This window comes from Meriones unguiculatus, chromosome 4 (assembly GCF_030254825.1).
Source record: "Meriones unguiculatus strain TT.TT164.6M chromosome 4, Bangor_MerUng_6.1, whole genome shotgun sequence".
Classification (NCBI taxonomy): Eukaryota; Metazoa; Chordata; class Mammalia; order Rodentia; family Muridae; genus Meriones; species Meriones unguiculatus.
Window position 1 is genome coordinate 105,094,740 of NC_083352.1, and position 71,790 is coordinate 105,166,529.

The 71,790-nt window shown below is 47.6% G+C and overlaps 1 protein-coding gene across 1 annotated transcript; it reads right to left on the bottom strand.

The window, feature by feature from the left end:
- Positions 1–21,217: 21,217 nt before the first annotated feature.
- On the bottom strand, positions 21,218–45,570 carry Edn3 (endothelin 3). Its single transcript, XM_021650775.2, has 5 exons — positions 45,168–45,570; positions 44,348–44,660; positions 25,915–26,091; positions 24,947–25,012; positions 21,218–22,819 (listed from the first exon to the last, which is right to left on the bottom strand). Exons 1-5 carry the CDS (start codon positions 45,217–45,219, stop codon positions 22,810–22,812), a joined length of 618 nt encoding a protein of 205 aa, XP_021506450.1. The 5' UTR covers positions 45,220–45,570; the 3' UTR covers positions 21,218–22,809.
- Positions 45,571–71,790: the final 26,220 nt, after the last annotated feature.

A 71,790-nucleotide genomic window follows, 5' to 3' on the forward strand; every position in this document is an offset into this window, starting at 1 on the left:
ATCTCTGCCTTTTTGACAGTGGGACAGGAATGTGACCCATGGCTTGGAGTAATGTGACCCATGGCATGTGAAGGTGCTAGCAGCTTGTTTAAACAGCTTCCCAAAGCTCACTGTGGGGAAATGAAACAAAGCCCAGGTCAGGTGGACATAAGCAGGTAGAAGGGTCAGTTTCCAGGTGACCTTTGATTCCAGCATGGCCCTGACAGGCAACAGCAGCTGAGAGCTGAGTTTTCAAGACATTTACATCTGACAATGAGCTTAAACAAAAGTGGGGAGCCAGAGTCATCTGAGATTCAGTCATCTGAGATTCTCCCCTAAGGCAAAGGTTTTTCAACTGCCATGGATGTTGCCTTGAAGGTGACATCTTTGGCGGCATCAGGAGAAAGTTACAGTTGTAACAGTTGGCCAAGGGTACTCTGAATAACCCGCAGTGCACAGGACACCCACACAGTGTGTGCAGTCAGCAGTGTTGAGCAGTAAAGGGTCAAGCTGTGGACAAGAAGTCTCATCCTGTAGGAGGGGAGCTGAGTCTCCCCCCTTCCACTATCAGACTAGTGAGACGACAGCCCCTTGCCCCAAAATTAGTGTTTCCCAGGAATCTCATGCTGGGAGAAGGGAAAGGCTGAAGCCTGGTACAGACCAGAAGAACTTATCACCCAGGAAGAGATTTCATTTGGTTCTGATGGCTTGTCAGGCTATCTTGCAGGAGAAACTGGAGCCAAGATAATGATGGGTCACTGACAGTTGGGACCTGAGACAATGCCTGGTCAGTGGTGTGCAGGACCTAAGACAATGACACTGCACTGACTGGTGTTGTCTGTCAACTTGACACAAGTGGGAGTCATTAAAGAGGAAGGAGTCTCAGTTGAAGACATGCCTCCATGAGATCCAGCTGGAAGGTATTTTCTCAATTAGTGATCGATGGGGAAGGCCTCAGCCCATGGTGGGTGGTGCCATCCCTGGGCTGATGGTCCTGGCTTTAGGCTGAGCAAGCCATGTGAAGGCCAGTGAGCAGCACCCTCCATGGCCTCTGCATTTCGGGTCCTGCCTCCAGGATCCAGCCCTGCTAGAGTTCCTGGCTTCCTCCAGTGGTGGGGGAAGTATAAGCTAAATAACACTTTTTCTCCCCAACTTCCTTTTTGGCCATGGCGTGTCATCACACTGAAAAAAAAAAAAAGCAAACAAACCCTAACAAAGACAGATGGGTCAGTGGTAGATGGGTTAAGACCACACCTTGACCAGGACTGTAGCATCTTTGGCTTCCACCAACCACATACTTCATACCACGACACTGAAGTCAGACTTGGAAGAGCCATTTGACCTCTTCATTTGTTCATCTTTTCAGTGTGGCCACACTGAATAAGTCTTTTTTTTTTTTTTTTAATGCTTTTGGCCTTGGCTTATCTCTGTACTCAGACTACTAAGGACAGGCAGTGAGACTGGCTTGTCATGGGTGCTGGAGCTTTGACTGTGAATCTCAGGGAAAATGAGGTCTAAGGTCTCAAGGTCAAAGATCTGAGATATCCTTCAGGATCCCTCTTTTGTCCTGGGTTTCTTCACCTGCAGTGTGCAGACAACAAATGTCCCCACTGCTTGTCAGAGGGATGAGATCCATTTACGTCTGAACAGCTGGGGGCTGTTCTGCAGAACTATCTCTAAGTCCACACCCCAAGTCTGCTCCACATATGCAAGGCCAGCTCTCACCAGAGATGACAACCGGACAACACAAAGCAGATGCTGACGCCACTGCCACCCCGATGACACTCCCAAAGCCCCTTGTCCTCATTTTTCTTTCTGCACGGCACATCCATCTGCTGGGGGGGGTGGGATTGGCCCAATGAGAGGAGGCTACGACTGAACCCAGGGCCATCTGTAGAGATGTCTGCCACTTCCTCTAAATCACAGTGACTCTGTCAGATGGTGGGCTCGTTGTCCCCAAGAGTGCCCCAGTGGCACTCTATATGACATGGGGGACATCTAGGGACATGGGGCCTCTGCTTGATGAGGCTCTAGAGTCTTCTTGGACAAAACTGTACTCTGAATATACCCAAGCTCAGTGGCAGCCAAGGTCCCTGTGCAGAGACAGGGGAGTCACCATTAGCCATAAATCTCTCCTGAGAAGGCTTTCCCTACCAGCATGTTGAGTAGCCTGGAGGCCCAGCTGGGGCAGCCTCCTTCTGCTTGCGAGTTCTGGCCACCTCCTGCCTGTCTGTGCTATTGTGCTGCCACGCTGGGGACTCTGGATGACCCCACCCACACCCCTCATGTGGATTAAGGTCTCTTTCTCAAGGGTCAACCTAATTTTTGCCTTTTGTCTGTACCCCCTTTGCTTTGAAACAAGGCTTGGTTTCCCAAGACTTTGCAGAAAAGCCCGAAATCCTTCTCACTGGTCTCCACAGGGTCGCAGTTTCCTGTTCCTTTTGTATCCAGACAGACAGACAGACAGACAGACAGACAGACAGACAGACAGACACACACACACACACACACACACACACACACACACACACCTCAGTCCTCAAAATCTAGGCACACTGGCCCATGTGCTCTGTTCTCAAGCCCTGCATTCCCTCTGTGTGGCTCCCCCACCCGCAGTTTGGACACACCATCTTATCATTTGAATTTCCAGTCAAGATTTCCATCTTCCAAGGTTTCAATTCCAAAATTTCCATCTTCCATCTTTCTCACCATCTGGCTGACTACAAGGAGGCTGTTGCTGAATTATCTCAGAAAATCCATACACAAGGAAACCAGAGTGCTAGGAGGTTAGGGTTAGGGTTTCGAAGTGGAATCAGGGATTGTTTCTGGTTATACTTTTCCCTGGACCAAGCACAAGATGTTACGGTCTCCAGAAAAGCTTGCTATCCTAGGGCACTCATCATACCTTGAGATTTGATGAGAGCTTTGCTGCTCTGTGGTGGCCTTTCTAGAGGCTTCATCCATAGAACCAGATTCTCGAAAGAGGGCCATCTTCAGAGCCCTGACCAAGCCCAGGTTTGGCACCCACCATGGTTTACATAATTGTGGACAGGAGGTCCTTTTGGCTCCAGGATGTGCTGAGCTGTGTGAAGGATTGCCTAAAGGACTTTCTTTTCATCAGCATCCATCTCTCCAACCACTCCCTGGCAGACTCCCTGGCTGACCGTGCTGAGTGCAGATGTGCTCTGCCACCAGCAAAGCCCTCCGTGCAGATGTCCCCCAACCAGATGCTGGTCAGCACAGGTCCACAGGTCAGAACTGGTTCACAGCCCATTCTGTTCTTCTGCTTCAGGAGCGTGGTCTGACCTTGGGGTATTGCCACAACCCTGCAGAGAACAATTCTGCAGCCAGATCTTGTCCCCGCTGGGCTTCAAGGAAGGCCTTCTTTCCCTCCCACTGATTTCTCTTATTTTCCTTGGCTCTTGCTTCACAGGTACCCCTCCAAGTAGTCATATACCCCATTTCACCTAGACAGCACCACCATCTCATGCAAAAGGTCACTGTTATCTCACATCATAGGTGAAGAAACCAAGTCAGAGAGTGATCAAAGAACCATCAGCCCCCAGCCTGGGACACTCAGACCTTCCCAGGTGTCCTAACTATAAAGGGGCCGGTGTGCCAGGACTAGAATCTTTCTATAACACTCACTTCTGGGATGCCCAGCTAAGGCCACCCACTCACCACACAAGAAGATGGTGCTCTTATTCCATTTATTTATTTATTTGTTTATTTATTTCATGTCAAGTAAACCTTCATAGATAGTATCAAAGGATGCCTCAATTCTAGCTGGAGAACTTGAGGGGAGGGTGTCCGATTGTTGTTGGAACTTAAGCAGTGTTTGCTCCTAAGTAGTTTCTGATATTAAATAACATGGTGGATATCCTTGTAATCAAAAGTTGGAGTTTGAATATTTTTGAGTTCTTCAATCCTTCGACAAACTATTTCCATATGGATCACTTCAGTTTGTGCATCTACCCTTGTGTTGTGAGAATGACAGCTCCCTCTGTGCTGTTGCTGGGGTTAAAAATGCCAAAATAAGTTTTAGTACTTAAAAAGTATGTTTTCCATTAAGGAAGAAAGGATAAAGCACACAGGAGACCCGTGTCCCTCATGCTATGAGGAAAGCGTCCTTTCAATTTAGAATTGCCAGTTAAAAACACAGGCCACCATTAAATTTGAATTTCAGACAGTACATGTCCCCATTGCTGTGTGAAACATACTTATAAATTTTACTTATTCTTCATTTGAAATTTACTGGGATTGCTCTAGTTTTCTGGGTTAAGTCTGGAACCACTTTGTGAATATGTGTCTGCATTTAAAAAGAAAACAAAACAAGAACTAATGTTCTTACAGTTCTAAAGTTCAAGGTCCAACAGGGATGGGTTGCTGTGCTTTTCTTTTGGCAGGGAGATTTGGGTGTTCAAGACAGGGTTTTTTTTTGCAAAGTCCTGGCTATGCTGGAACTCACTGGATAGAGCAGGCTGGCCCCAAACTCAAGGAACTGCCTGGCTCTGACTCCCAAGTGCGGGAATTAAAGGTGTGTGCCACCGCTACCTGGCATTGTTTATTTATTTATTTTTAACCATCAGAGAGGACATGATATTGTTCATATTAATGAGTTACTGTGTGGTTGTTTTTTTATAATTATTTTACATGTATGAGAGTATGTCTGGATACCACATGTGTGCCTGGTGCAAGCAAAAGCCAGAGGTGGGCATCAACTAGAACTGGAGTTACAGACAGTTGTGAGTGCCATGTGGGTGCTGGGAACTGAACCCAGGTCCTCTGGAAGAGCCTCAGGTGCTCTGAGCCATCTTTTCCAGACCTCCCCCCCCATATAATTTTAATGCATATATCATTTTGCAATGTCTAAATCAAGGTAGGCTTATCCATTTCACCAAACACTGAATTATTTCTGATGAAAACATTTAAGAGTTATTTACTTACTTAGTTATGTGATCGATTGGTTGGTTGGCTAGTTAGTTAGTTCTGGCACAGGCTGTCCCTGTGTGTTCCAGGCTAGCCTTGACCTCTCCAGCCTCCTCTCTCAGATTTCCGAGTCCTAAGATTGCAGGCTTGTGCTATCGTGCCCAGCTTAAGTGTGCCTACCTTTCCCCTTTGAACGGCTTCAGGTGCTCACCACCCAGACCCTCCAGGATGAGTTCTCACTCTGTGCCAGAGCCATATCAGCGCTCCTCTGCCTTGAGTTGTTTATCCTCATGAGCCTGTGGGCAGCGATCTGACTTACAGTAGTAATATGTGATCTTAAACATTTGTTATCAGATGCTCAGGAGGACTTAGCCAGGTCGGTCTGGCGTGGAGTCCTTCATCATCTCAAGGTTTCTATGCACCTTCTTGTTGATGCCACCTATTGGCAAGAGGCTGATGGTTTCATAGCCACAACATTTTGCATGTCAAAAGATGGAGACAGAAGCCTTTGACCCCTGCTCATCCCACCAGTCTACCGGTGAAGAAGACCGTGAGGTATAGGAAGCCACATGAGTAGCTACTGCCTGGGACCTTTCTTCTGGCACCATCATCATTCTTGCTGGTGCCATTTGGATGTGGTATGTACACATTCATGTGTGTCCATACACACGAACATGTTGTGAAGCCCGGAGGTTGATGTCTTTGATTGATCTCCATTTGCTTTTTGAGACAGGCTCTCTCACGGAACCTGAATCACCAAGGCTGGCTGACCAATGAGTTTTAGGGATCTTCCTGCCTCCAGCCCCGTTAATGATGGGCTTTACAGCACCCTGGCACCCTGCCTGGCTTTTAGGTGGACGATGGGAACAGATACTCACGTCCTCATTGCTTGCGCAGTGGGCATTTTACCAGCGGAACCGTCTCCCCAACCCCTATGCATGGCTTTAAAACAAGAGTGGCGAGAACGCCGCCCACCAGAAGACTCACTGGCAATTACCTTATTAATTTATGACAGAGCAACAGATGCTCTGGAAGGCAGGAGAGAGTTTGTTCCAGGAAGTGGGCATGTCCCATGCAAGCAAGGCTTAGGCTCTTAATTTGCTTTTTCATAGATAATTCGAAAAGACGATCCAGTCCATGCCCTGTCAGAACAATTATGAACTCTGAATTTATGGGGCCCACATCACACTGTTGACCACACACCACTGCAGGTGCAGAGAGTGACATTAGGACAGCTCCATCCACCACCCCTGGCCACAGGACGCGCTCTGCTGTTCCAGCCCTGCGGCTGTCGGCCCTGAGTCCTGGAAGGCCTCCAGGCCGGATGCCCATCTTTTTAATCCTTTCAGCAAATGGTTCTTTTCCATTCTTCTCCCACATTCTCCCGGCTCTGGGAAGGGGGTAAAGACTAGGCCTCAGTTGACAAGGGAAGGACAAACTTGGTAAGCGAAACAGGTGGCGCCACCTGTGGCCGGCTCCAATTCCAACCGCACAGCTGCAGCTCAGCTGCGGAAGACCCAAATCCCAAGGTCTGCTGAGGATTTTCCCAGCATCTGGGCCCAGGGATTCCCATGCCCAGAAGCTCTCTCCTGGGCCAGAGTGTCCTATTTCAAATACTCCAGTGTCCCACAGAGAACCCCTATAGTCTAGGAGACATTTTAATCCTCTCCCACCGAGGCCCTGTCCCCCACAGCACTCCAGTCTCACCAATGGAACAGGGGTTTCTGCACTGTTTAGAATGACCGTGGACCCCCACCCCCACCCCCAGGCACCATCAGCGCCCTTGGCCGTCTACATGGTTTAGATGCTCTAACAGGGAAAGGGGGGTATTTCAAAGTTCTGAGGGAACTCCATGCCATTGCTCTTCCTTTCGGTTTCTCCTTTGTTAGCAGCGTAACAGCTTGGGAATTTGACACCAGAAAGGACATTACATGGTACCTTTATTCCTGAGGAATAAACTGCCAGCCAAATCTTCTTTTTTTTTTTTTTTTTTTGTTCTCTCATATCCTCTTCCTGCCTCAATTAAAAAACAAACAAAACAAAACAAAACCCATTGGGCTTGCATCATTAATTAATTTATTCGACATGATTCCCCTGAAGACAAACTTGGTTCTGGGCCCTGGGCATGAACGAGCACCGGAAGAATGGCTGCCACTTCCTGAGTGTGTTCCCAAAGAAACTGGAGCCCAGACAGGTTGGTTCTTTAACCAAAGAGCAGCTGCTTAGAGAAATACTAAACCATGGCAGCACAAACTAGTTACTGTTCATTCAGCAGTAGTCAGGACCTCTAGAACAGCAGGGGCAGTGTTGGCACACTGATCCCACACTGCCAGAGGCTGGGTGAGGCCATTCCGGCCGATACACGCCGCATCCCTGCCGCAAGGTCAAGGTGGCATTGACTATAACAAGGACCAATCAGAACTGGAGTGCAGGGGAGTCATGGTTCTGAGATAGAACACAGAATGCTGCGTTTGCTACTGGGCTGTGACAAACACAATTATGTTTAATTGTGTTTTCCCATGCCTTTTATAACGTGCTTCTAGGAGGTAGTTTTCCCATGCTTTTTGATTAGGGATGCCTTGGCACCTACTTTGAACAATTCAAAGGGGAAGGATCTTAGATCCTCAGCCCATCTGTGCTTCTTCTCGTCAATGCCTACTGCCTCAACCTCAAGGAAAAGCCCAGGGAAAGCTTCTGGAGTGCCTCCATGAAGCAGAGCCAAGTCCATGCTGGATTCATCCAGTCAAGCTATGCTGTAGACACCCAGCCAATCCAGCAGAGATCACCAGAGCAGGGGTCAGCTGAGCAGAACCACCAGGGACCTATAGTCTTGAGGGAGTGGAAGGTTACTTTTTTATGTGTCTCTTGGCTGTAACTTCCGGGTTGACTATGATCATCAACACCTTGAATCAGAACACCTATACCGTCAGCGATCACCAGAGGCAGCCCTCTAAATATTCTCTTGCAGAGGGAGGAGAGAGGCTCACAAGGCGTGCCCATAACCAAAAGACCTTCACAAGGCCGAGCCTTTCCCTGAGCTTATATGAGGAGTAAACAGCCAGACGAGATGGACTCCTCAGTGCTGTGCCTTTTCCTTAGTTGTTGTTGCTGTGGTGGGATGGGACTGGCAGCTGATCATAAGTCACTACACAATAAGCTCATTGGTTCTCCAGGCTGGACTTGGGGGGAGTCCCATCTCTGCTGGAATGGACACACATTTTTTTAAGTCATCCAAAAACTTAGGTAGGAACTTTAGGTAGGTATTTTGTTGTTGTTGTTGTTTAAGTTGTGGGGGGAGGTGCTTAGATTTATTTATTTTTATTTTGTAAGGGAATGAGTTTGGCTGCCTGTGTGTATGTGGACCATATGCATGCATGGTGACCATGGAGATCAGAAAAGAGTATTGGGTCCCCTGGAATTGAAGTTATAGATGGTTGTGAGCCACCATGTGGGTACCAGGAGTTGAACCTGGGTCTCCTACAAGAGCAGCCAGTGCTCTTAACTGCCGAGCCATCTCTCCAGTTCAAAGTCAATCAAGGAAAAGTCACTGTAACAATGAAAACTACACCTCTAAAGTCTGGGATGACCTCTAGTGAATCAACATGTCACCGGGACAGAAAGAGCCTAAACACCGAGAATTATATTTGATCTCTAAAGTCTGACCAAGTAAATCTAGGCAACATGTAGACAGTAAGAAACAGTGCTGGGCATTCAGAACCATGGCACCCTGAGGCATGCCCTTGAAGGTAAGTCACCGTGGCCGAGGAGCCTATCGAGGGCTGAAACAAATGGAGTCTGTTGGCTCTGGAGTTCAAAACAAAGCAAAGGATAGCAAAAACAACCTTGCATAACAAAATTGAGAAATTCTTCATCAAGTCCCTTGAAAACATAGCATTAAGGCAGCAAGCAGGCTGTAACTCTATTAATATGCAATCATACGAGTTGAATAAAATTTAATGCATACAAGCCAAATGAATAATTCCTCCCTAATAAAATCCAAAATTAAAAGAAATCATGAGGAAATTCAAATTATTATCTTTGCCACTTGTACTGTGCCAAACTCCACACACAGTCACAAAGAAAAATAATCTACTTTGCAGAGAATTTTATGCCCCTTCCCAGTAGCTGCTCAGCGTGGGTTGTGTATGCCCTTTCATCTACTCATTGTGCCTTGGATTCTGACAGCAGGCAGCCCTGCAGACGTCAGTCCCCGGAGTCTGTGGGAATCTTAGAAGAAATCTTAGAGAAACTTCTTCAGCCTTCGGATGGAACACTACAAACCTGGGCTGAGGGGAGATAGTTCAGTGATACAGTGCTTGCCTTGAAGGCATAAGGCCCTAACCAGGACCCCACAAGCTTGGTAAAGACCTTAGGTATGGTGGCTCACACTTATGATTCCAGTTTAGGGCACGGAAACTAGAGGCCCCTTGGCATTGGATATTCAGCCAGCCTAGTCAATGAGGGACTCTATCTCAGCAAACAAGGTGGAAGGCTCTTGAGGGACAACTGAGGATGACCAACTCTGGCCTCCACAAGCACATACAAACATATGTATATATACCCCCTCATCCTCATACATATTCAACCACCGCGTTACACACCAAGGAGGGAGGGAGGGAGACAGACAGACAGATAGACCTTTGCTATAGGGAGAATGAAGAGACATGGTAAATGGACAATGAAGGTAACTGGCCAAGAGCAGCCAAGAGTGTGTTATCAGGGCACTAGTGTCTGTCTGTACCTATTAGCAGAGGAGCCTTCACCACATCTGTGCTATGCAGGCCATCTGTGGGAGATCCAGGCCACTAGCTGAAGATGAGCAGCTCCGTGGAGAGGCTGTGCGATACAGGGTGTTGGGGATGAGGATACAAGCTGCTAAAGTGGTTCAGGAAGATAGTGGGAGAATTTCAGCCATGACTGACACATGAAGCTCTCTGCTGGGCCTTTGGGAAGTCATGGTTGGTTGCCAAAGCTGACTTTTCTAGCTCTAGGTACAGCTTTGCTCTGAGAGGAGACCGCATAGGTGACGGGGCCACACGAGTGGTTTTGGAATGTAAAGCCACAAGGCTTTGAGCTGGTTGGGTAAGAATGAAATAGACATAGTCTGGGCAGAGGGGGGCTGAGGGAAAGAGAACATTCCAGAAGGGAAACAGTCTACGTGAAGGTCATGAGATGGGTAGGGATTCAGGAAACTGCAAGGAAGGAATCCTTGAAGTCATGTGAGTTCCTTGGTACAACGAAGCTGGGGGATGGATCATTTTGGACCTTACAGCTACCCAGAAGTTTCAGACACTCTTTGGCTCAAGAGCACCCAGGAAAGAGAAAAGTCTTAAGAGTGGCTTTTGATTTTTAAATACTGACTTGATACCAAGTGAAAAAAGCAAGCCCCTCAGACTTCACCCACCCCAGATCTCAGCAAAAGACCCAGTGGGGTGGTCTCTATCACCACCAAATAGCCTTGAATATTCAATGACAAGCCTGAGATGTTCCTCACCACTTCTATGCCTAGGACCTGGGCTCCTGGATCTTATGTCCAAAGTAAGCCCAAGACACTCTGATTCCAGGGGTGGCTGGAAATTAGCTATAAATAAATGGGTGTGGGGTTTTTCGTGTGGCAACAATGTCGTTGGCCCCTGACTTGTGGTTATGCTGTGACTGAAAGAAAGACCATCCCTTCCATCACAATGTGAGTTTCCACCACTGACTGCTTCCTCCCCTTACCTGTTTCTTGTACCATGGGATGGGGAGAGAAATAAAGAAGATATTTGGCCCTTTAGAAACCCTGTAAAGACATGTGCATGAAGGAAGTGTCTGAATGAGCCTGTCAGGGTACATTTCCCATTAGTAGTCGGCAAATTGATGAAAATCACGGGTTTTATTTTATTTTTTTATTTTATTTTTTTTTCAGAAGCACTCCACTTAATTCAAGACAAAAATGATGTCTTAATCAGGGCTCTTATGTTGCTAGGCACCTTCAGTGGGCTCTTGGTGGTCTTTTTTGCCTGTCACTCATTTTCTTCTCAGGGAAAAACATCTTTTGGGTTCAAAGACTGAATGTCAGACCCATACCCATCCCTACCCTGTGGCTTCCCAGCTCAGTGACTAGTTCAAAGATGGACATATGACCCAGTTTGACCCAATTACTGCGGAGCCAGGGTTGTTTAGGAGCAACTGAGGACGCTTTTTCTCTTTGCCTTTTGGAATTGGAGCAATAAAAGCTAGTAATTAGTGGGTTCTCTGGTGAATTAGATGAGGGTGCCCACACTGAGGTCATTAACCAGTTACAGGAGCAGAGGGGTCTGTGAGGGCCTTCTTGAGAGAAAAGTGTCTTGTTGCATGAAACCCAAGTACAAAGCAGGGCCAGTCTTGCAGGGAGATGAGACAGAGATGAATGTCACCAAGGGCCAGCGAGGGTTCCCTTTCTTTTCCTCCCTCCATGCCTGCTTTCCTATTTGTTCCACATGTAAGGATTCCTTCTTCCTCCCAGTCTCTGAAGCTCGTTCCTCTCTGTGTACAGTGCAGAAGGGAATGAACTAACTCACAGCTCTACTTCTAAACTCCAAGAAGACACGTTTTTAAGGTATCCAACCTTGGTCCAATCAAATAGGCCAGAGCAGTAATTGTATAGTTTATCCTTTGTCATCTTGGGATGGGGTGGGCATGGAGAGAAGGGGTAAATTGTTTAAAAAGGAGCTTTATAGATAGCACTCAGAAATGTCCAGTGTCCTTGGATATGGACTGGTCTTTTGTATTTTTGAGCAGGAATAAATATTCTTGGTGAAAAAACATGCAAAAACTAAGAGAGAGAGAGAGAGAGCGAGCACAAGAATGTATATATGGAGACCAAAGATTATGTCTGCCTTAATCACTTAATCACTTCTTAACCTTAGAGTTTTAAAATGGTGTGTGTGTGTGTGTGTGTGTGTGTGTGTGTGTGTGTGTGTGTGTGATGATTCCTGTGGGAACACATGCACCATGCATAGCACGCATATGTAGAGGTCTGGGGGCAACTCTGTGGAGGCAGTTCTCTCCTTTACCTTACGTAGTAAAGGATCACACTCCAGGATCACACTCAGGTTTAGAGAGCAAGTGCCTTTACCTGCTGAGCCTTGTTGCAAGCACACTTTATTTTTTGAGACAGGCTCTCTCACTGAACCTGTAGCTCACCAATTCAGATAGACAAGCTGTTCAGCAATTCCCAGGGGTCCTGCCTCTGCCTCCTCAGCGCTAAGATTATAGATGCATGCCACCACCCCCAGCTTCTCCCCCGGTGCTGGAGATTCCCAAACCTCATTTTTTTTTTCTTGAGAGAGGGTCTCACTATATAAGTAACTCCACCTAAGTAGGAATTTACTCTGTAAACAGACGGGCCTCCAATATGCTATGTAGTCAAGGCTGGTCTTGAGAGTATGATCTTCTTGCATTTACCTCCCTAGCTCCCAGATTCCCAGTGAGGCACAGATGCTGGTCCACCTGAGATGTGACTGAGCTGGTCAGCTTTTTCAACTTGTCAGAGGCTAGAGTCATCCAGGAAGAGGAGCCTCATTTGAGAAAATGCTTCTGTAGAAAACTATATAGAGCACTCTCTTAATCCATGATAGATACGAGAGGGCCCAGATCACTGTGGTTGGTCCTGGGCTGCAGAAGGAAGCAGGCTGAGCAAACCAGGAAACAGCAGTCTTCTGTAGCCTCTGCTTCAGGTCCTGCCTCCAGGTTCCTGCCTTGAGTTCTTCACTGTCACTCATCGATGGACTGTGACCTAGGAGTACAAGATAAAATAAACCCTTTCTTCCCCAAGGTTGGTCATGGTGTTTGTCAATTACAGCAGTAGAAACCTAACTAAGACAGGAATCTGGAGCTTCTGAAATTAGCTGCTGTCCTAGACAGCCAGCTTGGCCAGTCCATTAGTGAGGTACCAGGCTACTCCACTGGAACACACACACACACACACACACACACACACACACACTCCCAGGAGCAAACACTTCCAGTTCAGTGGTGGGACAGAGCAACTGCTTCCTGGTTCAGTGGTGGAAATGACCAATACTTTCTGGTTCAATTGTGGGAAGGAACAAATACTTCCTGGTTCAATGATGAAAAGGAGCAAACGCTTCCTGGTTCACTGGCTCAATTGCCCTTTCCCACATTATCAAAATCACTCAAAAGAATGACTTCGAGTGACACTGTAGGTCATGGAGAGATTCTCATCAGACTTCACGGGGCTCTACTTCTTCCTCTCCTTGCCATTCAAAAATATATTTATTAATTGTTGAAGAAGATCATATAATATAGTTTGATCATATTCCTCTTTCACTATCCCAGACCCCCTCTACCCTTCCCAACTATGTGTTTTCTTCTTTAAAAAACAAACAAACAAGCAAACAAAACCCACCAAGCCTAATCTGTGATGCCTGTATATTCCTGAATGTGGAGCATCCAATGCAGCATGGCTCCTATTCACAAAACTTCATCCCAGGAGTTGGCAGGATGGCTCAATGGGTAGTGACATGAGAATGATCCCTGGAGCCCACATAAAGGTAGAAGGATATAAATGACTCCACGAAGTTCTCTTGCCACACAGGACCAATGGCACATGTGATGCAGTATACAATGACCCCCCCACACACACCCACATAATAAATAGACTTTAAAAGCAAAAAAAAATCCAGAACTTTCCTCTTTACCCCTAAAGCATTTCCCATTCTCCCCCATCTCTCCTACCTTCCTAATAATTTGTCTATTTCAACTTCCTTTTAGTGAAATCACTTTGGGGAAAATATCTCACCTTTTGAATCTCAGTCTGATAACTTATTTTCAGATTATGATGACAGCAATACATTGGTGAATTTGACAACATCTGTTGAAAATACAGATGTAGTTGCCTTTTGATATATCAGTCTTGCTGCTGGGAATGTAGCTTTCAGATAGACCCACACATGAAGAAACAGCATTACAGGTTTAGCCATTGTAGTAGCAATTGCTATAATAAAATATTGGGAACAACTCATTGGTCACCTCTAGATACCAGCTGAATAAACCATGTCATATTCACCCAGTGCAAAAACATTGAGCAAAACCAGAAAAGTCTATTTTTAAAGTATGTGCTTATGGTATTTCAAAAAATATCCATATTTTAAGTACTCAAGACAGTTGCTGCTCTTGCAGAGGGCCCCGGGGTCACAGCACCCACACCTGGTAGTTCACAACTGCTTGTAACTCCAGTTCCAGGGGTGTCCAGCACCCTCTCTTAGCCTTGGTGGACACCTCACACATGTGGTGCACACTCACAAACACAGGCACAGCACACACACACACACACACACACACACACACATAAAAGAAAAAAAAATAAACATGTCTTACAAAAATGTTTGGTCTTTATCCCTTGGTAACTAGCAAGGGCTCTTGAACCCCTGAAAATTTTCAGTCCTTTGTTTGCTAATGGAGTGACTAATGGAGCAGGGTGTAGGTTTTTGATGGAACAGGTCCTCAAAGAGACCTTGACTAGAGAGTTGTGGCTTTCTGTTCCCACACATTGACCTCTGAGGTTGAGTTCAATAATCAATAGTCAATGGTGAACTTCCACAGAACCCTTAAACATTGTGTTCAAAGGGCTGCCATGTTGGTGAATGTGTCAGGGTATGACAGAAAGTTCTATGCTGTTCTGCTATATGTCATCTCATAGAACCTTTGCATGTGTTTATTTCCAAGGTGTCTCCTTTCTAGTAAGGCTTCATCTACATCCAGACTGCCCTGAATGTGCCCTATCTTGCCTAACAAAACTGTGACCATAGGCAGAGCTCTTTCTGTTCTTTCAATTGTTTGAGTGACTTGTCAGACATGGCGATGTGCCTCGTGAAGCCAGAGAGAAACACGGGTCATGTGGAGACCCTATTTGTGGCTGATATTTGCAGAGGGAGCTGCCTTATTTTGAGATGTTAGCTTGGGGGATCAGGTGCCACTTCCAGTAGATAACATCAGGATTGAATTGAGCTGCTGGACACCTAGTGGTGTTGGAAAATTGATGAAGAAAAGCAGCGTGCATTTGATGTCAGGGAATATATATATTCTGTGGCAGAAGGAAAACAATGCCACTTTGTTATCTTTTCTGCAGTGAGAAGTGGGATGAGGTATTGCATTACTTTTACCAGAGCGGCATGAACAAATACATTTTCACCTCAGCTGGGAAACCGGTGACAGACCACAGGCACCATTCTAGCCAAGTTCAGCTTGAGGACCCTTCTGGAACATGGGTAAGAGGTTTCTTATAGGAACACCCAAACAGCTTCACTGCTGCAAAGTCCCACCGCAGAATTGGAGATGACCTCCCAGAAGCTCTATACATGACTTACCTCTCTTGCAAACCTTCTATGTCCTGTATATGCTAATGCTGTCAATGACTGGGCAAGAGTACAGAAATAATGAGTGCTATGACCTGTGGTAAAGTTCTCTAATGAGGGTCTATCTTACAAGGATCTCCTGGCTGTGGTTAATCACAGCTACTCAAATTTCAAGATACGCACGGCCACATCATGCCTGGAAGGCAGACTTCTCTTGGCCTTGGTATTTGTTTCATACTTAGATGATAAGATGGAGCCAGGTGGACCAGAGAGCCACAGAATGGTATCTAGAGGCAGAAGGGAGGCAGTATAGCAGAGACAGGGTTGGGCTTCCAACTTCTGCATATAAAGTTTTAGAGTGGTTTTGATGTTTGACTCATGTAAGGGTTTTTGCTTAGCTCTTTTGGTTGGCAACATCTGCGTGGAATCAGCACCAGCTGCTTCAATTCCCCGTGGTCACTCGCACTAGCTAATTACTTACTTTACAGAACGAGTGATTACTATGTGTGTAGGTAAAGGCAGGGTCCATGGTGAGAACTCTTTGCCTATGGGAAAGCCAATCTCACAGCCCCTGGCTTTTGTTATTATCCTTAAGAGGAAGACCATAGCAGCCCTTAGATCATGGAATTATACTGAGGAGCTATTGATCAGATAGTGCACACTTTGAATAAATAAGAGACTTCATGTGTGACTCCTCCCACCCCCCAGCCCATGATGAGCCCTCCAAGAACATCTGTGGATTGAATGATGAGTAATTCTGATACAGAACATTGTCCCCATATAAATGCCTGCTTAAGAGAGCCTTAATTTTAAAGGGTTATTTGCATTTTGTGTGTGTCTGTGTGTGTGTGTGTGTGTGTGTGTGTGTGCGTAGGCACAGATGCATGAGTGTGCCTATACAGGCCAGAAGAAGGTGACAGATCCTCTGGAGCTGGAGTTAGAGGCAGCTGTCAGCCATTCCACAGGTCCTCTGCAAGAGCAGCAAGTACTTAAAACTGTTGAACCATCTCTCCCGTCATTGGATTCTTAATACTAAATTCAAACTCAAGGAAAAGTACACAGACAATTCAACTAATGGGTACTAAGCGAGTGGTGGAGTACCAACACTGGGAGTCAAAAGTCTCCTGGAGATAGAAGGTGGGGCTCCTTTTGATGGAAAAGTCATCCCAAGTGCTTCCTGGCATAGACAAAATGGTACAACATAAAAACTCTGCCTAGTCACCTTCTAATGCAGAGCATCAAGGGTATGAAAAACATATTTAAGGACACACAGAGAAAAGAAACAGCCCACAAATCAAGAATATTTGTGATGCCAGAAAAGAAAAGAGTAGTATCTTTTAACAAAAGGGTGATATCTGCTGAACTATCACACAGAGTTTCAAGATAAAGACGTATGCAGATAGACGAAAATGTAGACGTATGACCCTTGGAGTGCTGTTCCTAGCCCACTAGCCACTTGGTCCACTGATTAATGTCAATCAGAAGAACAGAACTTGACAAGGCCCAATAATTCACATACTGCCCATAGCTGCTGTGAGTCTCCATCACAGAGGGGGATAGACAATAGACCCCAGTGCCAAGAATATGTGCCATGTGCAGAAGCAGTAAAGGAGTTATTCACAGCAACTGTTCATTAGTCACTATCCTCATTTCTGTGACTGAATACTTGATAGGAGGCAACTTAAGAGCGAGGACAAGTGGCTCATGGTTCATGGTTTAAGGGAATGTGATCCATGGAGAAACTGTGTGGCGTCTATGGTGGTAGGGGTGTTTGAGGCTTCTTACATTGCCCTGGCAGCAGAGATCGGACAGGAAGTTGGGCTGTGGCGTTTCAAGGATTACCTCTAGTGGCTCGCCTCTTCCAGCAAGCCTCTACCTCCTATAGGCTCCACGACCTCCCTAAACAGAACCACTAGCTGTCCACCAAGAATTCAAACACATGGCCCTGCGGGGAGGGGGGGGGGCATAATTTCACATTCAAGTCACAACAGTACAACAACGGCAGAGTCTAACAATCAAATATTTAGAAGGTACAGGGAAGTGTCCTGCTCTGTGAAACATATGTAAACACATGGCCATTCATGGAGTAGCATCACTGTGGGGGGGGGGGTCAGTGACACAGATGCTCTGGCATCCGTCAAAGATCAGTAACCCAGGAGGTCTGCCTGTAAGGGCCATCGTGTTTTCATAAGAGGTGTTGCCAGGAAGAGGGAAGGAGGACTGCCCTGAGGTGGGGGTGGGGTGTGTGTCAAGAGTCAGCACACAGGAGTCAGGTATGTCTCCTGGTGAGCTTACAATGTCTTTCCCAGAGGGAGCAGTTTGAACTCTTCGTGCTTTGGGCACACCTAGGATGCTACAAAGATCACGGGGTCAGCTTAGGTTCCTGCCTCACACCCATGGTCACATACTCTTCTCTGCTCTTGCTCACCTCACCCTGCTACCCTCTGCCTCTCACTGGCCCTTGAAAGACCCAGAACCCTATTTTTCTCCAAGCTTTGGCATAGTTTACACCCATTCCTCAGCATGTCCCTCCTGTGAGGCTTGGTTGGCTGCTGCTCACCAACCCTTTCTCCGCCCCCTATTACTCCAAGACCCCTTCTTTTGACTCTATTTCAGCTCTCTATACTCAGTCATAAGCAGCTTATGAAGTGCTGCACACATTGGTACATACTTTTCTTTCTTTATTTTTTTTGTCCCCTTTCCAGACCCACATACATCTAAAACCAAGATATTGGCTGGTGAGGTAGCTCAAGAATTAAAAGTGCTTCCATCTTCAGAACCTACATGTGGCAGTGTGTACTTGAAATCCCAGAGTTGGGAAGGCAGATGTGGTGGCTTGGATGAAAATGGCCCCCATATGCTCATAAGGAGTGGCACTATTAGGAAGTGAGGCCTTGTTGAAGTAGGTGTGGTCTTGTTGGAGGAAACATGTCACTTGGAGTGGGCTTTGAGGTCTCAGTTGCTCGCTCGTGCCAGGCCCAGTGTTTCACTCTCTCTCTTCCTGCTGTCTTTGAATCCAGACATAGAACTCTCAGCTACTTCTCTAGCATCATGTCTTTTTGCATGCTGCCATGCTTCTTGCCATGATAAGGGACTAAACTACTGAACTATAAGCCTGCCCAGTTAAATGTTTTTCTTTATAAGAGTTGTTGTGGTCATTGTGTTTCTTCACAACAATAGACACCCTAACTAAGATACAGGGATGGGTAGCTTCCCTAGAGTTCCCTGGCTGGCCAGCCAAGCCTAGTCAGGAGCCAGTGAGAGACCCTGTCTAATAAAAGGCAGGGGTGGGTGTGGGGTGTGAGTGGGAGAGGCAATGGGACCTGAGGAACAACACCCAAGGTTAACCTCTGGCCTCCTTATGCCACACAGGCATATGTGAACACACAGGCGTGTGTACGCTCACACACACTTAAAAGGCAAATAAACAGCCAAAGGGAGCATTCACTATGGCATTCCTTGTGGAGGATGAGGCAGGGGTTCCTTATTGCCAACAAGAGAGAAAGCTGTGAAAAAGACGTGACTGTCCCACAGAGATTGTCAGTCCCCTGTGTGTCCTAATGAATACAAAGCCAGAGCTGAGGGCAAACCTGATCCTGATGTTTGTTTTTGTTTGTTTTTACCAATTATGCACTCACATACGGTGCCTTGTGATGGGGCCACTCAAGTGAAGATGGTCAAAAGGAGAGAGGAGCACGGAAGATAAAGGTGGAGGGGGAAGCAACAGTTCACGTTCACTGACCACCCTCCCGGCCTCGCAGGATTATGTGTGTTAGCCCAGCTCTTGTCACACCTTGGCATCTTGTTCTGGGACGCCGGGAGGATGAATGGGGCACACCTATCAGAAGGGCCCTTGTGTTGGAAGTCACTAAGTCATTTAATTTCCCAGCCTTCCTACCAGGAAAAGAACCAGGTGGTCAGTGAGGGAGAGGCCCTGGTGGGCTTAGAAAGTTCCAAGGACCAGGAGCTTGAATCGCACAAGCTTTGCATATCAAAGCTTTCATATCACATTAACTCAGGGATTTGGAGAACTGACACCTTCCAGGGGTGGGAGCTGAGGGCTGATGGTTCTGACAGTAACGGAAGCAATTCCATTACCTTAAGATGCATTCTAAACTCAAATGTATGTGTCTGTGTGGAACTTTTCATTTAAAAACAAAACAAAAGCCAGGAGGAGCTGGGGGGAGGGTGGGAGCACCGTGAGTAAAGCATTCCCTGAGCAAGAATGGAGACCTGAGTTCAGATCTCCAGGTCTCTTATGGAAGTGCACTCATGAAATCCAGGACTGGGGAGGAGGCAGCAGGAGCCCTAGGGCTTGCTGGCCAGCTAGCTCAGCCCAATTAGTGAGCGCTAGCCTCAGGGAGAGACCTTGCCTCAAAAACTAAGGTGGAGGTGACAGAGGAAGACACCTGTCATCAGTTTTCAGTCTCAGGTATCTATGTAAACACTCAGATGTTCATACACATACACACATCCACAGGCACACACATTGAGAAGTGGGGAAGGGATCTGGTGCCTTGGGTTTAGGGGTGGTTGGTGGGTGGAGACATAAAGCCTTGACTGACATCCTGAAAAAACTCACATCCTGTGAGTTAGGCAGAGCAAGTACTACATCCATCTTAGAAATAAAGGAACTGAGGATATGGTTGCTTAAGATTAGTCCTACTTGGGAGCTTGTAGCCAAACCCATTCTCCAGACTCAAGGCCACCAGGGAAGCCCTGCAGCAGACTGCCCATTGGTTTAGGTCTCTGTTTCGACCATCTGAAATCCTTCACCCTTGTGAACTAGGGTGTTGTGGCCTCTGTAGACACCCCTGCTCACCCTCCTTCACTGCTCCTCCTTATGCAGAAAGCCTGGCCTGGACCAGGGTGCTCATAGGAAGCTCCTAGACCTCCTGGCCTGTTTGTTGCTATGCCCTGAATCCTCTCCGAGGGCTGAAGGATGGCAGGCCCCATGAGTGTCTCTTAGGGACAACAAGATCCTTGCTGAGTAAATCAGTGTTCAACTCTCTCTGTTTATCAGAGCCAAAACTCTCCAAAATGAGTTTAATTAAAACAAGAGGCTCTCGGGTTCTCTCAGATTAGATAGTGATCCAGCCTACTCCAAACACAGGATTCGAGGATGGGGGAGTGTCTGTGTCTTTGTCTTGGCCCAGCTCTATTCCCCTGGTGGGCTCTCAGAGTATGGGTTTGGATTAAAAGGCGGGGAACAGAGACAGGACTCCCAGATCCTACAGACCAGTGTTCTGAACATTCTTAACACAGGAGCCCCTTGTTAGACTTCTTCATGTTGCAGTGACCCCCAACCATAAAATTATCTTGGTGCTGCTTTATAACCATAATTTTGCTACTGTTATAAATAGTAATATAAATATCTGATATGGAGGATATGTGATAGGTGACCCCCATGAAGGGATTGTGACCCACAGGTTGAGAACCACTGCTAGAGATGCTTTAGAATCCTTTTTAAAAGTTTATTGTCATGGATCATACAAAGTGATGCTTTTATAATGGCATTTGCATTAAAATACTTTGACAGCATTCATCCCCTTGCCCACTCCTGCCTTCCTATGTTCTCCCTCTCCTTTTAATCAAACAGCCTCCCTTTTGCTTTTATGTCCTGTGTGGCCTTGCTACTGTGGTCACTTCTGGAGATACTTCTTAAATGCCCTGAGCAATAGGCCCATGATCGCCTCCCTGCAAAGGTTGTGTGAGGAGCCAGGGATGCCAAGAAAGCTGCCAACTCCATCCAAACTTTCTTCCCAGCTGCCCTGATGCTTATCTTCTCTTAGCTGGTCTCCAGGCTCCTCGCCTTCCCTAGTATTCCAATCGTTGCCCCGCCTCACTCTAAACTTTCCTTTCTTGATGAATCCTACCTCTAGAACTCCTGTCCCCTCCTGCTGCCTCCAGAGGCCTGTGAAGAGTGGATGTGTAACTATGTGTGCAAGGAAAAGCCCATAAACCAGAGCAAACATTCAGATTTTTTATTATGCAGTTGACTTATCTTCTAAGTGTTCGCACAGTGAGTAGAGGTGTCTTTAAGATACAGTCTGGCCACGGTCTTGAATAGTGTGTGCTTGAAGTATGTGCTAAGGGATATAAACACAATTTAAAAATTTGTCTGTCTACCTATCTACAATGCCTTTCCTTTTAGTAGATCCCCTAAAGAAGTTAAGTAGAAAATAGTTCCCCAATAAATAATTACTTCTCTAAACTGTACAATCCCCCAACACCAGCAAACCGTCACTCTCCCTCCTCCCACCCCCCAGCAATAGGCAGGCATGTTCACACCTGTAATAACTTAGGAGACGAGCCTCTGAAGTTTACCATCTGGTTAAAGCCCCACTTCACACAACAGCTAAAGTGTCTCCGCATGGCGCCCTTGGCACATGCCCAAAGACAGGTTCACATTGCTGTGAGGCCCAGAGGGGAGGTGGGCAGACTGTCCCAGCTGAGCCTGCAGAACAGAATTTACATGGGGACTCACAGTCTGCCCCCCCTTCTTCATCCCCCACACTCACCATGAACACAGCTGAAAGAGCTCAGCTAAAAGAGATTTTGAGACACCAGGAGTTACAATTCCCAGTTGTTGCCAATTATATAGATAAACAGGAATTTACATAATGTACAAAGAGTTTGTATTTTCAGCTTCTCCACAAGCCACTCCCCAAAGATCCACATTTATTCATGAAAGTAGATATCCAGCAGCCTAACAGCCTTGAGCTGGTGCTTTCCTCAGGGCAGCTTGCTGCAAGGTGGGCTCGGGAACTCCAAAACAGAGGCCATTGCAGAACCCACAGCTCTTTGCTGAGTGCTCCAAAATTCAAAACCATCAAGAATGCATTTTTTCCTTCTTTTTTTGTCTCATCAACATCTAGGTTTCTTCTTTCCTTTTTCTTCTTAATTTTGAGGTCCGCTTTTCTGGTGAACACTAAGCATGGCTGAAAAGTTGCTAAATCCTGTGAACTGCAACATCTGGGCCCTAGGTCTCAATCGGATGGATGCTTCGCAGCTCGCTACTTGCACGGGCCATGCAGGCTGCAGAAGCAGGCCTACTCCGGCCACATGGGTGTCCTGTGTCTTCTAGGAGACGGACGCGTGTTTACTTTTGCCAAGAGCCAGCCTGGTGTCCACTTACTCTCCAAGAGGCCTCATGTCAAAAGTCAGTAAGTAGCTTTCTGACTTAATGTACCTCCCAAACAATTTCCTTGTGAAACTGGAGCCACAGGCATCTGGCCCCCGGGGCACATGTGGGATCATTTTACCCATTAGGGAACTGGGGTCTTTTGGACTTGGGCATTCTTGGAATAGGGCTGTACCAGTAAGGGGGGGACTCTTTGGGTGGGTCTTTCTTTTTTCTTTCTTTCTTTTTTTTTTGCCTCAGGCCAACTCTCCCCCTGTCCCTAAAGAGGTGGAAAGTTAAACTGTGTAAGCACCATGCCTCTTTCCTGGAAGGTCGTTGGCAGGCAGAGAGGGCGAGGATGAAGTCCACTGCAGGAAGAAAGAAGCATCGGTTGTAGCCTGCTAGGGCTCATTAAGGCTGGAGGCCTTTATCTGTTCTCTACTTCAACCTATTTCCAGGGAAGAGAACAAAAGAAAAGAAAAAAGAGGGATGTTATGTTAGCACACCAGCTCTTCCAACTTGAAGAGATGACTCTGGCCACGCCTCTTCTGCCTCCTGCCTGGAAGTTCCCCTTCACTAAATTGCTCAGTGACTTTAGAAGCTGAGAACAGAGGTGTGAAAAGAAGAATAGCAGCAGATGTGGCCACCCAGAGGCCCTCGGTTGGTTCCCTCTTTGATGACCACAAGCTCAGAATGGCTTAGTAGTAGCTGCCATTCTGTGGCCATTGCTAACTCAACATCTAATCAGAGAGGGATGCCGGCAGAATTAAAGGCTCTCCTCTGGCACAAAGCGTCTTCTAAGAACTTTACGTGAATTAGAAGGATCTGGATGATACCTTGACAGGCTCCAGGGGGACACCTCCCACCAAACCCAATCTCATTTTTGACTGGGTGTATGGATGTGGGGAGGGGAGCGGTAGACAGGCACGTGGGCACACATGCCTGTGATGGTCAGAGGGCAACTTCAGGTGTCATTCCTCAGGATGAGTCACCTTTTCTTTTAAAACAGTGTCCCTCGTGGGGACCTGGGCCTGTTTGTTTAGGCTGGGCTATCTGTCCAGAGAGCCCAAGGAGCTGCTTTTCTGCACCGGAGCCACAGAGTCACGGGCACAGAGCAGACCACCACACCCAGCTTTTTATGTGGGTGCTGGGGTCACACTCACCCTTGTGCTAACAGAGCATGCACTTCAGTCACTGGATCCTCTCTGCAGCAGTATGGGAGGGGGTATCATGTGCTCTCTCTGCACATAGCTCCTTTGATGGCTGTTCCTTGGACAGCCCCGGGACATTTGTCTCTCCCATTTTCGCTGCCTGAAACACCTCTCCCTCCTGCATCCATGTAGCTCAGACCATCCCTTCTACAGGTCTCTGTGCCAAGGTCACTTGGATGGTGAGATAGCTCCTGTCCACCCAATCACAAACCACAGCCACCCAGCACTAACCCTGATCAACTGCCAGGTTTTCCTTTGCTCTCCTCAGTTTGTGCTGTATATATTTGTCTACCGTCTGCTTTGACCACTAACTAAACTAAAGAAGACCCATTGCCTCATTCCCTGCCTGGCTAGAATAGTGAGGATCTAGTACTTAGCAGGTGAGTAACAGATCTTGGCTGAATGAACGCACATGTAAATTAATAAATGATGCAATGAGTGGATAGCTTTGATTATACCCTGCGCTCACTGACAGAACTGTAGTTAGGGGTGGAAAAAAGTTGTAAAGGGGAAAAGGAATGAAGAGGAGGTTGAGTACGGACCAGCTGGGGCCTGTCACACACTCTCTGAGGACCTGCTGGCACCTTGGCCTCTCTGTTTTCTTCCATTTTCTCTAGACCACTGGAAGCCATCTTATATATATAGAAACTCCTGCAGGCAGGGCTTGGATTAATGCTCCCTTGATCATTCCCTGCAAGAACTGAGGCCAGCTCCAGGCTACGAACGTAAGTTACTATCCCATTGCAGATGTGTAGCTGAGTAACACTTCTGATTGGTAGACAAATGAGCTGGTAAATTGGTAGACAAACTAGGCTGACAAATGAGCTCAGCTTGGTTGCAGGAAGCCCTCAGGATTGCTCATACCAAACACAAAACAACACACAAACACACACACAACCAAACCAAACCAACACAAAATGAAGCAGGTGTTAAAACAATAACAAAATGATCTGGGAGTGCCGGGTGGGCATCTACTGCCCATGGGGCACAGCCATGTCTGCTAAGAAGAAAGGACTTAACAGGGAACACTTGGTCACGGAAGTAGAGGACGGTGGGATTGATCAGCTCAGCCTGGGGAGCTATCAAAATGGCAAGTAAGGGTTTTGCCGTTTCAGGGAGAGCAGTCATTACCTTAGACTCAAGGGGGACACAGGATGTGCTCCAAAAACACAAAGGGTTACTCGGGACCGGGGAAATGACAATAACCATGTATACCCAGAGCTGATAGAAAAAAAAAAAAAAAAGCACGACTGTCTATTGCAGAGGGCTCCTGTGAGCTCTGGAGTCCCGCTGGCCCCTTATTGAGAGCAGATGCCACCTCTCCACCCACTCTGTGCCCCTGAATAAATGTATCCTGTCTTCACCTTTGACGTGGGCCTCCTGTCTCTCTCTTCTCCTCTTCAGCTGGTCTTTCTGCTCTCCTGGAATCACTGTGGGGACACAGCAGGTTTCAGGAATTAACATTTCCATGTGGCTAGTTTGGGGGTGCCAAATTATGACTTCCTCTTCCCCACCAACAAGCTCGTTAATATGTCCTCCCCAAGGACCAAGTTCCAGGCACTGATTGCAGGACTGGAGGCTCGGTGGGTGGATGTCTGAGTACCAAAAACACTGCTCGGTTACTCGCTGGGTGCTCGGAACCCCATCTGAGAACAAAAGTGCAGTGAGCACCAGGTTTCCCAGATGGCAGAGCCCGGCCCCGAGGCCATAGTGCCTGCCTTGCTTTGAGCTCACCCGCTCCAATAGATTAGTAAACTCATAAGGGAGACCACGGGAGGCCCATCCACACACCACTCAGCCCTTCCTTCAGGCTAGCGATAGGCTGCTTTGCCTGGCTGGCTTGGTAAGGCCAATATGAAGGAAAAGAGGAGCCAAGAGTTTCATAGCACCTATCTAGAGAACAGTGGTCCTGGGGCAAGCATGGTGGCTTTTACCACCCAAAATGGTTCTATATGCAGTCTCTGTGCAGCTGAGAAGACCATGCAGTCTCAAATACAGATAAAAGATCCAGGGACCACAAATAAACCAAATGGGTAGCCCAGGTCAGGGGGTCCTTTATATCACGTGGTAAGACTATAAACTCCTCATGCTGTTTGCAAAGAAGCTGAAAATACAAGGAGACTGATGGGTTCTTCACTCTTTAAATATTCCCAGTTCGTTCCGGTTTGTTTACAGGACTATACACCATGGCTGCAGCCTGTGTTCTGAAAGGCAAGGAAGGCTGAAGACCTGGATGACCTATCCTCCACCCACCTTTGTGAAGCCCCTGGCTTAGCATTGCCCACCAGTGACTTGTACCTGGGTATGCGTGGGACTAGAAGGTATGTCATACCTGGCGACACCTGTAGTATGCATGCAGAAGTGTGCACAGGCCTTGTCGTCTGTCTCCACACAAGCACAGCGCAAATGGGTCCGTGGAGAAGGCTGGGAGCTTTCCAGAAATGGTCCAGAGGACCTCTTTCCCCGGAGGCTTCCTCTGTAGTTGGACAGTCCATAGGGCACAGTCTGTCTGCAGAGCACAGAGGAACGTTGGGCGGGGGTCCATTCAGCCACTCCAGAGTGGGACACCCCCCTATAGCATGCTGGCTGGGAACTGTCTGGAGTGAACTAGGTATGCTGAAATGGGCTATTGAGATGCAAAGACTTGCTGGAGGCCCAGGGAAGAGCTGACCGCACTAGCAGCCTTACAGAGCTGGCACAAACATACGCATTTAGGGGAGCCCTCGGCCTCACTGAGATGCCTGAGGCTGCAAGCGTGCCCCAGGCCCCAGGCCCCAGGCTCTGAGCTCCTCCTGGCACGCAGTTGCCTTTCTCTCTTTTCCAACTCGAACCAAAAAGGCCCAACTCCTCCAGAGCAAGTCCTGAGACCTCTAGCTAGTCCCTAGCCTGTCCTCAATTAGTAAAAATCCTTCCAAGCATGACAGCCCAAGCTAAAGCCCCAGAATGCATGTAAAGAAGCTGCGTGTGGTAGCTTGTGCTTAAAACCCCAATGCTGAGGAGGCGAGGCACGAGGCTCCTTGAGGCTTGGTGGCCAGCCAGCCTAACTGTTTCAGCTGGTGAAAGAACCTGTCTTCTAAAATGGCGGATGGCTCCTAAGGAGTGGCACCCTGCTGGCTGACCAATGGCCTCCTCATGCACATGCATACACAGATACATACATGAACCATTGGATTGTCCTGCCAGGAACCTGTCCTTCCGTTACCCAAGCTCCAGACAGGGAGGTCTATTTGATCCATGTGCTCTTACTTGTCTGGGGCCTGATCTGGTGCCTATAAGGCCTTCCATACTTGAGGCTGTCCCTAGCAACTTTAGTGCTAACTGAACTCCATGGCAGGGCACACAGCAGGCCTCACAGCTGGCACTAGGGAAAAATGGGGCAGATGCGATTACAGTTATTAGAGATCCACCCTAGCCCCTGAATGTGGTGTCCCTCAAAGGGACAAACACCAGCGGGTGTACCCGATGCTCTCCAGGAGCCGCCGCCACCACCTCGGTGGGGAGGCTGAGAGAAGAATTCATCATGGAAAGGTCTTATTGTGTGGCAAAAGCTGTCTGAAATGATCAACCGCTTATGGTTATGGTTGGCATTAGGAGGCGTGTCATCTAGAGCAATAAACGCTTAAATCTGGTTTTAAGAACGAATGCAGCCCAACCGTGGCTCATTCTCCAAAGAGGAGAGACTTCTAGAGTCGAGTGAGAAAAAGTTAAAACCGCATATTTAATTCATTAATGTAACTGAACATGATCTGGGAGACAAATTACCAAGAACTTAAGGAAACTTATGGGGCCAAAGGCCTTTTTCCAGTAAATCTGGCCCTTCTTGTTCATCCCTGTTTCTGAGTCCCACAGAGTATCACCAATTATCCACCTCAAAGGGTGGCCTTGTACCCTCTCTGTTTTGAAAATAAAATCAAATTGAATTTCTTTTCCTTAGAAGCAGGCAGCCATAAAGTCTTTTTTGGGGTGTTGAGGAGAGTCAGGCAGGGTGCCTGCAGCTTGGAACAGCTGCCTTCTTCTATGCTGGGTTGGAGACCAGAGAAGAGCACCCCACCCAGCCCCATGCCCCTCTTGCTTCTGCCCCTACCAAGCACCCTAAGAGGCAACAGATCGGGGTTCCCCGCTAACCTATACAGGCCCAGCTGCTGAGCAAGGTAGAGGAAAGTGGAAGGATCCAGTCCTATTGGGAGCTGGATCTTTTCTCAGAAGCAGGGTCGGGGAGAGGGGAGAAGAAAAATGTGGCCATTGTTATGGGTCCAGATTTGGCCGAAGGTGTATCTTTCCAGTAACGGGGTTACAGTAAATCTCTAAGTGTTGACTTTAAAGCCAGTCCTCCATTTCTTGGTGAAAATTACACATGAGGAACAGCTGTGCTCCTATTCCTCCATCAGCATAGAGACCTGCAATTTTGAAATTGCTGTCAGGTGATCATGCATCAGTGGGTGTATAGCCACTCAGCTGAAGCAAAAGGCTTCATCTAAAGTGTTTTAAGTAGGGAAATAAGACTGGGTGTTTGTTAATAGAGACGTTTTAGCACTTTCCCAGCAGCCTCAAGCAAAAAAAACGCCATGTACAAACGCCCCCGACAGCTTCAAAGAGTGTTTACAGAGCTGAGCCCCCTCCCCAAGGGATGGGAGGCTCTTAGGAGCTGGCCAGAGCTCCTTGGTATGTCCTGCCCCAGTGAACATGTATAGGGTTTGGAACAAGAGCTCAACGTGGAGGCCCACCTACTCCAGGTCTAAGTATACAAGTCATTCATAACCTCTCAGAAAAGCAGCCTTATGCTAGGGGTGAAAGTATTCCTTGCAGTTCTCAGACGAAATCTGGCAATCCAAATGACACCGGCAGCTTCTCTTCCCTCTTCATCCCACACCAATGCAGCCTCGTCTATTCCCAGGCTACATCCATGATCTGTCTACACACCAACCTACAAGCTGTGCCCTAATGTGTCAGACACTAGATAATATCTATATGGCCTTGAGGACATTCAGGCAGGGGACGCAGGGCTCAGAATACTGGGTACGCCCTCTGGGAAAAGGTGTTTTTAGTCTTAGAGATTCACTGAAATGGTGGCCTAAGGAGGGCCACCAGTGGGAGAAAGCAGAAACAAAACCATGAGAGGAAAATAGCAGAGAGCTAGGCTTTTATTTCTTTTGTACCAGTGATGAACTTAACACAAAGTAGAATAAAAACTGGGGTAGGAGGATCACTTCCACCTAAGCCTAGGCTGTGCACTGAGTTCCAGACTAGGGTGAGCTACAGAATGAGACCTTGTAGCAAGAAAACAACAAATCACAATAAAACACTAAAAAAAAAAAAAAAGAAAGAAAAAAAAACTGCGATTGAGCCTATGGTTGCTATTTATGAGGTAATCCCAGCCTGACAAAACCGGATTCTATGCAGATTAATGGGCTCAGCCATGGAAAACGTCAGTAGGAAAAACTCCACAGGCTCTTACACACCTACCATGTAGCTAGGGTTATTTTAAGTGTGAAATATAAATACATCCATGCCTACAAGGATTCACATGCTTCTGGGAGATGACAAATTGAAAAAGGAGAAGCATCAAGCCTGTGTGTTCTGGCATAGAAAAGGTACACAGGGTACAGAGCGGTTACTTGCTAGTTCCATTATTAAGTCGTAAAGCACGCCACCCTCTCAGTATACAAAAAGATTGTCAGGCATTTGCCAGCATGAGATGCTGCATGGGGCATGTTCAGCAAAGAGTTAGCAATGAATGGAAATCGGGTCCTTTGATTATCTAGTTGGTTTGAGAAGCTGTTCCATCAGCTGAAAAATTCCCCTCATCAGGCATGCTGTGTTTGTGATGTGTGACTAAGCAATAAAGGAACCAGAAAACCACAACAATGCTCCTCCCTGCCCTGCCTCGTCCTGGCAGGCAGGCCATGCACCACCGCCCATCTCACAAAGAGTCTGCACTTCATCTAGGACTGGCCTTTGTCTCCATTCCCTGAATGGGCAACAGGAAGTACTCCACAGTGGAAGCGTGAGAACGGAATTAAACTGGCTGAGAACCTTGGACCAGACAGAACACTCGACCCAACTGTGGCTGCCTACCGTTGAGCAGTACGGTTTAGATAACGCAATGCTTTGTGGAAACAGGCAGTCTTCCCATCTGTTGATATCAGTTATAGTACAGAGCTGCACACGAGAAAAGCAGATGAAGGGGGTGGATAAACAAAACGCTCTCCATCATACCTACACATGCGGTGTCTAGCGCTCTCTCTGTGTGTTTGTATAATAAATCATCTCTCAACTTATGTACAGAGAACACTCATTATTTAATGAGCGACAGAGATGCCAGAATCTTATTTATCACAGTGTCTTTATTTTTCAAGTTTTCCCAAATGTCATAGACAAATGTTATTAAATATTAAACTCCCAAGTCGCCCGCATTCGTCTTCATCTGCAGAGCAACACTGAACACCCTTCATTTATCTCTCTGTGAGAAGTTTTTAAACAAGGAAAATGACTTTAGGAAGCACACAAACACACACACACACACACACGTGGTCCCAGGTCCAGGTTAGAAAGAGTTCCACCTTTCTAACCATGAAGCCGGCAGCTGCATGTGACATTTAAAAGGTGGGCACAGCTGAGAATCAGCAGAAGGCCTTCACTTGCTGAGTTCTACACCACTAGCAAAGTGGATCAAACAGAAGGAAAACTTGCTCCTCATTTCCCCACTGAATGGCATTTAGAAACACCTACTGGAGAAGGGGCTGGACAAACACCGTAAAGCAGACAGGAGGCCCTGCACAGGAAGCAAGGAGTCACATACAGGTTAGCATATCGGCATGGCCACTGTCCTCCCTCTAACAGCTCAGCTTCTCCTGCATAACTAAGGTTGTCAGGCAGCAGCCCCATCATGGTAGTTCTGGCCTTGAACTGGCTGCAAGAACGCACTCCACCCATCTCGAGGCTCTGGTCCTCCCAATTGTTCTATGCCTGCCACTCTCTGCGTGCTTGCTGCAGATCTGGCTATGGTGAGCGCTTGAGCTTACAGCTCCTGGGTCAGTGGCTTCTCTCATAATGTGAAGCAGCTGGGCAGAGGGAAACAGTGACAAAGGTAGCACCCATTATTACTCCTTTTTTTTTTTTTATAAATTCACATACTCACAATATAGTTGTTTTAAGTTTTTTAAAAAAAAAACAACTAAAGTACTGGTTGAGTGTCTCTCCTTCTATTCATGCTTTCCCTTCTGAGGCAAGCAAGCAAAGACAAGGAGGCAGCCCAGCATGCAGTTCATGGGGCTTTGGGGACATGCTGGCCAAGAGAGGAGAAACAAATGGTTCCCACTGGCTAGTAGTCAGGAGGTAGCAGCCATCACTGTATACAGCCTCCTTCTACTCGGCAGACCCTGGCATGCTGTCTCGTCATGGCTCAATTTCAGATTCCATTAAAGCCATCCTTAAACAGAACCATTAGGACATCGTCTGAAGCTCAGTTCTTCAGGCAAGGAAGCTGGTGTCTGCCATGTTGTTTCCTAGCTCCAAAGTATTAGCCAGTTAGAACCGTGTTCTCGCCAGTGTGACGAAATGCAGATGTGCCAGGAAGTAACTCTCCTCATGTCAACAATCATCTATTAGCTGCCTGCTGTGTACAAATGCATGGGATTGGGGAGGAGGAGTGGCAGTCTTGGAGATAGGATCCCCACTGTCAATGATGGAAAGTAGGGGCTTCTCCATCCAGAGATTGAGACCAATATTAGAGGTTCTGGTCTCCTTGAATCTAGTCTCCGGTGTTCCCCATCCCTCCAGCCACCGGCCCTTCCTCAGATGGGCTACCCTGTCTCTCTCTCTTCCAAGACTCCTAATAAAGGAGCACAAGGTCAAAGGGCACTGTGGGGCTGCTCTTTGCCAAGCGCCTCTGTCCTGCATTAGGCATCAGTTGCCACTCCAGGTCCCCCACACTGTAGCAGCCCTACCCTCTGAGCTGTTCTGATGTAAGAGTGTCTGTCTCCTTCCAAAAAGTTCCTTCCATGCATCGTGTCTAAACAAGGTATTTCTTGCTTGTTACCACAAACTCCCACTTGGCAAGCACATTCTCAGGTATGACAGGAAGGCCTCCATGTCTACAAGCAAAGATGTTTTTCACTGCACCAATACATTAAAAAATTAGGCCAAAACCAACAAGCAGAGTTGGCTGACATCCTTTTTCATTCCACTTGTGCCTGTGGTGGAATGGCAAGGTTGACTAGTACCATCGCTGAGCAGGAAGGAAACACACCTCCTGCCTCCATCTCTCTTCTCAGAGTCCAGCTCCAGACAATGAGCTGAGCCAATCAGAAGCTTCGACTTTACTCACCCCTTTCCTACTCATCATTCGTGTATGAAAGGCAGCTACAGTCTCATCAGGACTGGCTCCATCGTCTTCCTCTGTGGCCTGGCAAGGCTGTACCCCACCCCCACCCCCCGGGAGAGGTGATCAAAGAGCTAGCTACTGAGTCCATGTCAGAGACAGCCCCTGCTACCCTTACTAGGGAATCCCACTTGGAAACTAAGCTGCCAATGGGCTACATCTGAGCGGGGGGGGGGGGTTCCTAGGTCCTCTCCATGCATTGCTCCTTGGTGGGAACATTGGTCTCTGCAGGAACCCCTGGGCCCTTTTTTTTTTTTTTTTTTTTTGCTCTGTTGAGGAGGACCTCCCCTATCAGTGGACTAGGGAAGGGGCATAGGGGGAGAAGAGGAAATGAGGGTGGGACTGGGAGGAATTGAGGGAGGGGGCTATAGCTGGGATACAAAGTAAATAAATTGTAATAAATGATAAATAAATAAAATTATTTAAAAAGAAAGTCAGCTATGGGCCAGACCTTAAACCAGATAGCACATGAGGTGGTCTTCCAACTTCCAAGGATGAAATGGAACAGAAAGCCTTGGTTCCTTATGTCCTCAATTCCCAAGCAGAAAACACACATGTACACTTGCTGGCTACATAGGATCTCACACACACCTCATGTTTCATAAACACAGAAGCAGGGCACTGGCCACCTGTTAATTTCCGTTGTTTCTGCAGCAGAAAACCCTCACAGATCGATGTTGAAAGAACCCATGGCAGTGCCCTCACAGCCCCCAGAAAGAGCTAAAGACTTTCGAGAATGCAGACCTATGAGACGCTAAGGGTCTCACGCTGTGATTGATGGCTAGCCCCTCATTATCGGTTCCAAGATCAAGGAACACATCTTCTTCTGAAGCTGTGGTAGCCTTGGGAATAGCCTTGACACCATCTCCTGGGGTCAAAACAGCAGAGCTTTGTCCAGCTGAGCCCCCCGACTATCTGCCTGCTCACCTCTGCAGGTGTCTGGCTCATGTCCTCTCAACACTACAACAATGTCTCGGGATCTGCTAAGTGAAAAAGGTGCTGTCTCCCCACACTGTCTCCTAAGTGTACCGAATTCCTGACTGGCTGAGTATGTTTCTACTGTTTGGCTCTTCTATCCACGTGCATAAGAAAACGTAATGATCAATCCCACCTCCACACCCATACCCACCCCCACCCTCCCCTCCCCACCCCTGCATAATGTGAATTAAAGCCAGGGCTTCATGCAACTAGACAAATACTCTATCACTAACTCACATCCCCAACCATGGTTTTACTTTTCCTTTTTACCACTTATTTTCACTAAGTTGCTACTCCAGCCTTCAAATCATTCTATTGCCTTTAGTTTTCAACCTTCTCATCTCAGCTCCCCCGAGAAGCTGAGATTACAGCCCTACAACATCAAGCTGTGATAATTAATTTTAACTGTCAACTTTATTGGATTACAAGACTTTAGGGAATTAGTGGCCATGAGGTCTCTGACCTAATCAAAGGATTCCAGGCTGGCTGGAGTCACAGTGTGATGGCATCTCCACATCACTGAGAGTTGATTTGGGCATTAGAAGTATGTCACTGTGCAGGACTGTGGTGGTGCACACCTTTAATTCCAGCACTAGGGAGGCAGAAGCAGGTGTATCTCTGAGTTTGAGGCCAGCCCAGTTTATAGAGTGAGTTCCAGGACGGCCAGGGCTACAAGGAGAAACCTGTCTTAGAAGGAGAAGAAGGAGGAGAAGGAGGAGGAGAAGGAGGAGAAGAAGAAGAAAAGAGGAGAAGGAAAAGGAAGAGGAAGGAGGAGGAAGAGAAGAAGAAGAAGAAGAAGAAGAAGAAGAAGAAGAAGAAGAAGAAGAAGAAGAAGAAGAAGAAGAAGGAAAAGGAGAAGAAGAAGCAGAAGTGGTCATCACTAGAGAGGTGTATCTTCCCTGACCCCTTCCTATTCCTGGCTCTGCCTCCTGGTTGCAATGATGTGAATTGCTATGGTCTGCTATGTCTTCCCCACCACAACGCCAACCCTCCGAAACTGTGGGCAAAATAAAACTTTTCTCCACGTGTTAGTGCCTGTTCACTGTGATCAAGGAACCAACAAGAGCAACTTAAGGCAGGAAAACGTTGTTTGGTTCAGTCTGGGGATACGGTCTACACAGCATGGTAGGCATGGCAGCAGGAGCTTGGGGTAGCTGCTGTGTTGAATCTTCAGTCAGGGAGCGAGGAGAGGTGAGTGTTGGTGCTCAGCTAGCTTTTGGAGAGAGCCTCCCCACCTCAGCTAACCCAATCTTAACCTCCCTCACAGGCATGCTAGAAGTTTCTCAGTAAGACTAGGTGGTTCTAGACTACCCAGTTGGCAGTACTGATCACCACAGCCTTTCAGGTTGCTTTAGATGGTTGTTAGGGTGACGGTGAGGCAAACAGTTAGTGGTAAGGGGAGTCTCCCTAGAAGAGGTGCGGTCTTCAGGGCATTCCAAGTAGAGGATCTCCACCTCATAGTAGCCACTGAGGCCACACACCTAGCCCAATTGACAGAGCACGTGGCACAGAGGGAGAGGGCATGAGCCAGACTGGAAGTGGTCCTCAGCAGGGAGGCCCTAGGCTCCAGCTGAACTGATGATTGTCTGGGATCCTGGGTAAGTTTCTTCCCCACTGAAGAAGCTGAAAATTGGGAGGTTGTTTGGCTACTTGGGAAGGTTCACCCAGCTCCACATCCCACCTGGAGCTATTCAAGAACCCTTGCCACAAGCACCGTCAGCCACTCAGTCCCCAGGGAAAGTCCCAGAACATGACTCCAACAAGAAAACCACAACTCAGTACCCTCCCCTGCCCCCACCGCTCTGAGAGGTTCCCAGGATTTCACCAACCATATTTAGAAAGTTTGCACCCAACTGGGCCTTAGGAAAACAAATAAGCAAAACTCCCACAGAACTCATCTCCCAGCTCTCTGGAACACAGAAGCTGCTCTCCCTTCTTCACGCAGGGGGCAGAGGGACGGGGTTGGGGGGTGATAGGAAATGCTCTGGCATGTTTATGAGGAAGCCTAAGAGTTAACAGCTCTGTTCTTCCCCTGAAAAAGGGAAGAGAAATAAAGTACGTAGAAAGGAAGACATCTGAAGAATCCTTGGGATAGCTAGCTTTCCCTCCGCTGTGTGACCAAAAGCATCAAAGGGGCTAGAGTTTCCCTCTCCAGGCCCACATGACTGACCCTGACAAACTCCAAGTCAGATGTAGGCTTCATTACAACTTTATGCAAAGCTGCAGACAGATGGGGCTCAAAATAGCTGCCAGACGTGGGGCCGGGAGAGGCAAATCAGAGCAGGTATTGGAAGAAGGGGGTCCTTGTAGAGGGAGTTTTCAAAAATGCTGACACCATCACATGTCCCTTCAAATTACCTGCGGTATGTGAATGAGGCCTGCCTTGCTGCTGTTCAGGAGAGTCCGTGTTCAGGACAGAAAACGTCTCGGTGACTAGGCTTGCTCAGTGCCATCACACTGATGGCAAGGTCTTGCTTGTTTGTGGCCTTGTGTGGTGCCATGGAGGCAGTGCCAATAAATGCAACACTTCTCTCAAATTAAAGTACCTGGGTCCCTGTTAGTGAGACAGGCTTTATCCTCAAATGAGAAGTCAGGGAGAGGACAAACATGAGGTGAAGGTCAGTATCTAAGCTGCTCGTATTTTGTAGGCATAGGTTTTACGAAAAGACTTTGCTTTCCTGTGCTAAGGTTTTGGTGCCTCTGAATGTCTATACCTCAGAGTACCTTGTTCTTCAATGCAGATCTGTATTCTCAATTAGTTGCTTCCAACTTTCAGCAAAGCAATCCCCCCGCCCCCTGCTCCCCTTGTTCACCATGAGCCATTTGTCCCTCTGGCTACCCTTGTCTCTGGACCTTTCTAACAGACTCAGTAAACAAATCTGTTTCTGGTTTTTAACTTACTGGGTCAGGACGCGGGGCTCTGAGCAGCAGTGCCCCAGTCGCTGTGTACTAGAACCTCCTGCTAAGTCTCCCTCGGAAGGCCATAAAAGAAGGCCTGCCTGAGTGCTGCCAAGTTGTACAAGAGCGCTTGGCTCTAAGACCCTGTGTCAGGACTAAGGAGGATGCAACAGGATGATCCTGTCCTGTCTGTCTACGCTGGGGATCCCTGTGGCCGGCTAGAAATTCAGCCCTCTAAACTGTGCCTGGACAAGCAACCCATCATCCACAACACCCAGCCACTTTGCATGTTGGTTTTCCCTTTCGGAACAGTTGATTCTAAACCGGAGGAGGGACACAAGTGTTTGCACCAGTGTAGACGTGTGGGTGTGCTGCACACGAGCACATGTGTGTTTTCTCGTGTATGTGGTTCTCCTCTTCAGTGCTGTTGTATGACAGAACGAGAGCAGGCCATTTTCTCATGTGAAACAGAACCACCCGAGCACCAAGTAGTGGCTAAATAGGGTCTCCTCCAGTGAGGACAGGGCCCCCTAGCAGCTCTCCAGCAGATATGCCGAGGCACCAAGGGTGCAGCCCGGGACTGAGGGCTGGAATGTTGAAGTCAGTCCTGTTCCAGCCATGGCCAAGAGCCTCCTTAAGGAAAACATTGTTTACCTCCCAGTTTCCTTTGTTTTAAATTCTTGTAGGAATAAACCACACCAGAGATGTCAGGGACTTGCAAAGGCCTTCAGATTTAAGGCCAAGTTCCTAGCTGCAACACCCCCTTTCATCTAGCAGAAACCCGAATGCTCCCTTGGGGTCATGTGGGGTCACAGCCTCTTCTTACCAGTCTTTCTTGCTTCAAATCAAGCTTCCCATGAGTCTCATCAGGGTTAAGCTTCATTCCAGCCCAGCCTGACTTTGCTCCCAGGCCTCCTCCTCCTTGGCTCTGAGGGTTTTGGCCAGTGGGAACTGCAGGAAAAAGTCACCTTGTGGGGCCAACCTTCGAATCCTATGCTGAAACGGAACCCCCACAGGTCCCCAAGTAAAGCGTCTTCCTGTCAAATGTTCTAAGGACTAAGTTATTCAAACCCAGAACTGACATGCAAGGTGTTAGACTCCCAAGGGAGAGGTGAGAATGGATACATGGAGAAAACAAAAACTCAAGAGTGGGGAGCAACTGCCAACAGTCAGAACCTTGAACTGGGCATCGAGGAATCTGGCCAGCATCATTTTCTATACATCCTTCCTAAAAATGTACCACAGAATCATCTCTCAGCGCATCATATGCACAGTCTTCTCTGCCTCATTCCTGGTGACTCACACTTTCTTGTACCCACTACAGGGCCTGGGTCTGGTGTGAGATGGAGAACAAAATTCTGAACCTCGGGGATTATCAGCTACACACAAATCCCTTGCTAGATTGTGCTAGGCTCTCCTGGGTAGGAGAAGTAGGTAGGCCTTACCTTCCTTTCAACTCTCCACAGGATCAAACAGAAAGACTCCAGAGACTTCACCTGCCCTGAAGTGGCGAGGTGCTGTGTACTGTACCCAGGGAGCCTGGGCCAGGACCTTAGGAAGGAAGCATGATGCCTGCCCCAGGGATCTTGGGAGCCACCATGCCCGAATCCCCAAGCCTTCTGATTGTTTACCAAGAATAAAGAGAAGCAACAGGAAGTAACAGAAGAGGGTGGGACAAAAAAATCCTATCCCACCTGCAACAACCTTTGGCCACAGGTGGCTTTATCTAGCTGCTTTATCAGCCACTGGAATAAGCAGACACACCTTTTCCCAAGGGCTGGAAACCTTTCTGCTAACCGGACACCACCAGGCTGTGAACAAAGCCTCCAGGAGTTGGCACTGCAGAGGGTTGGCACTTGCTGCTGGCTGGTCCTGGTCAAGACAGAGACCAGCGTTTGGTGGTCCAAGAAGTCGACTTGAGAAGAACTGTCTAGTCACTGATGCCTTCCCAGAATGGAATGGAAAACAGTAAGACAGCCACTCTGGGGTGAGAGGTTTCTGCAGGGATGGAGTTGTCCTCGATTGTGATGGCTACATTTTCAAGACCTTGCACTGACTGATCCAAAGCACTGTGTTGACCCCTAACACTTGCCCTGGTTACCTGGACAGAATCTTCACTCCCCCTCCCCACCCCACTGCATACAGGGGACTGAGACCCATGGAAGGACATCTTCAAAGTTCAATATCCAACAAGATGATAGGACCCTAGACTTTAAGCTCTTTGATGGCATGTGTGATTTGCTTCTCATGTGAAATGCATGTGAGGGAGTCCTAGGGTCACTTTCTTTCTAAATGCCTTGAGTCTTTGACCCAAAGTATGTGAGAATCTGTACAGCAAGGAAGGATGAGCTTAAGCAAATCCATCTCTCTCCTATGCATAAGCTTCATGGTAGCTCCAGGCTGTGAGAAGTGGGTCACGGCATGGGCTTAAGGAGTGAAAGCACATGAAGGAACGGTCAAAAACAATTCTCATTCACAGGGAGGAGCCAGTGGGCTGTGAATCCCTCAGACCTACGCCTGTCTATCCCAGCATCTCTGCCATCAAGCTAAACCTTCCAATATGCCAGGCATGAGAGCTGCCAGATATGCGAGCTGCCATCTCTGAGACCCACCCAATGCTCTTGAAGGCTAACAAAGTCAGTTTCTCCTCATCAAGTTGGTCCTGTGCTTCTAGAATAAAATGTAGGCCATGTGATGGACCAACAGTTTATGTGTTTGCTTGTGGGTTTCTCTGTGTCTATGAAAATAATCCTACAAAGGGGCAAATGTGTTAGTCCAAAGAGTTGTGAATATGAATCAACGTCATCATTGTGAAGAACAGAAGCAGCTGGGAATGAGAGCTCTGTCCCAGAGCCTAGTCTACTGCCAGGAAGACAAGACATCCATAAAAGTGGCTCAGTCAGTGAAGCTGCACATGTCTGAAGACCTGAGTTTGGCTCCCCAGTACCCACGTAAGAAGCTGGCTGTGGTGATGTGTGCCTGTGATCTCAGGACTGAGAAGGTGTGGGGATCCCTGGGGCTTGCTCTAGGTAGTCAGTCTGACTGGAGCCTTGACCCCAAGTGAGAGACCCTGCCTTAAAAGCTAAGGTTCAGAATGACTGAGGACAACACATCATATTGACCTCTGACCTCCACCCATGATCACAGGTAGCTATATACATATGAATACACACACCCAGTCAAATGCATGGAGCAGTGATTAGTAACAGCACAGTAGGGAGGCTGTGCTAGAAAAGATGAACAGGGAAGGGGGAGAGACTGAGTGGGCAGATCCAAAAGTCACACTACTGAGGTGAGAGTCCTTATAACCCCAGGCAAATGACACAGTCTCCTGCAAACTATGGAGGATGCGTACATACACACACCACAAACAGTTGTGTAACTCTCACAGAAGGATGTGTAACCAACCCACATTGTCACTGTGGTCAGGACCAGTCCATCATTCATGACACATTCCCAACACGATGATGGCCACAAAGACCAAAAACCAAAGACCAAAGGCCACAAAGACCAATCCTTTCTACCTCAAATAAATGCACCAACAGAAATGATCCCACCAAGGCTGGCTCACAGAACAGGGAACATTTACTGGGATCTCCAAATCCTATGGAGGGTGCACAGCTGGCCCCAGTCTGCAAGAAGCTGGGGTCCCAGTCCCATAAGTTCCATTGGCCTCTTGGAAAAGCTGGGCAGCCTTTCTTAGAAACCTGCTAAAATACCTTTCTTGAAGAACACAGATGGTGAAAGCAGGACTCGTGCTGTTCTGCAGTAGAAGACATTAAAATGCAAGTTCAAACATGTTAATTATTATTATTATCAGTCTATTCTTTACTTGTTTGGGGAAGGAAAGAACGCAAAACAAATGTCATTCCTGTGGCATTAAGTCAGCATGGCAAGCTTTGGCAAAGGCTGGACATCCTTAGGAGACTCCAGTTGGGAAAATCTCAGGGAGACCCCCTGGTCACTGCCCCAAAGCTACACTAGAATCTGTGCCGTACAGAAGGGAATCGGGGAGCAGAAGGCACCTCCTACCATACAGAGAAGCATGGCCAGAAGGCAAAGGCAAACAGGATGGGAGATGCCACCAGTCTCTCTACCACACCACAGTCACGAACCACAATGTCTTTCCCTGATCTTTCCAGAAATACATTCCTGCTTGTCAGCCATGTGGCTCATATTTTTGTTTCGGAAATACAGTCACCATCACAGCATCACAGTGGCTCCCTCAGATGTCCCTAAGGGATTAACAGATGGTGGGGCCCCTGGTGCAGAGGTGGGGAAGTATACATCGGGCAATTTGGTGGGCATCCTGGCTGCTCTGTTGCTATCTGCAATCACCCAGTTCAGAAGGAAGCTGCCTCTGGAGGGCACGTTAGACTCAGTGTCCCCAGAGGGTTAATTTTGTTTGATGCCCAGTTGTTTGGTCAACCACCAACTAGAAGCTGCTGTAAGGGTCTTTTCCAGATGGCATTAGCCTTTATGCATTACCCTCCGAGCAAAGGAGACTGCCTTCCACAGCCTAGATAGGCTTGTCTATCCAGTTGGCAGGCTTAAGAGTCAAGACTGAAGTCCCCTATCAAAGACAGAATTCTGACTCCCTTTGCTCTTAAGTCGGTGTCACCATCTCTCGCTGAAATTTTCAGCCATTGATGGTTTCTGCTGTGATCGTATAACAGGACTTATAATCATATAACTATTTTCTCTGTCTCCACATGGTTGTACACATGAGCTCAATTGCTTCCATCTCTCTGGTGAACCATGAATGGTCCAATCCCCACATGCCGTGAAGGTAGGAAACATGTATTTTTAAGTATACCTGTGCAGGCAGAGCAGCCCCACAGTGGTCATGAGTGTGTCTACACATGACATTTCATGACCACTTCCTCACTCAAGACTATACACATGATATCCCGATCACCACCTCCCCACTCAAGTGTGTACACCTGACATGACATTCCATGACCACCTCCCCACTCAAGTCTGTGTAAACATGGCATTCCATACACCACCAACACACCCAACTGTGTACATGTGACATCCCATGACCACTTCCCCACACAAGTGTGTACACACATGACATCCCATGACCACCCTCCAACTCAAGTCTATAAACTCATGTCATCCCATGTACCACATCTCCACCCAAGTATGTACACACATGACATTCTATGCATCACCTCCTCACTCAAGTGTGTACACGTATGACATCCCATGCACCGCCTCCCCATTCACTGTCTTAGGCTCTGTGAATTTTCCAGGACAAGATGAGATGGGTTTCTCTTGGTCTGAATTTTGTTTTTGTTGGCAACCTTGGAATTGCCTGTGGGTTGTGGAAGTTGGAGTTCCACACATGGCTGAAGCAAGTTTTAGGAGGATGCCTAAACTGTGCCATCTGTTAGTTGTGATCTCAGATGCCAAGAAACGCAACTAGTAAAGGACAAATGTGCTTCCTTGGAGCTATGGGCTTTGTTGGAGAATGTGAGAAAAGTTACGAGTAAGGTTCTTGCGAAGGTATGTACAGTACACTGAAGTGCAGGATCTCTAACGAGGGCCATGCACCCTGGACAAAGAGGCCTCCTGGAAGAGAGAAAGCCCTTCAGACTACAGCCACAGCCACAACCACAGCCACAGCCACAGCCACAGCCACAGCCACAGTTAAAGTAAGAAAGCAAAACCGGGTTCAGGGCCCAACCAAAAGTCAGCCAACATCAAAGGAACATCTACAGCATACTGAGTGTAATGAGGACAGTCTAACTGAGCTCAGGGTATGACAAACATGGAAGAAGCACAGAATCATGGATCTTCTGCCTGGGAGGTTCATGAGAATATAAATGTCCCTTGAGCCTAAACTAGGCAGTTAGCCTCCCATGAAGATGTGGATGGGGTGGATGGGAGCTTCCAACTTTACTACTGCAGAGTCTTGGATGTAGAATGAAACCTACTCAAGACAATCTTCAGAAGGTCCTCACAAGTGGCCTTCAAAGACAAAGTCAGAGGCTAGACTTGATCTCCATGCAACTGAATGGACAGGAAGAGGAACACCATGAAAAGGCAAAAACACCTGAAGTTCAAGGTTCTTGGTTTAGGGCTAAGGATCAAGGCTCCTCCTTCAACATGAGCAGCCAGCTGCAGGGACCGGGAACAGCCACATTCTGGTGAGGACACTTGGGGAGTGAGAACAGTAGGTCCATTTAGGACAGAAATGATGTGAGAGGAGGAAAGCCACTCAAGAGAAGGGGCTGAGACTGTGGGGGGAGGGGGGAGAGTAAGCCATAGATCTTTCGTGCCACTACGTACATTTTCAGGTCCTTCCATTCCACTGGAGGCCTGCTGAGCTCATTTTCTCTCATTGTAATCTTGTTCCAAATATTGTAAAGATAGCAAACGGATTTACTTAAGGGAAGGAAGAAGATGAGGAAGGAAATAAGAGATGTGTGTGTGTGCGTGCACACACACACATACACAGACACACACAGAAAGAGATTAAGGCCATCCAGGAAACTTTTCCCTGCTAACATATTTATCTTGTCTGAATTCAAAGTGCTCAAGTCTGGCAACTGTCACTTTTGTTTCTCCCAAGTGGTTGAATGGGACACAGGGACACTGGATTCACCTCTTCCTCCCCACTGGGTAAAACAAGGTGGAAGAAAAGAAAAAGAGATCAACCAGACACTTGGAAAAACTCTTCCAGGTGGCTGTCCTCAAAAAAAGCCCAAGAGCCATGGCTCTCTTTCATGCTGCCCAAGACAGCTCAAAATTTCAACACGATGTCTTAAACATGCCCGGGTGTTTATAGAGCCTCTGGGGCATGTCCCTGGTACTAAGTTCATGCCCACATGGTGCAAAGGAGACTGGAGGACAAGCAGAGACCTAAGGTGGTTTCCAATTCCTGACTCCATCCTGTCCCTTGCTTCTGAATTTCTTCTTTCTTCTTCCAAATAGTGTGGGATTCTAGCCAAGACCAGGACCCAGGGCCTCTAGTGAGTGCCCAGTGTTTCTCTTTCAGTGATGCTCATTTGACAGGATCATGGTGGTAGATGGTTAGAAACCAAAAAGGACAATGGTCAGGTAGTTGGTGGCTCTAAGAAAATGTTAAGTCTGAGACTCTGAGGATGGGAACCAATCCATGACACCCAATACTCATCCCTGTTCTCCTCCCATCTCCCCCCTGTGGGCTGAAAGTTTGTACAAGGGCCTCATCAGACACAGCTAGATGAGTTACAGAGTTGGAGGGTCTCAGGCAGCTCTGGACTCAGTAAAGAATGACAAGTTAAAGGACAGTAACAGCTATGATTAAACAAACCAGGGTCCACCTGAGCCTGGGACCTATGCAGGAGTCCAAGGGGCTCATCAGTGAAGCCAGCTTTGTCTGCCAGTCTGGCACATCAGGGAGATCTCAGACCTACCTGGCTATGGTTAAAGATACTATCGTGAGGTTCAAAAAGACACTAGACCCTCCCGCTCTTCTACGTTATTGAGATGTCTAGGTGGGTGAGTGACTATCAAAACCACTGCCCAGAGGTCTCTGCTAATGGGCTTCAGGAGAGAAAAAAAAGCCACAAAGAAGAATGATTAGTTGCCTTTCCAGGCTGAGGGTTTGTGCTTAACCATCTCCAAGCTCCCACAGGAAAATCCCTACGCAGGTTCAAGTAGATGTCCCTGGAAGAACACCCAAGGAAAAGATTTAGCAGCATCCCAACCAAGTCCAAGATTCAAAAGACAAGCCATGGAGATAGTAGCCAGAGCAAGGTCAAGCCGTCTAACTGCTTACAAGATATGTCTTCACACAGGAGGATCCCAGAGGCTGAGCTGGAATTAAGTGGGAGATAAGACAGTCAAACCCTCTCTATGGTCCTGGGAAAAAGAACTCCTCACCAAAGGCTGGCCCTAGGTTGCATCAGCACCCTTCTACTAGGTAGGAGATTTTAAAGCTGAACAGATGGGCCCTCTGTGGCCAGGGCTGTGGGCACTGGGGTCAGCCCTGGGGGATGGCAGTCACTTGAGGCACCTGCGTCACTCTGACTTGGCATCCAAGATAGGCAGAAAAGGAAGACACCGTTTCACAGGATGGATGCCATGCGGGTTTGCCAAGGCCACCTTCCCACTCTGTCTCCCCACCTCCAAAGCTGCTCTCAGGGAATTTCAAGAAGGGTTAGGAGAAAGGCTCAGTACATTTAGCCCCTGGGGGCAGGAGCTTAGACAACTTCTGAGCATCTAAAGCCCCTGCCCAGCCCCCTGCCCACCACATCTCAAATCCAGGATTGAGTTTCTCCAGGGCTAGGTTCTCAGAGCGGAGGCGGGTTGCCCCTGGCCTGTGATAGGACTTGCGCTGCCTGGAGACACTGCAAAAGCTGAGATCTGCACGATGGCAGATGCAGGGGTCTGGGTCTGAACGAGGTGGGCTGAGGTTCACGCAGAAAAAACAAAACAAAACACAAAAACAAAAACAAAAACTGAGGCCTCGGGCCTGGCACGGAGCCACGCTGCCTGAGCCCCGAGGCTAACTCACTCAGGGGTGTTGATCCAGATGATGTCCAGGTGACAGTAGTACACACATTCCTTGTCCTTGTAAGTGAAGCACGTGCAGCGCCGAGGACGGTGGCGTGCGGGGACCCCCTCGCCCTTCCGCTCCCCAGGCCTGCCTGCTCCCCAGTCCTGCCCAGCACCTCCAGGTGGGGCAGGTGGGGCAGCTGTTGGGGCCACAGTCCTCTCCTCAGGGCCAGCCACAGTCTCTTTACAGTCCCCCTTCGATCCGGCTTCAGGGGGCCCCTGGGACACACTGGCTCTTCCAGAGCCCCCGGGGTTGGGGTAAGGCGCAAATCCTGCAGGAGAAGGATTGAAGGGGTCCTAAGCTGCCCACGCGGAGTTCTACCCCCCCCCAACACACACACACACACACCACCACCACCACCACCGCCACCACCAAACCAGAATGAGAATCAACCAAACTTCTGCAGTGTCTGGGGGCTGGTTGAAGTCTCCAAACTAAGCCAAATGCCTTAAAGCGTTTACAAAGCTCTGTGCACGCTCAGTACAAACTTGTGAGTTATTTCAGTCCCTGTGAAGTTCTGAAAGCTATTTACTCTCCACTGGGTGAAACTCGACTTTGCATGGTCTCTGGAAAGTGCCCAAAGAACAGTCCAAGTCTCGAAACCCCCAGATCCAGTGGAAGTAATCATTCCGCCTTCAGGCCCCTCTGCCCGCCTCTGGGAGACCTCAGGGTTCAGAGCCAGGCTCCTTAGCTTCCCCCTCAACGCAGCCCGGAGCTTGAGTTCCTTTTGTGTGCACTCCCGCGTGGAGACGAGCCCCGCCCCGCCCCTCCCGCTTACCTGCAGCGGAGGTCGCTGTGAGCCCCAGAAGGAGCAACAGCCCAGGCTCCATGAACCCCGATCAGGCGCTGGGGCACCGGGCCTGGAGGGTGGACGCTTGTGACCGAGAAAGGGCACTGGGACAGGGTACAGCTTTCGAGTTCTGCCGCTGCCTGACCTGTGCGTCCCGGCGCTCAGAGTTAGTTGGCTGCGGCGGTCACGAACTTTCAGAGCGCGCTGCCCATCCCTGTGCAGGGCTGGCCGGCTGGGCTCCGGCTTTTCTGGCTCCCGCACCACCCCCTTCGGCTCCCCGCCCCTCGGAGGGGCTGGAGCTGTCGAGCTGGGCCTTTGAACCCGGGGCTCACGGTGGTCGCTTTCCAAGCGCAGGAGGGAGTCTTGCAGAGGCACATTTGCCCCAGGCACACCCAGGGCCAGCGAAAGGCCGCGTTCCCTGTGGGTGGGTGGGGTGGATGGGGTGGGTGGGGTAGGGTCGCCCCCCCCAACCGCCGAACAGCTGCCTGAAGGCCACCTTCTGCCCTGTGCACACTGCACCCTTACTCAGACTCACACGTGCAACCCCCTCCCCAGCCTAAAGCAACCCCACCCCATCCCAAGAGCACCAAGACCATGAAAGGGCTGCACAGGAGGGCGGCTGGTTTCTTGTTTGTTTGAAATCAGTCTGAAGGAAAGGATCTGTTCACCAATGACCTTACTCCTGCTGAGGACCTGCGGGCCAAGGCTCTGGGTGCCCTTTACACCTCTGATTCATGGCTGCCCCAGCCAGCTCCCTGCCTAGAAGTTCTAGAGAGTGGTAGGTGGGGCAGTGGGACGGAGAGCAAAGTCGCAAAGATTCCATTCGGTATGAGGTAGTGGTCCTGGGACGTCCCATTTCCTCACTGCGCCCTTCAGTGAGGGGCAGGTGCCTCTCTCCAGAGGCCACAACTCATCCCTTCAACAACTGTCCGCAGGTGTCTTCTCGGCGCCCTGTGGCAGTTTAATGTGTCCGCAAACCTTTGTCTCCTGTCATAAAATGTTGGTTTCAAGGTCATCCCAGCCCTCCCCCCCCCATATTTCTAAAGATGGGCATTCTAAAAAGTAGGATTCAAAGAGGCGATCCACGTGGCTTCCATGGGGCAAGGCGTGAAACACCTTTCGATAACTGGCTCAATCTCGGAACATTTGCCCACTGAACACAGCCACCATGCCAGGAAGAAGCCCAAACCAGCCAGGCAAAAGGGTCCCATGTGGAATCCTACATGAAGAGAAACTGAGGCCTCAAAGCCACTGTCAGCCACTGCCAGGGAGCAAGTAGAGTGATAAAGCCCTGCCTTCAATGGTTTCAGCGGAAGGTCAGTTGGTTTGGACTGCTGTGTGGTCACAAGATACTTTGGCCTGAGGGCTCATACAAAACAGAAATGCACTGCTCACAATTCTGGGGTCTTGGAAGCCCAAACATGTCCAGTGTCTATCATGGATGGCTCTTCTTCAATGGTGGATTGTGGTGGAAGGCCAAGGTGCTCTCTGGGGCCTTCCCTATGGTCACTAACACAATATGGTTTGCTAACCCTGTTCTTGGAGGCTCCATCCTCATGACCTGGTCACCTCCCAGGTACCACCTCCTAACACAGTCCATTTTGGGGATTTGGGTTTCACCAGGTCAAGGGAGGTTGTCTATTATTCTCTCTTTCCTAGGAGTTAAAATACCCCACCTGCCACCTAGGGCACTGACAGCTCAGCTCTTTGCTAGTGTCTGTGGGTGGGGCCAAAGCGAACCACTGCCTGGATCGGTGTGTGCCCTGGCCCTTCACTCCAGCTGAGATAAGGAAGGTTAAAGGTGGAGAAGCGGCATTAAGGACAGAAGACACTGTACAACAAGGAGGACAGTGAGGAGGCAGCTGGCCCTCAGGGGAAGTTCCACTTTAATTGGTCCTTACAGTGACTTGGACACATTGTAGAAATGCACTGAGGCCTTTTCTTTCCTGTTCTTCTGCTCTTGCTGCTGTTCCAGGAGAATAGTGGATCCCTCCTCAACAGCTTTCCAACCAGCAGCACCGTCTCTGTGCCCAAGGAGAGCAGGAAGCGCCTGGGCCATGGGCAGGACTGGAGTCCAGCTGGAACTTAATGACATTGTACACTGCTCTTAATTATGTGCTCATTTAGAAATTCTTTTTATTATTACCACTTATTACAATTTATTAAATTTGTACCTGTGCACTCATTTTTTTTTATTTATGGCAATTAATGTTGGCTTTCCTTGTGTGGCAGAGACGGAACATTCTTTTCTAAATTAATTTTGTTAAATCCAAGAGAAGTAGCCTGAATAGGTACGTGATGTAACTCAGAGCTCATCTGGCTTCATTTTGTGGCAAAAATCACAGAGCTGCTTTGCCGGCCACCAACCCCTGGAAAGCTCAGCTCTAATGGGTTGGCCACAAAACCATGTAAAGAGGTCAGAAGAAAGTGCTGGGTCCCAGCTGATTGCCTTGTCCCTGAGAGAGCAGTGTTTGCTACTGGAGAATCGGCATTGGGAAGAAAGGGGTGGCATCGTTTTTTTTTTTTTGGAGATCGACCTTCAGAATCTGTGGAAATTAGCAAAACACTTCATATATTTTGACAAACTGGTATGAAAGAACTTCAGCAAGCTAGTGATCTATTTCTGGGAACTGGCTGGCCTAGGGAGGCTTAAGAGGCTCTGCCTTGGCAGTCAAAGGCTTTGTCTTCACTCTCGTGCTTCAAATGACCTGGAGGGCTGTGATGAGGAAGATGGACCAATTGGTCTTTCCTCAATCTGATGGACCATCCTGTCCCCACTATATCAGCGCCATTGACACGGCAGCCGCTGACTCATTAACAATCGCCCTGAAGGCCACGCGGTAGGCCTTCCTTGGTTACTACTCTCCACCCAGCATCTTCTCTGTCCCTTACAGTTACATCTAGTGGTCCCTCTCTAAGCCCCGCCCCCATTCAGTTCAGGAAGGTCCTGTGTACCTCCTGAGTCTTAAATTTTAAAGTAGGATACAACTGAGATCCAGACAGCAGACACAAAACAGATGCAACTCTCTGGCTACAAGTTCAAGCCTGGATTAGGCATGTGACCATGCTGGGCAAATCAGAATCGGTCTCCAGACCTTGGCTAGAACCCGTGAGAAAGTTCTCTATTCAGTGGTATTACAGAGGAAAGAGGACTCGCACCCACAGCCCCTGGGAGGCACCTGGGTATGATCAACCAACTTCAACACAAGGAAATGGAGTTCGAGAGATGGAGACACCGGGTTTAAGCTTTGATGCATTATTTAAGCTCCTAGATCCAGCTGAAACTGAAATCTATCTTGTTTGTGACTTATTTACAATAGGTCTTTTTATTTTTTTCTTGCACAAGTTCTGTAGATTTTTTATCACTTTCAACTAGAGAAATCCTGGCTGGAACATACCCCATTCTCAGGAGTCCAGGCTGAGCACAGTGTAAAGGAAGAGTGTGATTTAGACAGTTCAGCTGTAAACCAGGTTTTTATTTAACTCAAAATGTTTAGACTATCTGTCCTGCCACTGTTAACTATCAGAGTTTGCATTTGAATTCATCAGGACCTCATTCCAGGGCAGAGTTCATACCCATTAGGCGGTACTAACTCTTGAACTCGTACCCTGAGTCGATGCTTGATTCCATTCTGTCCTGTTGAGTCATTGGCTCTGAATCTCTTGAGTTTCCCTACTCTCAACATCTCTCACGAAAGGCCATGCTGAGGAATGATAACCATGTGTCTCTACAGAGGATGCTAATAAATGGTCCCCTCCCCTCCGAGGCCCACCAACATCCCTTGATCTTCCTTGAGTGCCTCTGTCGTCAAATGTGTCCCTAGAGGATCCATCTATCAGGACACTGCAGAGCCTCAGCTGAGGGTGTGCCTCGGCCGCTCTTCTTTTCATCTGCTTCCTCTCAGTCAGCAGATGTGTGACACTGTTGGTCTGACGGGTGGATTCAGAACCCAGAGTCAAGAACATTACAGTTTATCTTAGCTAAGCATCCCCTTCAGTTGCCTCTGCCGATACTTTATGACTCTTTTGAAGATTGTTTTTCCTTAAATTTAGAGGATTTAAGAGACAGGAACAAAATACAGTTGGTAGTTTTCCATTATCCTAAAATTTCTTCCTCCACCCATCCTGAAAAGCAACAGATGCCTAGGACTTGCTCTGAAGTCAGTGAATTTCAGTTCCATTTCATGTTCTGCAATCTTAGCTTTGTCATGATAGTTCACCCTAAGACTCACCTAAGGCTCCAGATATCTCGCTTTAAAAACAATGTATGTCATGGTTACGGTTCAGTGAAATAAACCTATCACAAGCCAGACCTGGTAAGCTCAGCCTGAAAGCCCAGCTGCGCAGCATGTTGAGAGAGGCAACGGAATCACCAGTTCAAGACAGCCTGGATAACTCAGTAAGACCCCAAAATGTTCATTTATTTATTTTTAAGCCTGAGGGTATATCTCAATGGTATATTACTTGCTTAGTGTGTGTGAGTAGGCAGTTTCTATCTCCAAAACCACAGACACACAAAGACAGACAGACAGACACACACACACAGAGGCAGAGAGAGACAGACATACACACAGAGACAGACACACAGAGAGAAAGAGAGTGAGACAGAGATGGACAGACAGAGACACAGAGAGATCACAGTGAGTTATAAACTTTAGTCAAGTCCGTATATTCAAGGCCTAAAAGAAATTGGTCGATCTCCAGGAGAAATAAGGCAGCTCCAGCAAAACTTCTCCAAGAAAGCTGCCTCGTCAGCCCTGTGAGTGCTACTGTGGACATCAGCTCTCCCTGGCCTTTAGTATACCATTCCTTAATGTCACCTCTCCTTACTCTTCTTCCATTTCTGGGTGACACTCCTTGAGATTCTGCACTTACCAATCAGAATCTTGTTTCCTTTGACATGAGCAGGAGAATTGTTCCCTCAAAGGTCTACATCTTAGTCCTCAGAACCTCTGGTTATGTCATCCAAAATGGGAAAGGGACCATGAACCTGGAAACATACAGGATTTCTTGTGGATCCCAACATCATCATAAAGGTCTTGTATGAAGGAAGCAGAATGCAGGCCACAGAAGGAGGTGTGAAAATGGGAGGCCTAAGAACCAAGGCTGCAAGTACCTTCAGGAACTGGAAGAGGGCAGGCACAGGCCCTCCCTACGTAATCCAGGAAGTGTATGCTCCTGTCAGCCTGGTTTTTAAACAACTGACCTGCAGGGAGAATGAGTTAGTTTGCATGGTTTTCAGCCACTGTTTGTGGTGAGTGTAGCCCAGCAGGACTCACACACCTTACAGAGGCTGTTCTAGGGATGCTTCTGAGAGCTGAGCCCGGAAAGCCAGAGCCAAGATGATTCCATGTGTCCATGGACTTCCTAGGGCCATCAGATGGAGCCTGTAGCTGCTGGTGGCCATGTGTACCATGAGGTGAGATGTAACTTCATGAACAGAACCAAAATGGGGCGGGGGGTGGCATGTAGGAATCCTTCCACCCAATATGGCTTCACAGAACTTTTCGTCCATCAGCCAAGACACCCCTCTCCTTGCTTTCCCAAGCCTATTGGCTTACTTCCATTGCATTCGGAAGCATCTTGCTGTGTTTAACCCACCTTACGGTTGTCTGGAGCCCAAGGATCACAGGAAGTAACTACATCAGGGTAAACTATCTCAGGAAGCAGAAAGATCACACAGGAAAGAGTAGCATTTGCCACAAGTCTAGAATGTCTACAAGCCCCACTTCTGGCCACCGAGACAAGCACACTCCTTCAAATCCCTATCCTGTGGGACTTGACTCTATTTAGGAGAGGGAGAAAGGTTACCTGAGCCCTGAAGCTCCTACCCTAGAGCTATCAGAGGCTATGCTGAGCTCACCACAGACTCACCACTTCCTGGCACAAGTACCCATACCCTGACATGTGGGGCTATCCCCGGCTTTCCACAGATGAGGAAACGGAGAAAGCCTGTAGGGAACAGTTTAGGCTTCAGAATTAGAGACTTCTTCCTCAGCAGTATCTCCAAGTTATGTCTCTTCCAGTCCTCCCAGGAAGCCCTTCCCAGACCTCATACATAGATGTGCGTGCGCGCGCGCACACACACACACACACACACACACACACACCACTCTTCTCAACTTACTTCAAACACTTGTACATTCTTGCCGGCACCTTTGGCGTCACAGCGAAAGGTGGGAATTTCAGGCATTTCAGCAGATTAATGAGAGGATGCTTCTGAATAAGCTAAGTCAACAGGACGCAAACACACCTGCCTGCTTCAACACCTTGAAGCAACATTGGCTTTTGTCACAGGAATTTTTTTCCCCACAAACTTCATCTTTCTGAGGTTGATATACTGGCAAATTCCTGTATCCCCTGAATGAGACCAGTCACTGGGATTTTGGAAATTTGATTCCAGCAGCTGTCAGATACTTTGATCCGTTTGCAGAATAAAAATATTCTTGCTCATGCTTCTTGCTTTTCACCTCATTGCATGAAACCCTAACCAAAGCACTTCAAAACCCCATTCTTGAAAGTCCCCATTGTCCAGCTGTGCAACCTCTCCCGGTCTGTTTCCTCGTCGGTGAAACGGGATAACGATAGGAGGGTTGTACAGATTAAATGAGTACATATGGGTAAAGTTTTACACCTAGAACAAATGAAACAAACACTTAATTCACATCGCCCTGCAGTGGCAGCAGCTACAGCAACTTTGAGGGTGGTGCATTAGTTGTTTCATGTTCATTTGATTGACTGCTCCAGGATCTTAGTATATACTCCAGGCTGACCTCAGATGTGGTTTTCCTTTTACCTCTACCACCTGAGGGCTGGGATGACAGGTGTGCACCACCACACCTGGCCCTCGTTGTGTCTTGACACAATAATGGGCCTTGCAAAGCATCTGTTGGCTGGATGGGCCAGTGACACAGCAAAGCCCACTTTTCTGTCTGGATATCAGCTGCTGGAGGAGCCATGGTGTCCTTCAAAGAGACAAGAACGACTCAGCTCTGTTGCATGTATCCCTCATTCTCCTCAGGCTCCTCAGGAGTGCCCTTAACAGGAAGAAGAAACAAAACACCCAGTGAACAAGCTATTATTGTCAAGCTCATCTAGCTGGTTGCCATGTTCATGAACATCCTATTGTCAACCCCTTGCAAACCAGGAAGACCCACAAGAGAAATGATCACACGATAACGGAGGTATTGTGGAGAATTGGGGATACCACCGACGTATCATACCAGGAAAGGAAATCCTACAACTGATACTGACCTGGGGAAATCCATCTGCAAATATATGTTGAATGAGTCAAACAAAAGTTTGGGAACCACCCACACTTAAGTCACCAATGTTAAACATCAGTGTCAGTGGCTAAAAATGGAGGTATGTATAGGGTATAGGTGAATCACGTCTATTAAAATGTATGTTTGGTGCCCCCTGCCATAGCTAGCTTCATTCATTTATGTAAAACTACTAACAGTGTTTGTTTGTTTGTTTGTTTGCTTGATTGATTCCAAGGTAACAAGAATGAGAGACTCTAATGCTCAACATCAAACCTCCTCCCAAGGTTCTGGGATCATTGAGGAAAAGGGGACGGAGAGAGTGTAAGAGCTGGAGACCATGGGGGTCAAGGAAACAGTGTTTTCTGGACACAGCGGGGCAGCTGCACATATGAGCTCACAGCAGTTGTGACAGCACACAAAACCCAGGTAAGCCCAGGCCAGACAAGATCTCTGCCTGGAATGCTGAGGTGGGCAGGAAGTCCCATCATCGCCGAAGAGTAATTGGCAGCTGATGGCCAATTACTGGGAGACAGAGAGGCAGTTTTTGTTAAGGACGTGGGCCCTTGTAGGTCAACCAGGCCCCAGCAGATGACCACACACCCAAATGTACATGCGTAGCACAAACGGAAGTTGATGGGGAAAGAAAAAGGACACAGAATTGTGGGGGTAGGGAAGTGGGGAGACTTGGGAGGACCTGAGAAAATGGGTGAACATGATCAAAATATATTGTATAAACTTCATAATGAAGTAAATTTTTAATTAAAAAAAAGAGAAAGATGCTGAATTTGCCCATTGAGATCTCCCTCACTCCTGAGAGACAGGTCAGGGCATTGGAAGAAACCACTGGCAGGCAGGAGGAGAGGGGCTGAAGGCAGAAGGCAATACAGGAGCCTCCATGGCAGCTGGTGTCAAGCCTCCTAACACTCAGATCTAGTTGCTCCTCAGAATGTCTCAAGTTATGGGCCTGACGAGTTTTCTTCTGAGAGAAATTTCACAATTGTGCTTTTAATGAGCTCCACATTTTCTCGTGTGAAAACCATTTCCTTCCAAAAGGAACGGCCTCAGCAGGACAGCAGTTAGACAAAGGAATGATGCTGTTCAGTCTGGAAGTCATAACTCAAGTTCAGAAATCCAGAGGCTAGGGTTTGCCCTGCTACCTTCTCTGAGCCTGGGAGCCTGCCAGACGCTGTGAAGGATTGGGCAGGAAACAGAAAGAGTTTGGTTTTATTTTTCTTAAAACCTTAGGATTAAACTCTTGGTTTACAGAGCTGTCAACCAGAGCCACCAGGAAAACACATTGATTGGAAAGGCATCTTCTGTGTTTGTTCCTTTATTCATTCTTCATTAAGTACCTACAGGGAGCTGGCATTGTGCTAGAACAAAAAGTACCTCAGTGCAAGAGAGAGAGAGAGAGAGAGAGAGAGAGAGAGAGAGAGACAAGGAGACAAAAAACAAATACTTAATTAACACGATGCCAGGGCTGGCGTCTTGGCTGTGCCTTGCTGTGATGGGGAACTGAGAAGAAAAGTTATAAGACTAAGAATTTTGCTTTCTTCATGATTTCTGAGGTTTCAGGCATGGTCTCTAGGCTCCAGTGCTCCTGGGCCCACTGTGGTAAGGCAAGCATTGTGGCAGGAAACAGAGGATGCAACAAAGTGACCCACCTCATGACAGTATTCAAGAAGAGAGGGCTGAGGACACAATATTCTTTTCAGCACTGTATCTATGGTGAACTCCAGTTAGCCAGGCCTCATCCCCCTAGTTTCTAATGTCACCCAATGATGTTATCAAAATGTGGATACATCAGTATGTTAACCCTTTGATTGGAAGAGAGCGCTGATAATCCAGGGACCAGCGGCCTTCAGCCCATGAGCCTTGGGAGGGATGCTTCATTTTCTAACCAGAACATTTGAATCAGTGTGAAGGAAGAGAGGAATGGGCATAGAATGGGGCGAGAGATGAGTGAGATGAAAAGAGGTAGCCATTTTGAGTGAAAAGGAAGGGAACCCTCAAGATGAAGGCAAGCCCCATGCATATGCCCCACGTGACCTGAATGGGGTCAGGTTATAAAATCTTCAAGGCTCAGCTCCAACCACCAGAACGCATTGACCAATGTTCAGGAAAGAGAAGGCATGGTCCTTGCCTGCAGATGCACTGTGATGGGCTGCCTCATGGTTCTTCCGCCAATCCTTCTCCACCATCTTGATCTGAACACCCTCGAACTGTGAGCCAAAATAAACACTCCCTCTCAAGCTGCTTCTTGTCAGGTATTTACTTACAGTGACAAGAAAAGTAAGGGATACTCTATTTTTCAGAGTTGTTACAAAGTTGGTGTGACAATTAGTGAGAATGTTTCCCTGTGGCATCATTGGGTGACACAGATCACATCTACCCCATTCCCACTACACCCTAAGCCCTAAACTTGACACTAGTGCATAGCTTTCAGTTGCTTAAACTCATCTGGCAAGCAGGCGCCGTCACCTCATTTCTCAGAGGAGAAGACTGAGGCTCGGGAGGTGAGTTGGCCAGAAAGGTGGTGGCGGAGCTTTGGGTAAGCATTCTAACCTAGCTGTTATGGGCTTCAACGTCCAACAAACATGTCTCACTTTCTGCACAGGCACATTGCTCAGCCGGAGCCCTGGATAACAGGAGGCATGAAGTAGATGTTCAGGAAAGAGGAGACAGCTCTCCACTCGGGACCTAGAGTTGAATGCGACCCAACACCATAGACAATAGAATGGAGAGATGGAAGACTTGGGTCTTCAGTGGCACAGAGGGAGGACCCAGACCCGGCCTTCCTCGAAACCTGCATGCATCTAGACACTCCTGTCTTTGTATCTTGAGCCAAGTTCAGTCTATGAAAACACTGAAGCGTGTATATTTTCTACCCGCTGTACTGCCCCGGTGTTGGCCATCATCACTAAGGTTATTTTTGCAGAAGAAATTAATATACAGAGTGGGTTAAGACATTAGAAATGTATTTTACCTAAGCTGCTTACACATTATGTTTTCTAGAAGGAATATAGCCTGTTTCTTCCCTTCCCCTCATTCTCTAGTTTCCTCAGAGTCCAGAATCCCTCCTAGATTGGCCATTTCCACTTCTACCCTGGCCACCATGGCTCAAAGCCATGCCTTTAAAGGAAAGGATGCCTGATGACTCTCATAAGCTCCAAGCCTGGCACTTGCCTTTTCCTCGATGCTGTGAATAAATGATTAAATCATGCCAGAGGCAGAAGTCAGGACACTGTCATGTGACTACAGTTAGGCTCAGTGGAGATGAATCTATCGATCAGCAGGAGTCCCAAGGCATTGTGCTTGACACCCAGCAGCCTAGTAGGGGTGTGACATAGCCTGCGCTTTAAAAGCCTGTGATTTGCCAGGGAACTGAAGGAAAAGGCAGGACATTTCTGGGGAACTATGGGAGACGAACACCATGGGAAGGAAGTGGGGTTTGCAGTTGCAAAGGAGGCATTCCATGGAGGCAAGCTTGCATTCGGGGGTCTTGGGACTTGGCTGCCTTCTACAACCTATCCAGAGTTTTGCTCTCCTGACACTGGCTCATTTTGCATTTGTCTTTTACTTGATAAAAAAAAAAAAAAATTCCTTTCAAAATGTTTGCTTTAGAAAGAGATGGCATCAGCTACACAAATGGAAACCAGTCTCACATGTTATAAACAGAAAGGAATTATAAGATCAAATAAAAAGAAAGCCCAAACCGTGACCATCAACCATCTCACCGGATATTATTGTGTACTAAAGCTTAAGGTGTTCGCTGGCCTTTTCCACCTGCTCTTCGAGATACTGTGGGTAAAGGCTTCAGCACTTAGCTTGGGTTCACTCGGGCGCCACTCTGAATATGCGATGCGGGCATGTGGCTCAGTTTGCCACGCCTTAGCCTCCTCCGTGGTTGGTGGGGGGGGGGGGTGAGGAGTGGTAGCAATAGCAATGCCTCAGTGGCTCTCATGGTTGGGAAGAATTTAACTGAAATGACATGTGTGTAATAATATGCTCCTCAAAATAACTCCACATATGGATGCCATCACCCTTTTTGCTACAAGGCCAACGTCGATACTAATCTTGAGACTTCCTGCCTTTGCTTGGTGGTGGCGTGGCAGCATTTAGCTCCAACAGCATTCTTTGCTTATCTAGCTTCAGACGCAGTTCTTGCTCATCTAGCAAACACTCGGCCTTCCCTCTAAGAGCTTACACTTTAGCAGGGAGGCAATGTTATACTGGGCAAAGTCCATGGGTAGAGGTGACAATGGCTGGAAGGCTAAGGCCAAAGTGTTTGACCCCAGTGAGTTAGTATCTTCTGTGGGAGCAGAGAAGGGTCCAGCTCACGCCCTGGTGCTGAGATGGAAGGAGAACCAGGGAGAGGGAACATCCTGTGTGCAGATGAGCAGGCACTAGGCAGCCAATAGGAGAGTTGGTCTAACAGCCTGAGTTCCCAGTGTGGTCGCCTCTGGACAACCGTCATCTTGAGTCTTGGCGATCTCTGCCTAGTGCCCTCCACTCTGGATGAAGGCCAGAGGAGCCTTCCCTGTAAGGGTGTGTCCACGCAGGCCTGCTTGGTGTTAGTTCCAAAGGGCAGCTGGGGTGTGTCCCATAGTCGCCTAGCAAAGGGCTGCCACAGCCTCTGTTCCCATCACCCAAGGACCCACCGCTGCCTACACATAGCTCCCTGTTGAGCAGATGACCACAGGGGACAGGAGCTGAGGTGATGTACCACTAGACAGTCTCTCTAAAGCGATCCTAGCTTGACGGGGTGGGGAGAAATCACTGCTCTCAAAGTCTAAGATGAACTACAACATTAAGGATTTGGGTGGAATGTATCTGCTTCCAGGAGAACATGTGAGCCTCTAGGCAGACTGCCTCAAACCATGAGCTGCACTTTAGCACCCAACAGGCACCTGAGGCTAGTTCTTCATCCCAGGACCAAGGAGGGCAATACAGATGGGAAAGGATGCACTCTGGTCCCCTGAACAGGGCTGAAAGCGGAGAAAGGTTTTGCATGTTGTAGAAGACTCTGCCTGCTGAGTCATCTTTTCCTTCTCATGTCTACACAGAGCAAATGTCCATGAGCATGGTCATCGCCAGGGGAAAAGAGCAACTAAAAGATTAAGTAACTGGACCCAGGTCATAAAGCTGAGGAGAAAGATACTGGGGGTGGAACTTAGGTCTGTCTGTTGCCAAATTCCCATGTTTCCTTCCCATGTCTCCCTCCCTGTTGTCACTTATCCCTGTGCTAGCATGGCCCTATGATGGGAAAGGACCTCTCTGAGAGTCAGGTGCATACTGTTATCACTGTTATCATCTCAGGGCTCGTCAGTATGGGTAGCTCGTCAGATGATTTTGCAGAGATGAGCTGACCTCTGAAATGTGAATGAGGAGGGCTCATGAATCAGATATGCTCTAACATATGAGATGAGCCTTGTGCCTCCCTGGAGATCCTGCAGGACTCGCCTGGACTTGGAGAACCATGTACCTTTCTCCAAGGAACAGAATCATTACAAGCACTTTTCTGGGTTCAGAGGCTGGGAACCTGCAATGCCACCAGAGGATGCCAGGGACTCTCCAGCCACTGCCCTAACCAGGTGCACTTGCTTGTAAGAATTGCCTACCCAACCACTGGTTTCTGTGGTACTCAGATTGCCCTCCTACTCCTGCTAGCCTAGGTTTATCCCAGCGATAAGAGGCAGGTGAGTCATGACCTCAGACAACTTAAAAGCATGTTCACATCGTGCGTAAACATCTGTGGCATTTGATGGTCTGTTTCAGGTGGTACCCGGCTCACCCAGGCGCCTGGCAGGGGCCTCTCAACATGGAGCTATACAGTCTTGGACAAAATGGAGGTTGGTGACCATTAACTTCTTAGTCTGAATAAGATGATCTGGACCTGGGGGCATCCTGTGCCTGGAGAGGAGAAGAACTGAAAAACTGACCCAGGCTAGACAGGACTGCTTAGTTAGGGTTTCTCAGAGCAAATTGTGAAGGAAAGGGTTTACTTTGTTTACACTTCCTCGTCACTGTTCTTTACGGAAGGAACTCAGGGCAGGCACTCACACAAGGCAGGAACCTGGAGGCAGGAGCTGAGGCTGAGGCTGAGGCTATGGAGGGGTGCTGCTTACTCGCTTGCTTATCAAGGCTTGCTTAACCCACTTTCCTATAGGACCCAGGACTGCCAGCTCAGAGATGGCACCTGCCCACAATGGGCTGGACCCTTCCCCATTGATCAGTAATTGAGAAAATGCCTTAGAGGTTTGCCTACAATTGATCTTATGCAGGCATGGATCATAAGACCAAACAGAACTGAGGAATTGTCCATAGCGAAGATAAACATCAGAGAGAGCAAAGCTCATGAGTAGGCGGAGGCGCTGAGAGCCCCAGAGTCCTCCAGGCACACCAATAGTTTTTCCATAGCCTTGTGGAAGGCCTTGAGCATCTTTCTCTGCAGAAGCTGAGAAAGGGACAAAGTTTCCTCTGATTCTCATTCACTCAGGCCCAGCCCTGATCATCAGGCCTTGTACATGGCACAAGGGAGAAAGGCTGCAGCCCTCTAGGTACTCATGGTGATGGCGGAGACAAAACAGGCAACAAGCAGGTAAACAACATAGAAAGGAAACACAGACTGAAAATGGAGTATCTGAGGGAGTCCACTGACCTGTGCATGGTCATTCCAAAGATGGATGAGCCAATATCTTTTACATATCTGCCAAAGGTGTTCACAGCAAAGGAAACAGAGTGCGGAGAGCCCCGTTGGTGGAGTTTGGCTTAGCAGAAGAAAGAGAGGAAGGAGCCCATTGGCAGCCCTGGTTGGTGCCCTGGTGGCAGCACATAGTTGGTGCCTTAGCAGAGTGCTTCTTCCATGAGCAGAGATCTAAATCCAAGGTCTCCATAACTGCGCTCACTGCAAGGGCTCCAGGGCAGACAGTTTCTGTCTTGCATCTGGCTTATGGGGCTGCAGGACCACCCCAACCTCTGTCCTCATCCTTGCCTGGCTTCTTCCTTCCTTCCCTTTGTCCCTCTTTGATGTAAGAACAAGTATCTCTGGATTTAAGCTCCACACTGTTATAGAATGGTTTTAACTATATCCAGTACTTAATTATATCCACAAAAGAGCCTTCCTTCAAGTAAGTCCACATTCATAGGTTCTGGGCAGGTCTTTTGAAATAACCACCATTTCACTCCCTATGGTTACTCAAAAATGCATATTTAGCCCACGTGCAAAATACATTCACTCCTACCCAATATCTAAAGTCTGCAGCCTGCTGGCATCCACCCAGTGTCTAAAATCTCCTCTGGATATTAATACGGCCAAAGTTCATGGTCTAACCCAGGCACAGGAGACACTGGAGGCCCTATCCTGAAACTAGAAATCAAGTTAAGTTTCCAAAACTTAAGTTTCATCTGCAGGGATGACATTCCTACCCGAGAGGGGAGGTTTTGAAAGAAGAGACACTGGCCCAAAGCAAGTCAGAAATGTGGGAGGGCAAGGCCATCAGGTTGAAAGTCTAAAGACACCATCTTGTAAAGATAGGGACTGCTGTCTTAAGTTGGGCTCCTCAGTCTTGGTTAAGACTATTTATTCTTCACTAGCTCTCAGCCTTATTCTCTGGGCTAGACCCCACACGTGGTGGCTTTCAGAAACACTCTCTGAACCCTCTAGGGCAGTGGTTTTCAACCTTCCTAATGCTGTGACCTTTAATACAGTTCTTCATGTTGTGGTGACCCCCAGCCATAAAATTATTTCTGTGCTACTTTATAACTGTAATTTTGTTACCGTTATGAATACTAATGTAAACATCTGTGTTTCCTAATGGTTTGGGGTGACCCTAGTGAAGGGGTCATGGCCCATGGGTTGAGAATCACTACCCTAGGTATATGTATGAAAATGGACTGGCCTGATGGAAGAAACAGGCAGGAAGACATGTGGGGTGCTGATACAGATGAAACAGGAGCTTTGGTGGCTTTGTATGGAGTCAGCAGTGGCCAGAAGGCAGGTCCATGATCGGATCAAGAGCTGCTTTACGGGAAGAGATAGGTGAATTTTCACATGGGTTGAAGTCGGAAGGCAGAAATCAGAGGGAATCAGAACAGCTTTTAGAACTGGGGACCGTGTGGAGGAGGGACTGCTGAGGAGGTGTGTGAAAATGGGAGGCGTGTGGGTAGAGGCAACCCCACACACAGCCTCCCAAACTGTGCTCCTCTGGCCTCCATTGCAGACTTGAACATGAAGCACAGAGAAGGGATTTCATGAAGAAAGCATGAAAGAGTTCTCAAAGGCCAGCAACAGAGCCCCACTTGCAAAGGGAACCTGCCCCTGGCTTTTGTGTCCATGGGCTCCCTCCTCACACCCGCTGAGCTCCTCTCAGGCCTTATAGACCCGGTCCAAGGTTAGCCCAGGAACCCAATGGCTCCCACCAGCCTGCCTGCTCTCATCAGTACTGTCACTGGCATTGTGAAGCCATTTTAACGTCACCTCACATTGCTGGACACAGAAGAAAGTGACAGAGGAAGGTGCATGAGTGTGAGGACTCACATTTCACACTCGGAGGTGCCTGAGAGCTGCCTGCTCCACACCCAGTGTTCAAAAGACGCTGGGAGCTGCTGTGTGTTCATTCTTAATCTCCTTGCTCCAGAGATGTCCTTCCTCAAGCAGTGTCTGATGGCACCGGTGGAGCCGCTTCTGGGGTGCCCGGTGCTGGGGCCTGGCCTCTTTTGTACACATCAGTGTGGTCAATCACTTTTACTCTTTCATGGGCAAGGAAACTAAAGCATCAGCAGAATCGCCACAGAGAAGTGAGGGAGAGGCTGGGTTCTGGCTCTGCGCAGACAGGGGCAAGTTCATTTGGCAACAACTCAGAACAAGAAGACGTCTGGAGGCAGAGGCCTGAGGAACAGGAAAGAGATCTAGAAAGATGGGACTGAAGAGAGGGATCCAGCTGTGATCCAACCCTACCAGGATGCAGGATGTGAGGTGACATATCCTCACACCAGTGGCCACTTCCACTGTCCTACTAGCCATTTGTCCTAGGCTCATTTGTTTGTTCAACTTGTCAGGAAATGAGTCCTGAGCAGGCACCCTCCTGATGTTCTGTAGCTAGAGGAAAGAGCAGTCATCACTGTTCCTTGTGGATTCCACATCCATGGGTCCAGCCAAGCATGGATGAAAGTGTTCAGTAGCCAAATGTGACTATTGTGAATATGGACAGACTTTTTTCCTGTCATTAGTATATAATCAATAAGAATGATGACAGTTTATGGACCATCGTCATTGTATGAGATGTTAGCATAATCTGGATCATTCAAAGTATGCAAGAGGATGTATACCAGTTATGTGCAATTACTGTGTCATTGTGTATGAAAAGACTCGAGGAGTTGAAGATGTTAGTGCCTTTGGGAGTGAGAGGGGTCATCAGAGAAATCCTTAAGATCCCAAGGGATGCTGAGGGGTGGCTTGTTAAATGCCTGCAACATGCCACGTACCAAATACTGATCACTGTAGCACACTCAACAGGTAATACTGACTGATGCAGCCTGACAACGCTGATCAAATTAACTCCAGCAAATAAACGGAAAAAGTTCTCGGTAACGCTGAGGTACAGAATGCAAGAACATCATGCCTCTTCCTCAGTGATTGCAAGAGAGTGGCAGCTCCACGTGGGCAGGGAGATGTTCTGGGATCCATGAAGTGGAGAATTCAAAAGGTGCCTCAATACAGTGAGAGTTCCTAGGGTGCAAGCCCCAAAGGAAAGCCCTGAAGCGCTACATTGTAGTGGAATGTATAGTAAAGGAAGCTAGATAGGGAAATCACTGATGAAATAGCTGAATTGAGACAAGCTGTAGTACTCATTGGAGATCGTCAATTACAGCTATTGAGAGAACAAATGAAATTGAAATGCGATTAGCACGTTACTTCCTATTGTATTACGCCTTTAAGATTCAAATGGGACTGGGATTTCTGTGTGCTCTCAAGGGCAGCAAGGGCAAGATAATTTTAGTGGTTGGAACCTTTCCCGGCCCCAATTAACCCTGTATAATGTTTGAATAAAGTAAGTGCAGTGAGCTAGCTGGGTATCATTCTTTCCCAAGAAGGCTGAACCCCTCTGCTCCTTCAGAAAATGAGGGTTTAGCATCTTGGCGAGCTTTTCTCTCTATTGTGGCACCTATGACCGACATCAATCAATAATACATGAGTGGATTGTTTTCATAAAAGTGCCAAGAACTTCCAATGGAAAAGGACAGTGTTTTCAGCAGACTGTAGTGGGAGACCTTGGTATCTATGTGCATGAGGATGAAGTCAGACCTTTACTGACACCACATGCCAAAATTAGTTCAAGCTGTGGGCTCTAGTAATGACGAGTGTGGCAAGGTATGCCCATAGGTACAACAATGGCAAGAATGTTATAGGAGTAACTGTCTTGCTTTTAAATTAATTTCTAGTTCTATTTGCATTTATATTCTTATTACTTCTCTATGCTAGGACGCCATGACCAAGGCAACTTATAAAATAAATCATTTCATTTGAGGTCTCCTGGTTCCAGGGGATTAGAGTCTATGACAGGAATCATGGCAGCAGGAAGGAAGGCAGCCACACAGACAGGCAGGCAGGCAGACAGACATGGTGCTAAAGCATGTCTAAGAGCTTATATCTGAACCAAAAGTGTGTGTGAGAGAGAGGGGTGAGGAAGAGAAAACTAACTGGGAATGGCATGGGCTTTTGAAACCCCAAAGCCTACCTCCCCTAACATACCTCACTCAACAAAGCTGCACCTTCTCGCTCTACCCAAACAGTTCCACCAAGTCGGGGTTAAGCATTTCAACACACTAGCTTATGGGATCCATCCTGATTCAGACCATTACAGTAACTACCCACTTTCTGACTGGATTTCAGAGCTTATCCACTGGAGGAAATCCATGCCAGATACTGTAAATCTGGACCAGAGTCCATGGTTGAGGAGCTCACAAACCCCAGACTCTACTACTGCTATTTTGCTAGGTGGAAACATAATCAAATTGCACTTTAAATTCATGTCCATAGAGCCTCAGACCTCCTCAGAGAAACTTCTTCATGCAGTGAATGATAGTTAGTGCGGAGAGTGCATGCCTGTGGAGTACCCAGCTGCAGGCTGACATCTGTATCATGCCCCTCAGTGTTTAAAGACCATCAAGGAAAAGGACTGTAAGAGTCAGAGCTTGGAGAGTACCAAAAAGACACCGTGACTTCAGGATATGACAGGACTGTTACGCTCCGGAACGCACCGCATCTGTGATTACCTGTATAAGACCCACACAAGATCAAGCTAGTCAACACTCCATCATGGAGGGAGAAGGAGCTCATAGGCCTCCGCCCCTAGCTGAGAAGCTGTTAATAGTTAATGGCTTCTGGGAGAGGAAGGACCAGTTTTCTTTGAGGGTATGACCTTTGATCCCACATCCAGGCATATATAAGCAGCACAAATTGGAATCAGTGGGCTCATAAAGAGGACAGGAAGTTGGGAAGGAGTGGAGCTTTAGGGTAGGAGTGGATCTGGGATGGGTGGGAGGGGTGAACATGATCAAAACACATTGTTTTGTGTGTAAAATTCTCAGAGTAATAAAGTATTAAACTAAAAATTAGTTCAAAATGTATCAAAGGTCTGAAGACAGACGGCCAAGCCATAAAACTAAAACCATAAATCTCTTAGAGAAAACATGCAGGCAACAAAGGCCCCACATCATCTCCAAGCCCCTTCACGCACTGGGAGACGCTACCAACAATGTGAAGAGGCAAGACACAGAACAAGAGTACTCACAGTCACTTATGTGATAGAGTTGATATCACAACATGCCAGTAGATTCTTCACTCAGTAACAACAAAGATTTAAGAGTGGCAAAGAATTTACAGACATGTGCTTCTCCCCAGAAAATATACAATTGGCCAGTAAGCACATGAAACAAAAACAAAAGTGTGGCTATCACTAAGCATTAGAGAAATGCGAGTCAGAACAGCATGATGGCAAGTGAGATGGCTCAGCAGGTAAAGGAAGGTGCTGGGAGACCTGGATGCTGAGCTGCCTTCCCTGGAGCCCAGCTGCTGGAAGGAGAACCAACTCCTCTCCATGCTGTCCTCTGACCTCCACGAGCGAGCTGTGCACATACCGTCCACCTCATAAATCAATGTTATTTTAAAAACTCTTCAAAAGGAGCCACAATGAGACAGTCATTTGTGAGCATTAAGATGGTTGTAATTCGTTTTTAAGGGAGAGGTTAAGGAAGAGGGGGTGAGAGGGGAGGCAGGCAGAGAAGCCTTGGGCTCTTGGGGAATTTTAATTTCACATCCTAGTTGGTTCATATATAACGGAAGGCCTCCCTCCAGCTCAATGTTTGTTTGGAATAAATATGTCATTTAATAACGTTTTTGGAAAATATCTCAAGTTAAGGAATTCTTTTGATGTTCAAAGAAATTAAATGACAAATTGTTCCAGAGAGTTGGCAGAGGCAGGGAAAAAGATTCTATGCTATTTACACATTTTTTCAACTTAACCATTCTGTATTGGTCCCTCAGATTTCCTTGAAAATAAATCAGTTTTTATAAAATAGATGTTTGCATGGGTTCCTCCAGGCAGGACCTGGCTCACCCACTGATTTTATTAGATCTGTTTTCAGAGCTGGCACACTCTGCAATCAGTTTTGCCAGGCTTCTGTCTTCCTGAGTTACCTGATTCAATTAATTTAAAGTCAACCTTTTGGCTTGTCACTTAGGTACACAGGACTGCCTGTGACATTTCCCTCTGACCACTGCCCTTCTGCTCCTTCACCCACACTTTGTATTTCAGATGAAGAGGAGACAGAGAGATGACTGGAAAGTTGGAAGATCCAGGAAGAGTCTCCTCAAAGTGGAAGTGATGAGGTTAAAGGCCATGCTGAGAACAAGCTCTGTCAGCTCTGAGATGTTTAGGTTGTCTTTCTCCACAGATCCATGTTCATAACACTTCTCTGAGAAACAGAACAGCATTGTGGGAAAGGATTGGGTGGGCCTGGAGCTGCTTTTTGCCTCAGCTGAAGCTGTGTTGATTCAGGTCCTTTGTTCTGGCTCACAATGGAATCTCGAATAAGACTTCATGTTGAGCAGTAGCCTTAGACACTTGGGAAAACAAGGCGTGGGACTCAGGAGAAAACACTTACATAAAGAAGAAAGCAGGCCAGAGGTTGTCTAAATAAACTTTGGGAAACAGTAATTCTCAGATCTGCTGGGTCCTGTTCTGGGGAGCAATGGGCCTTCCAGATTCGAAGCAGCCAGATTCGCTCATGTCGGGAGAGCAACACCTGCGCCAGACACCAATTAAAACACCGAGGTGTTGATGATTTGGCCTGAAAGGTCTGATGTCTTCAGGTGAACACGAGGGAAGCATCCGTCTTGCAAGGCCCCTTCTGAGATTTTCCCACGCACCAATCAGAGGATGGAGGACATGGGCCCAGTGACAGGGGCCAATTAATTACAGGTTCCGTTGTAAACAGCCTGCCGCATACCTTCAGCACAAGGCAAATTTGTCATCTCAAGAGGAATTTGACGTTCCAAATAAATAAGCACTATTAAGATGATAAGCAAACTTCTACCCCCTTCAAACCTCTCCATTACTGGGAGACAGGCTGCGTTTAAATGAGAGTATGGTGGGAAGGGTTCAGAGGAAATGAGTCCAGGTGGACCAGCAGGGAAATGGTGACAAGGCCTGGGTCAAATGAAGCCAATGTATCTCCCAGAAGCTTCAGGAAGGCAAGAGACTGGGTCAGCACCAGTTTCTGTGTGCAGCACTCTTCAGAGCCCATTAAATAAGAGGAGAAGCAAGCTGTGTCCTTCCCATTGCAAGGCCTCTCAGCTGATTTTATTTTCTTTCTGTGATGGATTCCGATCCCCTGTCATTGTCTCCCCCCCATCCCTCTTATGTACTCGGTGTGTATACATGTGATCATGTTTACATGCATGTAGGGGGTGCATGTGAGTGGTGCATAGGGGGTGTTAATGTTGGAAGCCCATGGTTGACATCAGGAAACTTCCTCAGTCACTTGCCACCTTATTCTTTGAGGCAGACCCTCTCAATTGAATCCAGAGCTAGTGGATAAGACTGGTCTAGCCAGCAGGCTTGCCCATCTAAGCACTATCTTTTCGGGTAAGCTGTGAAGCCACACAGCATTTCAAGGATTCTGAGGATTCAAACTCTGGTTCCCACAGTAGCAAGGGCTTTACCTACTGAACCATCTCCACCTCCCTCCCCAGCACCTTCTGCATAGCAGTTTTAGGAGCGTGTTCAGGAAATTACATTTCTTGTGAGTATGGTATACATGCATAGATGTGTCCATATGTATGCGCATGTGGGCATATGTATGTGGAGGTCAGAGGTCAGCATTAGCTGTCTTGAGGCTCACCAGGGAATGGTACTGTCTCTGCCTACCTGGTACTGGGATTATAGCTGCATGCTACCACACATAGATCTTATGTGGGTTCTAGAGATCTGAACACAAGCCCTCACTCTTGTGTGACAAGGACTTCACCATCTCCCTAGTCCCAGAAGGCTCTTCATGGAAGCATGCTGTAAGTGCACCTATATGACAGTTCTTCATGGTAACCTACTGTAAGTGTGTTTATGTGACAGGAATTTGCTCCTTTGGAGACAGTCGACAACATCAGAACACACTTTGAATTGCCACACCCCTGTGCATTTGGGCATTGTTGGCTGCTGAAATCTCATGGGTGGAGAGCAGGGACACTGTGAACACTTCACACTGAAGAGAACAGAGGCCTCTGGCCTAGCTCCTACAGGCAAAAGTGTGGAGCATCTAATGGGTTAGATAGCAAAGCCTCATTGAGCACCTCTTTGCATTCCAGGCTCTGGGAACACACAGAGGGAGGACAGGGACTGAGCACCACCCAGGCAGGCTCTGGACGTTTTGTGCAGCCCTGATGAGGGACGCAGAGTCTGGTAAGCTTCAGAACATCCCCAAGTCCTGAGAGACTGGGACAGCTACATTGTTGGACCTTCCTTCTGCCCACCCCTCACCAATAAACAAGAATTTGGTTTCTTTTATGATCCCAGATACACCAAGAGGTCTTCTTTAACAATTAGGAAAATATGACTTAAGATGGGTACTTGTGAAGGAGAAAAGGCAGATCACACATTTGCTGCTTTATATCAAGGACAGATATCTCGTTTGAGTTTTTGAGAATGAGAGACCCAAAAGCAAAGGGACAATGCTTGTCCAACAATGGTGGGACTGAGGTGAGTTTTAAAACATTCAGAGATGGAGTATTCAGTAGGAAATATACTCAGACAAACACTCCATTTCACTTTTTATTTTTAGTGTGAGTGTGTGTGTGTGTGCAAGTGCTCCTAGAGGCTGGAAGAGAATGCTGGCCCCCTTAAAGCCAAAATTACAGCATTTGTGAGCTGCCTAATATGGATGCAGGCAATCTAAAATCTTCTTGATAGATTGGCAAGTTCTCTAACCCCTAATCCATCTCTCCAGCCCCCATTTTTACATGCAGCATGGCCTCTGATGTAATACCCTGGTGAGATGGTTCCGTCCATGTTGAGGCTATTGTGGGTGTTCTGAGTTAAGGCTCAGCTGAGAGAATTGGTTGGCAAATCAGAAGCTACACATGAGTATTAGCTACTTTTCCTGTTGCTGGGACAAAATACCCAGCAAAAGCAAAAAAATGAAGGGAAACTTTGTTATATCTCACAGTTTGAAAGCAGAGTCCAGCATGGTAGGGAAGGCAGTGACCACAAGGCCGCTGGTCACTTACACCTACAGTCAGAAAGTCAAGAGAGATGAGCACTAGTGTTCAGATCATTTTCTTCTTTCATTTCGGGGATCAGTACTGGCACCCTAGTCTGTGCCTGGCACTAACCCACATTCAAGATGAGTCTTCCCTGTTAGGCTAAACCTCTCTGGAAACTCACAGGCAAGCTAAAATGTGTCTCCCAGGGGACTCTAGATCCCATCAAGTTGACATCAGCTTGTTAACAGATATTGCCCTTGTTAACGGATATTGTTAGCAGAGGAGAACCTGCAAATGCAACTGTTTACACATTTGTGCCTCACTCTGTAGCTCAGGCTTCCCTCAAACTCAAGGTGAGCCTCCTGACAGAGCTTCCTAAGTTCTGGAATTACAGTATGAGTTGCCATACCTGACCTTCCATGTGTCTGAAATAATAAAGTTTGCTATGCTGAAACAGTCACTGAACCATCTCCTGAGAGCAGACATGTTGTAGCTCCTGAGCAGGCACACTGTAGCTCCTCAGAGTGGACACACTCTATCTCCTGAGAGCAGACACACTGTATCTCCTGAGAGCAGGCACACTGAATCTCCTCCGAGCAGACACATTGTATCTCCTGAGAACAGACACATTGTATCTCCTGAGAGCAGGTACATTGTATCTCCTCAGAGCAGATAAACTGTATCTCCTCAGGGCAGGCGGGTTGGACTTGGCAGGCAGACTGTGTCTTAGGAGAAAGCTGGTCAGTTAGAAATCCATTACTTCTTGTAAAATGGAGATAGGGCTTGGTCATTGAATTCTGATGGCCACTCTGGTATAGAGTTATGCCCTCTTCAGAGAACCTTCTAGTCAAAGATGACTTGGGGGGGGCGCGGTTGGAGAGATGGCTCAGTGGTTAAGAGCACTGCCTTCCAAAGGACCTGGGTTCAATTCCCTGCACTCACATGGCAGCTCACAACTGTTGGTAATGCCAATTCCAAGGCCTCTGACGCCTTCACACTAATGACATAAAATAAAAAATTAAAGAAATTATTAAAAAATAAAAAGATGACTTGGGGAATTGACACAGCACCCTAGTGAGAAGGTGCTGTCAGGGGAGGCCTCCTGTCCTTTCCTTCAGTGTCACGTTTGTACAGAATTTCCTATTTTTTTCAAAGTGACTTTCATGTGTTTTGTGCATGACTGATGTTTCTGGAGGGCTAGGACTGCCTTCATCTCTGTATGTACCAAAGTCCTTGGATTTCATCTCAGGTTGAAGAAAAACCTGGGGAGAAAGTATTACTTATGCACCAAGAAACCTGGAACTGGGCTGCTTTGCACAGATCCTTCCATTGTGGTCTGAGAAGTTAAACCGGCCACATTGGTGTCCCTCCTGGCCACACTGTTCTCCTGAGAGTCATTCTGCTACACAAAGGGTCTCCCTTCTTGTGGCTTACTGTCCCCACGGCATGCTGGGCTGTCATTCTAAGCCTCTGTATTTTGTCTTCTGGTCTGTTCATCCCTGGCCAGAAATTGCCATGCTGTTTCATATTCTGGTTTCCCACACACCCCGGGTGCCAAGAGCTCCAGCCTTTGCCCTGAGCAGAGACGATTGTTCAGGAGCTGCTGAACAAAGCGAAGAAAATGGAACATTACTGGGATGGAGATGAAGGCGCCATTGAGTCCCTGATTTTCGGTTCCTTGAGGACAGGACTCTCAGTCTGATTTATCTTTGTGGGAAACTGAAACTGACAGTGTCACCTGAAAAAGTCACCAAACCCACTTGCTCCAGTCATCATGGACTTGGTATGTGCTCTTCATAGCTTCATCCACGTGCACAATAGTGTCTCCAAAATGACCCAGTAGGGTTAAGGCAAGTATCATTGACAGCACAAAAGGCATGTCCCTTCTTCCCCTCAACCTTGAGGCCCAGTCATTCATGGTAAAAACATCAAGCAAACCTGACCTGAGGGAAACTGCAAAAAAGATAGGGCCACAATAACTCAGCATTTTCAAGGTCATGGTCATGAAAGTACATGAAGCCGTCCCCCCCACACACTTTGCTGCAGAAACTCATGTGCTGAAGGCTTGTTCCCCAGATGGTGGATTCAGTGTGAGACCTGACTCAACCATGAAGTCTCTGAACTGGTTCCTTGATCGGCTGTTAACACGATGGCATTAGTGGGATAGGATAGTGTAAGAGGTGGGATCTGGTTGAAGGCCATACGTCATGCCAAGGACATGCCGCTGGAAGGTATACCTTCACCCTTGCTTTCTTCATCTCTCCACCTCTGCTCCCCGACCAACATGAAGTCAGTAGTTTTACTCTCCAACCTGTCCTTCAGTCTCTCCACTGACCCTAATTAGGAACTGAGAACGGAAACTGTGAACTGAAATAAACCTCTCACCTTTGAAAAGTGCTCCTGGGATGTGCGTCACAGCAACAAAAAGGCTAACACAGTCATTAAAAAAAATAAGAAAATTCTGAAAAAATATTTTAAAAGGTCACTGAGTAGCTAAGCCTAACAAGACAATATACCAAAAATACAACATGGTACCCTGAACAAGGTCCCAGGCCAAACAGGAGACATGAGGAGAAAACCAGGGGAAGCCAGCTAGCTATAGTATTTAGTCCTGTGGCACGTCTACCCCAGAGAAACAGGTGTTGCTAGCAGACGAAACTGGATTAAAAGTTTCTGGGAGTTCTGCCTTGGCTCTGAAATTCAATTTATAAATATAAGATGATTTTTAAGATAATTTGCTAAAGAACTGAACCCTCAAGGATGGGGAGATGGCCTAGCCAGCAACAATATTGCCCTGCAGCATGAGGACCTGAGTTCTAGCTTCCAATACAAGTAAACAAAAGAAGACAGAAATCAAAAGTTGAATTACATACAGCTGAGTCTGTAATCCCAGCACTGAGAAGCAGAGATGGTCCCTGGGGTTCCCGGGCCAGCCAGCCAGCCTACTCGGTAGGATTCAGCGAAAGAGACTGTCTCAAAGGAAAAGATGGATATCGCCCAATGAACAAGCACTGAAGTGGTCCCCTGGTCTTCATATACACATTCACACACACACACATGCACACGCACCCTTACATGGACAAACATATACATACAAGAGTATCTATCATTCAAAGGAAGGTGCTCTGTTTCACCGCAATTGGCAGATAAGCAGACAGTCCAGAGGTGTTCAAACCATTGTCTCCTAACCTGGTTATCACACAACAATTTCTCAGAGCTTGCTTCTTTTACCCTGGGGCTCCCAAGAATTAAATCATGAAAGAAGAGCTTGACGTGGCAATCTCTCTGCCCAGAAGCCTGAGAAACCCAAATTGCTCTGAGGGAGAGAAGAGAAACACATCTGTAGGGTCTGGCTGCTGAGTATCTCTCATGGTAATTTCATTGTCTAAGTGCTCCAGGGTAGAGAAACGTCATGATATTGATTTAGAAGGATGGTTCATTACCACCTAGAACCCATGTAAGTCCCGGATGCGTGAGCATGTTGAAAAACGGTTACGATTCAGTGGGGTCTGAGTGGCAGAAAGTCATCTGGAGTAACCTCTAACTCCATGAAGACACCAAATTTTCTATTCTTCCAAGAAGTCAA

Excerpts from the sequence above, each read along its gene's own strand:
- Edn3 (XM_021650775.2), bottom strand. The coding sequence starts at position 45,219 with ATGGAGCCTGGGCTGTTGCTCCTTCTGGGGCTCACAGCGACCTCCGCT. Across the intron at positions 44,661-45,167 it reads CACAGCGACCTCCGCTGCAG|GATTTGCGCCTTACCCCAAC; the intron begins GTAAGCGGGAGG and ends CTTCTCCTGCAG. Across the intron at positions 25,013-25,914 it reads CATACTACAGGTGTCGCCAG|TGATTCCAGGAGAGCAGAAA; the intron begins GTATGACATACC and ends GTGTCCCCACAG.